Source organism: Hoplias malabaricus, chromosome 3 (genome assembly GCF_029633855.1).
Source record: "Hoplias malabaricus isolate fHopMal1 chromosome 3, fHopMal1.hap1, whole genome shotgun sequence".
Lineage (NCBI taxonomy): Eukaryota > Metazoa > Chordata > Actinopteri > Characiformes > Erythrinidae > Hoplias > Hoplias malabaricus.
Window position 1 is genome coordinate 38,499,391 of NC_089802.1, and position 60,948 is coordinate 38,560,338.

Genomic DNA, 60,948 nt, shown 5'->3' on the forward strand with positions numbered 1-60,948 from the left:
AAAAATAAATGGGGACAGGATATTTAAGTAGCCTATATTGGGAATAAATATCCAAATCAATGTGTGATTCGTACTAATGCCTTATTACATCATTCTCACACAATAAATATCTCGTTCTAATGCCTAATTACATCTTTCTCAAACATTAAATATCTAATTTAAATGCCTTATTACACCATTCTCACACTAAATATCTCGTTCTCTAATGCCTCATTAGTCATTCTCACACAATAAATATCTCGTTCTAATATCTTATTACATAATTCTCACAATATCTAGTTCTAATGCCTAATTACATAATTCTCACACAATAAATATCTCGTTCTAATGTCTTATTACGTCATTTTCAAACATTAAATATCTCGTTCTAATGCCTTATTACGTAAATCTCACACAATAAATAATTTGTTCTAATGTCTTATTACGTCATTCTCACACAATGCATATCTCGTTCTAATGCCTTATTATGTCATTCTCACACAATAAGTATCTCGTTCTAATGCCTTATTACGTCATTCTCACAAAATACATATCTAGTTCTAATGCCTTATTATGTCATTCTCACACAATAAGTATTTCATTCTAATGCCTTATTACGTCAATCTCACACAATACATATCTAGTTCTAATGCCTTATTATGTCATTCTCACACAATAAGTATTTCATTCTAATGCCTTATTACGTCAATCTCACACAATACATATCTAGTTCTAATGCCTTATTATGTCATTCTCACACAATAAGTATTTCATTCTAATGCCTTATTACGTCAATCTCACACAATACATATCTAGTTCTAATGCCTTATTATGTCATTCTCACACAATAAGTATCTCATTCTAATGCCTTATTACGTCATTCTCACACAATACATATCTAGTTCTAATGCCTTATTATGTCATTCTCACACAATAAGTATTTCATTCTAATGCCTTATTACGTCAATCTCACACAATACATATCTAGTTCTAATGCCTTATTATGTCATTCTCACACAATAAGTATCTCATTATAATGCCTTATTATGTCATTCTCACACAATAAATATCTCATTCTAATGCCTTATTAAATCATTCTCACACAATAAATATCTCGTTCTAATGCCTTATTAAATCATTCTCACACAATACATGTCTCGTTCTAATGCCTTATTACGTCATTCTCACACAATAAATATCTCGTTTTAATGCCTTATTACGTCATTCTCACATTAAATATCTTGTTCTAATGCCTTATTACGTCATTCTCACACAATGCATATCTCGTTCTAATGCCTTATTACGTCATTCTCACACAATACATATCTCGTTCTAATGCCTTATTACATCATTCTCACATTAAATATCTTGCTCTAATGCCTTATTATGTCATTCTCACACAATAAATATCTCGTTCTAATGCTTTATGTCATTCTCACATTAAATATCTCATTCTAATGCCTTATTATCTCATTCTCACATTATATCAAATATTATTATCAAATATCTTGAGCAGGACACTGTGAATGACAGAAACCTATGACAGTGTGGAAATGTCCATCATCATCATCATCAATCCATCGAGTCTCTGTAGACAGTGGGGGTGCTGCTGGAGGTGGAGAGGGAATAAAATGCTGGGTGTGTGTTGGAGACGGAGAGACGTCCGTTCACCTCCACTGTTGAGGTTGTTGATGAATTTGGGGTTCAAATGATGTAATTGTGAATGAGTGAGTGACTGGGAGAGTGTGTGAGACTGTTCACAGTTGTGATCCACTGCTGTGTCTGATCCACTCGCACCAGCACAACACACACTAACACACAGTGTCACTGCAGCGCTGAGAATGATCCACCACCCCATCACACCTGCTCTGAAGGGGTCTTGAGCGCCGAGGAACAGGGGGGAAACGGGGGAAACAAAGTATGCAGAGCTACAGATGGACGACAGTCTGTAACTATAGAGCTACAGAGTGCTCCTGTGTGGTCAGTGGAGCTGAGAGGATGGACAGTGAGTGTAGAAACAAGGACGTTCTGTGTTCCTGATAGAGGTACACATCCTTATGCAGATTTCCCTTTGCTGAGTGTATTCTCCTGTATTTTTCCAGGCAAGAGGCTCTGTGTCAGTCCCTTGGTCATGATCTTGAGGTCTAAGTATAGATGGAGCGTCTGAACGTGGTGGAGCTCCGCGACCTGCGAGGGACCGGCTTTGTCAATGCCACCTTCGAGGAGGAGGATGAAGGAGAGGAGGAGGGAAAGAAGAGCCAGAGGGGCCTGGAGCAGGTCTCAGAGCCAATGGAATGCCCCCCGTTCCAGAGGGAAGTGCCTTCCCCCCGTTCCCTGGAGGAGGATGAGATGGATCCGGGGCCCGAGCCCCAGTACAGTGTCCAGTCGGTGGATTACGGCTTTGTGTGCGCCCTGGTGTTCCTGGTGGGTGGGATCCTGCTGGTCCTCGTGGCATACACCATCCCGCGTGAGGCTCACGTGAACCCGGAGCAAGTTAGCGCTCGCCAGATGGAGAAACTGGAGACCTACTACGCCCGGCTTGGCTCTCACCTGGACAAGTGCATCATCGCGGGGCTAGGTCTCCTGACCCTTGGGGGGATGCTGCTCTCCATCCTCCTCATGGCCTCGATCTGCCGAGGGGAGCTGCACCGCCGCAGGACTCTGGCCAGGCCCATGAAGTCGTACGGCTCTATAAACATGAGGATGAGGCAGCTGGCCGAGGGAGAAGGCAGGGACACGCTGGTGGAGAGCGAGACACAAACGGGAAATCCAACCGGAACACAACCGGGAACGCAAACTGGAATTCAAACACTGTAGCAGCACAAAGGGAACGAGTTCCTTCCTTGGATTCAATGTAGATTACAGTCTCACATCGCTTTGTAGTAAAATAACATAGTTTGGAATGGGACTACACTCATAAAGATATATAAATGTTTTTTTAAAATCTGATTATTACATGGTTGTTAATTAAGATGTAAACACTTTAAAGGTCATTAATAATCACGTGTAACACAGAGATCAAAAGGACAACTGTGACTTTCCTTTCTTTCTAAAACTGAAAATGGAGGTGAAGAATAAGCCCAGACTTGAGAATGTGAATTTACTCATTTCACATGTTAAAGTAGACACCACATTATCATCAGTGTCTGTAAAGTCATTCTATATGTGGTTAATTGAATAAACCCAGTGGTTAAATAGTTAAACATATTAACAAATATGTGACAGAGCTGACAGGGTTAATGTCTACTGAGTGAGGAAAAAACACGATCAGTATGTGGCAAGATCTGAGGTTTAACAGTAGATGGATTTGGGTTCACTATTTGGCAAACAACAGGTCACTGTCACCCTTTCTATCTCTGTGCTATAACTGACTACTAATAACTTTAATGTGTTTACAACCTAAACAATAACCATTAAAAACAGGCTGTAAATCTTTTATCAGTGTAGTCTTATTCTAAAGTGGTACCACATGAGCACAGCTGAGTAAGGTTTAAGACTGATCCTATGTCCTTTGACCCAGACTTGCTAAAGTGTGGGAATGAGATAATTGCTGTAAAGTAGCTGTGATAGTTACCCATGCCACAGCTTACTGAAGAAGCAGCATTAACAAGTATAGGTTCAAGTTTATGATGGTTTTCAGCTGGTTTGGTGCTGGTTTAGCTAGTCACCCTACAGGGTCACCCTACAAGAATACCACCGTCCAAACAGCTGGACCTGCTATCGAGCAGCTATACAGATCCAACATGGTTCCTCTAGCAGAGGAGTAACATGTGGTAACAAGATAATTAAGAATTAAGTCATGCAAACAACTTAGTGAGGCACAGCAACACAATAATTAGCCGTTATTTTTAGTGAATTAGCATGTAGCTATGACTTAGTAAGGTTAAGAGGGAGATTATTAAATCGTTGCTGTCCAATTAAAAACATATATGTCCATTTTTGGATGTTTAGTTTACTACATTTGACCCAATAGAAACACTTCAAAATTACTCTGAAAAAATATATTTTATTGTTTTCCACTGTAAGATAAGAAAGTTTTTCTTCATGTAAAGTTACAGCTTTAGGAGATACATGTTTTAATTGGACAGTGACATAACCTTTCTTATACCTTACTAAGTTTGGCCATGCATTAAAGGAAGAATTGCTTAATTTTGGAAAACCTTCTGTAAATCATTCGCTATTTGCTCTGTAGCTTTTGCTATTAGCGCAGTACGACCACGGAAATATGGACAGAGAATATGAAAAGCACCACAACGTGGCTGACACACTTTGACATCTTTTATTAGTTCCATGTGCAGCTACGGTCCATGTTTGTCTCGTGTTCAAAATGTATTCAATAGTTCACACATTTATTGCAAATTTGGAAGAACACACTGCTTTTGTGAACTAATTGGAGCAGTTTTGAACACTACCCAATGCGCCCTATATAGAAAATATCACAGATATTATGATCATATATTCAATATAGAGAAAAAAAAGCAGCGATTTCCAGGCAATACACCTTGTTTTGCTAACCTAGCAGCAGGCATCCAGTCAATCTTTAGAGACAGAACTATAGGGTTAGCAACTAATTTGCTAGCTAGAAAAGTAGCATACTGATGTAGCTGTTGTTCCTAATGTTTGTTTACTCACTCAATCACTTATATTAGGTAAAGAAATGAATGAAAAAGTAAATCAATGTTAAATTTTTAAGACATTGTTACATCGCTAAGCTAGTATCCAGTCACCAAGATGTAATTTAAGAAATACCTAGCTTAAAAACTAGCATATATTGTTAGGAAATGTGACAAAACAGACGATTGTTGCTTATTCACTAATATTGCTTGGCAGTGTTTTGAAGATAACATTTAGTGCCTTGTTTTGCTGTCTTAGCAATTAGCATCCAAGGCAAAATGAAAGGGCTAGTGAGTTAAGTCTGTAAGCTTGCTACAAAAGTCCCTGCAGAATGAATACTATGCTAAGCATGTCAGTAACTGGTCTGGGATGATCTGTTGTGTGCTGGTTTAGCTGGTCACCCGGTGTGCTCATGATGGTGGGCAAATATTCCAACATCCAAGACACAAAACGTGTGTTTTGCTCACTAAGATTTGTTTGTGCTGGTGATTAGATGCTTGTTGCTAGGTTAGCAACACAAGGCATCCCCTGTGATGATATTGCTAGGTTAGCAAAAAATAAACAAATAAATAAATAAATAATAATAAATTAACAATAAAGACACATACAATGTAAAGAAAATCAAGATTATGACCAACTTTAACTGCAAAGCCGACAGGTAAGGGATAGTTACGGTTGAAAATCAAGGTAGATCTAATTAATCAAAGGCTGGAAAAGCAATGCTTAGTGTTTCAGGCATGTTGATATAAACACAGATGATCTGTGGAAGACGATAAAGTCCAGTGTACATTGAGGATTAAAGTCGTTGTGAAGCACAATGGTAAATAATGTAGTGTGTCTGAAACATGCTGCAAAACAAATCAGCATTCGCTTCTTTATAAGACTTGAAAAATGCATCTACTGAAAATGTTATGTGATATATATGTTTGTGTAAAAATATTAATATCGTCCAAGGATAGCCTACACATGCCTTAAAAACGTCTGTGTATATTGTGAACACACCGGGATTGAACTCTGCTTGTTTGTAAACTGTGAGGTTTTAGAGTCATGGAAGCCTTTAAAATGTACAGTAATGCGTATAAACATAGAACATTGCAGCTAATGCTTTATACATCGTCATATCCTGGTACAAAGCTTTTTATACGTCTTGAAAACAACAAAAAACGGTGCCGTCAAGAGAAATAACTTGAAATCGTGATTATTAAATTGTACAATAACTCAAATTATTGTAATATATGCTACAAACACAATACTGCACTCAGCTGGATTTTGTACACTTTAAAAGAGCAATCAGTCATTTTTTTACCAACCAATATTTATCAAGTTCACCTTTGTACTTCCTGCACAAATGTTTATGCTTCATAGATGGGTACACTCAGATGTATATTGCCATATTTAAAATAGGAAATAGGGTTTCCTACACACACACATGTCAAAACGTGAAGCAGAAATTATGAACATAGGATTATGGTAGAAACGACTGATTGCACCTTTAAACAAAGGCTTTTTTTATATATAAATAAAACACACTCACACTGAGCAGATGATATTCTGTAAGGAATGCAGTCATCACCAGCTTTGAAACAGGTTTTTTTAGAACATGCTTTTAACAAAAGGCTTTTACTAACATTTAAGAGAAAAAAAATCACCTGGCTGCGCTGTATTTTGCTTTTAGAAGCAAATTGTTTTCAGTCTGAGTGGAGTTCAGTGTTTTCATTAATAAATGTGACGTTTCGAGGGCTGGTCTGAATATCACTCCCTGGTTTTTCTGAATTGTCATGTAAACATAAATTAATCGTAATGTTACACATGTTCATTATCATTGTTCAGAATACATCAGAAAATTGATAGAAGCCATTGATGGCAAAACAGGTTTAATGACCAACTAACACTGTCAAAATCTGATGATTACTGGAAGCTCATTTCTGTCATTTAAAAATATGCATAGCCAATTAGTAGGTGATAATAATTAGAGGGTTTCACATGATTAAGAAATTGTATCAGACCTTTAACAACAATGCCTTACACTCTCAAAATATTGACTAAGCCTCTCTTAAATGTGACTTACTGTTTTATAATTATGGTTTAGTTTCTCATAATGAGACTGTATCTCTTAATTATATTAATGGCGTACGATCTCATAAAATAACATGACATCTAATGGAAATGACTTATTTACTCATATTTATGATTTAGTTACAATTATGACATGTTAGCTCTCATATCATAACGAGAAAATTGTCATTATGAAAGTCAAGTATGAAATGCTAAGCTAGAACTCATGAGATAAAGACATAGCAACACAACGTGTTTTGCAAAGCCATAGTTATGAGAAAGGGCCTCGTTATGAAACAGTAAAACAATATGAGAAAGTAAATCAATCCCATGAGAATACTGAGATACTGAATTATTCTGAATTAATAACTAGCTGTATGTTTTATTTGGCTTTTTTGTCCCACAACAGTGGTGGAAAACCTTATGATTTGAGCTCTTTTAGAAACAATTTAACCTTAAATCATTTGCTGATTAAATGTTTTGTCCATAAACTATTTTAAACGTAAAGTTGTTGTAGCTTAAAAATACAAAACCTCCAGAAATGAAAAGCCCAGGCACGACAGGTTATATTCTGTCAGCCCTCGAACAAGCACCAGAACCTGAGCCACCTTCCCATTATTGTGTAAGTGGCACAATCGAGAATACACCCTCACACTGGTTCTTTAGTAACGGCTGTGGTTCTGTATCAAACCATAAACAATCAAATGCAGACATCGCTGCAAAAACAAGGTCAATGCAAGTGAGCTGTTTTAAAAATCTAGTCGACATATCTAATATTTCTCAGTAAGAGATTGTTGTAAGAGTCTTTCTTGATAAAGCCCTGTTTGACTTTAGAAAGATTTAAATGTGGACATTTGAACTTAAATAAAGTCAGAATGAGAAATATTAGATTCATCCACTAAATTTTAAGTGATTTCTCGCTCCCAGACATTATTTATGTGTTTGAAAAATGGAAACATGTTGTAAAGTGGGTCTTTAAAGCACTTTTATTTTGGAAGTGGGTTTGTAGGATGCTCAGAAGTGTTCCAATGATGTAGAACCCACTTATGTGTGGTTTCTAGATGAGAACCTAGAGAGGAAGAGCTCTGGAGCCTGGACTATGTTTACAAACATGACTGTGGTTTGAGAAGCACATGAACAGAAGCACCATCCACTAACACTAAAACAAAACACGTCCAGAAGTATTTATACAACTCTTCAATTAGGTGACTACAGCTACTGTACCATCTATAGATATATCTCTATAGAACAGCACCAGCTAAGTACAGTAGATCACCGTCTACTGGGGAGTGCTAAGTCCCGCAGTATGGATCTGTGGGGTGAGCTTTAGTATGAGTTTCAGTGTCAGGAGAAAAGCAGCTGATATTAGTAGCATTTGGGCTGAATGCAATAAAATCAAATATTTATTTCAGAAACTTTTGGATGTGTAGTGGACAGTGCTAAGGTTTGTTGTTGAAATGTATCACCAAGTGAAGTCTGTTATTTAAAATGACATCTATATATACAAATATAAATATATACCTTTCAGCCTTTTTGATATTTACGTGCAAAAGAGCTCTAACTCAGAAACTATAATAGAAACAGGATTAAACCCTTCACAAATGAAAATAAACAGAACAATATCTTTTAATTACCTTTAAAATATTTTCTGTCTAAAACAAGAAGCATTTACAAAATAGCGATTTCACAAGAGAACTTTCCCAACGTCTAATAGCTGTTAATGTGCAGAGATTGTGCTCCAGTCACTTCTGGAGTGTTTCTATTGGTCCATTCATTGTGAGATTTTTCTAATTTGTGGTTAGTGTCTTCTTCCCCAGGAAATGAGGAAATGGAGGTTGTGATCTTGTAGCATCATTGCCCTTGGCTTCTCTTTAATCTAGAACATGGACTTAACACTATATACAATAGTATATTACTATATGAGGTTTGAAATCAATGTTTTAAGTTTTATATATATTTCATATTCAACGTATAATATTGAACATTGTGGTAAATGTTAAAACCAAAATGCAATTATGTGCAAATCATGTAAACCCTGTATTTAATTGAAAATTATTACAATTTAACTGTTGAAAATGAGAGATTTTATAATTTTTTGCCAACATTTTACATTTTGAATTTGGTATCAACAACACTTTCAAAAAGCGTTGGGAACTAAGGTACGGTGGACAAGACTTTTACAAACGGCCAAAACACTTTTACCAGCCCAAAACACATTTTAAAATGGTCAAAACACTTTTACGAACAGCCAAAACACTTTTACCAGCCCAAAACACATTTACAAACAGCCAAAACACTTTTACCAGCCCAAAGCACATTTAAAAATGCCCAAAACACATTTACAAACAGCCAAAACCCTTTTGCCAGCCCAAAACACATTTAGAAATTGCCAAAACACTTTTACAAACAGCCAAATCACTTTTACCAGCCCAAAGCACATTTAAAAATGCCCAAAACACATTTACAAACAGCCAAAACCCTTTTGCCAGCCCAAAACACATTTAGAAATTGCCAAAACACTTTTACGAACAGCCAAAACACTTTTACCAGCCCAAAACACATTTACAAACAGCCAAAAAACTTTTACCAGCCCAAAGCACATTTAAAAATGCCCAAAACACATTTACAAACAGCCAAAACCCTTTTGCCAGCCCAAAACACATTTAGAAATTGCCAAAACACTTTTACAAACAGCCAAAACCCTTTTACCAGCCCAAAACACATTTACAAACAGCCAAATCACTTTTACCAGCCCAAAGCACATTTAAAAATGCCCAAAACACATTTACAAACAGCCAAAACACTTTTACCAGCCCAAAGCACATTTAAAAATGCCCAAAACACATTTACAAACAGCCAAAACCCTTTTGCCAGCCCAAAACACATTTAGAAATTGCCAAAACCCTTTTACAAACAGCCAAAACCCTTTTACCAGCTCAAAACACATTTACAAACAGCCAAATCACTTTTACAAACAGCCAAAACACTTTTGCTAGCCCAAAACACATTTAAAAATTGCCAAAACACTTTTACAAACAGCCAAAACACATTTACCAGCCCAAAACACATTTACAAATGACCAAAACACTTTTACAAGCGGCCCAAAACACTTTTACCACCCCAAAACACATTTAAAAATGGTCAAAACACTTTTACAAGTGTCTAAACACTTTTACGAATGGCCCAAAACACTTTTACGAATGGCCCAAAACACTTTTACAAACAGCCAAAACACTTTTACCAGCCCAAAACACATTTAAAATTAAGTGTCCAAAAAATGTCCAAAACACATTTACAGACAGCCAAAACCCTTTTACCAGCCCAAAACACATTTAAAAATGCCCAAAACACTTTTACAAATGGCCAAAATTCTTTTACCACCCCAAAACACATTTAAAAATGCCCAAAACACATTTACAAACAGCCAAAATACTTTTACAAACAGCCAAAACCCGTTTACCAACCCAAAACATATTTACAAACAGCCAAAACACTTTTACAAACAGCCAAAACACTTTTGCCAGCCCAAAACACATTTAAAAATGCCCAAAACACATTTACAAACAGCCAAAACACTTTTACAAACAGCCAAAACACTTTTACCAGCCCGAAACACATTTAAAACTGTCCAAAACACTTTTACAAACAGCCAAAACCCGTTTACCAACCCAAAACACATTTAAAAGTGCCCAAAACACATCCAAAACACATTTACAAACAGCCAAAACACATTTACAAACAGCCAAAACATTTTTACCAAGCCCAACACACATTTACAAACAGCCAAAACACTTTTACAAACAGCCAAAACCCTTTTACCAACACAAAACACATTTACAAACAGCCAAAACACTTTTACAAATGGCCAAAACACTTTTACAAACAGCCCAAAACACATTTAAAAATGCACAAAACACATTTACAAACATCCAAAACACATTTACAAACAGCCAAAACACATTTACAAACAGCCAAAACATTTTTACCAAGCCCAACACACATTTACAAACAGCCAAAACACTTTTACAAACAGCCAAAACCCTTTTACCAACACAAAACACATTTACAACCAGCCAAAACACTTTTACCAGCCCAAAACACACTTAAAAATGGCCAAAACACTTTTACAAACAGCCAAAACCCGTTTACCAGCCCAAAACACATTTACAAACAGCCAAAACACTTTTACAAACAGCCAAAACACTTTTAAAAATGCCCAAAACACATTTAGAAACAACCAAAACTCCTTTGCCAGCCCAAAACACATTTAAAATTGCCCAAAACACATTTACAAGCAGCCAAAACACTTTTACCAACCCAAAACACATTTAAAAATGGCCAAAACAATTTTTCAAACAGCCAAAACCCTTTAACCAGCCCAAAACACTTTTACAAATGGCCAAAACACTTTTACAAATGTCCAAAACACATTTAAAAATGGCCAAAACACTTTTACAAACAGCCAAAACACTTTTACCAGCCCAAAACACATTTAGAAATTGCCAAAACCCTTTTACAAACAGCCAAAACCCTTTTACCAGCTCAAAACACATTTACAAACAGCCAAATCACTTTTACAAACAGCCAAAACACTTTTGCTAGCCCAAAACACATTTAAAAATTGCCAAAACACTTTTACAAACAGCCAAAACACATTTACCAGCCCAAAACACATTTACAAATGACCAAAACACTTTTACAAGCGGCCCAAAACACTTTTACCACCCCAAAACACATTTAAAAATGGTCAAAACACTTTTACAAGTGTCTAAACACTTTTACGAATGGCCCAAAACACTTTTACGAATGGCCCAAAACACTTTTACAAACAGCCAAAACACTTTTACCAGCCCAAAACACATTTAAAATTAAGTGTCCAAAAAATGTCCAAAACACATTTACAGACAGCCAAAACCCTTTTACCAGCCCAAAACACATTTAAAAATGCCCAAAACACTTTTACAAATGGCCAAAATTCTTTTACCACCCCAAAACACATTTAAAAATGCCCAAAACACATTTACAAACAGCCAAAATACTTTTACAAACAGCCAAAACCCGTTTACCAACCCAAAACATATTTACAAACAGCCAAAACACTTTTACAAACAGCCAAAACACTTTTGCCAGCCCAAAACACATTTAAAAATGCCCAAAACACATTTACAAACAGCCAAAACACTTTTACAAACAGCCAAAACACTTTTACCAGCCCGAAACACATTTAAAACTGTCCAAAACACTTTTACAAACAGCCAAAACCCGTTTACCAACCCAAAACACATTTAAAAGTGCCCAAAACACATCCAAAACACATTTACAAACAGCCAAAACACATTTACAAACAGCCAAAACATTTTTACCAAGCCCAACACACATTTACAAACAGCCAAAACACTTTTACAAACAGCCAAAACCCTTTTACCAACACAAAACACATTTACAAACAGCCAAAACACTTTTACAAATGGCCAAAACACTTTTACAAACAGCCCAAAACACATTTAAAAATGCACAAAACACATTTACAAACATCCAAAACACATTTACAAACAGCCAAAACACATTTACAAACAGCCAAAACATTTTTACCAAGCCCAACACACATTTACAAACAGCCAAAACACTTTTACAAACAGCCAAAACCCTTTTACCAACACAAAACACATTTACAACCAGCCAAAACACTTTTACCAGCCCAAAACACACTTAAAAATGGCCAAAACACTTTTACAAACAGACAAAACCCGTTTACCAGCCCAAAACACATTTACAAACAGCCAAAACACTTTTACAAACAGCCAAAACACTTTTAAAAATGCCCAAAACACATTTAGAAACAACCAAAACTCCTTTGCCAGCCCAAAACACATTTAAAATTGCCCAAAACACATTTACAAGCAGCCAAAACACTTTTACCAACCCAAAACACATTTAAAAATGGCCAAAACAATTTTTCAAACAGCCAAAACCCTTTAACCAGCCCAAAACACTTTTACAAATGGCCAAAACACTTTTACAAATGTCCAAAACACATTTAAAAATGGCCAAAACACTTTTACAAACAGCCAAAACACTTTTACCAGCCCAAAACACTTTTACAAATGGCCAAAACACTTTTTCAAACAGCCAAAACCCTTTTACCAGCCCAAAACACTTTTACAAATGGCCAAAACACTTTAACAAACAGCCAAAACACTTTTACAAATGTCTAAAACACTTTTACAAACGGCCCAAAACACTTTTACAGGCCCAAAACACTTTTACAAGCCCAAAACACATTTAAAAAAAAGTGTCCAAAAAATGCCCAAAACACTTTTACAAACAGCCAAAACACATTTATTCATTCATTCATTCATTTATTCATTCATTATCTGTAACCGCTTATCCAATTCAGGGTCGTGGTGGGTCCAGAGCCTACCTGGAATCATTGGGCACAAGGCAGGAATACACCCTGGAGGGGGCAAAACACTTTTACAAATGGCCAAAACACTTTTACAAACAGCCCAAAACACTTTTACAAACAGCCAAAACACTTTTACAAATGGCCAAAACCCTTTTACAAACAGCCAAAACCCTTTTACCAGCACAAAATACATTTACAAACAGCCAAAACACTTTTACCAGCCCAAAATACATTTACAAATGGCCAAAACCATTTTACCAGCCCAAAATACATTTACAAATGGCCAAAACACTTTTACAAATGGCCAAAACCCTTTTACAAACAGCCAAAACCCTTTTACCAGCACAAAATACATTTACAAACAGCCAAAACCCTTCTACCATCCTGAAATACATTTACAAATGGCCAAAACACAGTTAACTAGCCCAAAATACATTTACAAACAGCCAAAACACTTTTACCAGCCCAAAATACATTTACGAATGGCCAAAACACTTTTACCAGCCCAAAATACATTTACAAATGGCCAAAACACTTTTACCAGCCCAAAATACATTTACAAACAGCCAAAACACTTTTACAAATGGCCAAAACACTTTTACAAATGTCCAAAACACATTTACCAACAGCCAAAACCCTTTTACCAGCCCAAAACACTTTTACAAATGGTCAAAACACTTTTACAAATGGCCAAAACACATTTACTAACAGCTAAAACACTTTTACAAATGGCCAAAACACATTTACTAATAGCTAAAACACTTTTACAAACAGTTAAAACCCTTTTACCAGCCCAAAACACATTTACAAATGTCCAAAACACATTTACAAACAGCCAAAACACTTTTACAAATGGCCAAAACACATTTACAAATGTCCAAAACACATTTACAAACAGCTAAAACACTTTTACAAACAGTTAAAACCCTTTACCAGCCCAAAACACATTTACAAATGTCCAAAACACATTTACAAACAGCCAAAACACTTTTACAAACAGCCAAAACACTTTTACAAATGTCCAAAATACATTTACAAACAGCAAATCAGATGGAATGGGTAGGTAAAATACACAGGAAGTGTTGCTGAATGGCGTTTGGGACGGTAACCATGCATTCACAAATAACTAAGTCAATCATTCCCTGTGACACCGTGCAGTGTGTGTCCCTTCTTTGTGCCCTGTAATTTCATGTAGACTCTGGCCCCTCTGTGACCATAATCAGGGTGATGTGCCCTACAAACAGGCAGAGAAACATAAATGAGCCAGTTATGCAGTTCGTTTATCATGGTTTAATGGGATAAATCTTACTGTCCATTTGGGAATTGGGATCAGCTAATGGCTGGACACGGCTGATTCGTTCAGAGGAGCCCAGATAAGCACATAATTGTTTCCTCTTACAGTCTCTCAGAGAGTGTGAGAGATCTCCATCAGTTTAATAGCCTCCACAACATTCACAATTTAATCATCTGACCCTGAAAGAGCTTAGAAACAATTCTCATTTCCAGCTGAAGAGGAAACGGCAGGATGTACGTCTGTGTCAGGCAAAGCATCTTACACTTAGTCAATAAAACTAATACTTCTTATATTTCTCACTCTGAGATTGTTGTAAGAATATATTTTAAAGATGAATATAACTGCCAATAGAATAAGACATTGTTACAGATAAATTCACTTAAAGAAAAAGTCAGAAAATAGGTGAATACTCTTATAATACTCTCATAACAATCTCAGAATGTGAAATATTAGCTGTAGTGACTAGATTCATGATGATTTCACTTAGTAAGACATTTGTTTTGCAGCGTGAACTAACCACAAATTTTGAAAAGAGCCCACTGCAATATTGAGTCTAGATTTTAAGGATATTTAAAGGTTGATCAGGTTAATGTGATCTCTGTGATATTTTGTGTAATAATTGATTACTTTAGAATTAATATATTTAAGCACGACAGCAAATATATTGTTTGTGAATGTACAGATTACTTATGTTAAACTCAGTATAATATCACCCAGATCTATTCTCCCATTCAACATACAGAGATCAGCCATCACATAGTATAACCTTTCTTCACACATTGTCCATTTAATCAGCTCCACTGACTATACAGGTGCACTTTGTAGTGGATCAGACACAGCAGTGTTCACTGGAGTTTTTAAACCATGTGTTCACTCTCTGTTCACTCTGTGAGACACTCCTCCCTCGTTGGTCCACCTTGTTGATGTAAAGTCAGAGACAGTAGCTCATCTGTCGCTGCACAGTGTGTGTCGCTCGTCCTCTAGTCCTTCATCAGTGACACAGGACGCTGTTGGCTGGATGTTTTTGGTCGGTGGACTGTTCTCAGTCCAGACACTGAGGGGTTTAAAAACTCAACCAGCACAACACACACTAACACACCACCACCACGTCAGTGTCACTGCAGCGCTGAGAATGATCCACCACCACATCACACCTGCTCTGTGGGGGTCCTGAGCGCTGAAGAACAGGGAGAGAGGGGGGTTAAGAAAATGTTCAGAGAAACTGATGAACTACAGTCTGTAATTGCAGAACTACAAATTGACCAAAGGGTATGGTGAGTGGAGCTGAGAGAATGGACAGTGAGTGGAGAAACAGTGTCCAGAGAAAGGAGAGATTGTTTTGACTCCTCTCTGCTGAGGAGGCTCTTATTGATGGCAGTGAAGTGTGTGTAATTATGAGATGAATTATTATGATTTCTTTATCTTTGCCCCTTGGCCACTGGTATTTTACTGCTTCTGTAATGAACAGATGTGTGTGTGATATTTCTGAGCTGGGAGACGGCTATACTGATTGTAATAACCGATAAAGTGACAGTAGAGAAGAGGAATGTTAATCAGAGTTGTGTCTGTTGAATATTATGAAGAGATTAAATCCAGACACTGCCCTCGTGCACCGTTATTAAATACGAGAGCAGCGCTAGACGCACTCTGTGAAAGGGTTAGAGCTTAAAGGGATGTCGTTTTCTCTGTGTCTGCAGTGTACAGTCGGTTAACACAGACAATAACATCCCTGACCTAAAATAAAACAGGAAACCCATGTGATTGAGGCTCGGCATCAAGCTTCTTTTTTTTTATTTTTTATTAAATTTCCAATCAAAAAGCCATTGAGTGCAAACTATTCATTTTCAGGAGATATTTCCTACAAAAGAGAGGCATTAACAAAAAAGTGACTATCAAAAGACACCCAGAACGTTTCTCACTGAAGCCCCATCAAATCCACAGCATTTACAGCATCTGTCTGAAGAAAAAACAAAAAGGAAACGGACACAAAAAGAAGTGTAACACAAAAAAAAAAGTAAAGAAAAAGAAGCTGCTGGAGTTCTCACAGCAGTGGACTCACCGCCCCAGGGCCCACACCTCAACAAACCGAATGTGTTTGGGATTAACTTGGATTGGAAAGTCAGCTCTTAGGACTGAACAGTGGAGGCGTGGTCTGCAGACACTTTGAGAAACTCACGACGGTCCGGAGGAAAGTGGGCACTGGGAGAAAGGCAGAGGGTGGACACTAAAAAAGTGATTTTGTGTTTTGCTTTTGAGACGTTTGTGTCATTTGTGATTGAATGTATGATGCTGAAAGGTGAATAATTTGCACCTACGATCTGTTTTGACTGGAAATGTCATAAAGACCCGAACTCTGACACCTGCACAGTGCTGTGTAATGGAAGCTAATGGGCAGTGGCTGAGGTGTTGTGCTAAAAACCTGATTTAACCCATGTTCTCGGTTCCTTTACTGAGTTTTGAGGAAATTATCATCTGTAACGACCTCTGCATGGTACAGACACAACCAAGGGCTGGAATATTATTTGTGGTCATAACACAATCTGTGAAGCCAACCACTGTTTAGATTCTGAAGGTTTGGACCATGTATTTTTATGTTTTTAAGCAAAATAATAAATATAAATTGTGTTTGGAGATAAATACAATATTTACATGAGTTCCTACTGTCATAGAGAAATCAGGCCACGACCCGGACCTCCTGAAATTGATTCAGTGGGCGTATGTTAAACTCTGCAGTGGATGGATGATACAGAACATGTTTATGTTGGAAAACGATACGAGTTACACATTAACAAATTAGCCTTGATCACAATGAGTAACAGTTGATTAAATCCAGGAGCAGAGCAGGAAAAATGACTCAACCCTTTTAAAAAACACAATAAAACACTGGTGTAAAGCAGTGCACAGTGCTGTTACTCTCACTGCTCTCAGTCATAAACCATGCTGCTAATCTGCTTCCACTCTGTAAAGAAACTGCTGTTTAAACTTAAAAAATGTTAGATTCCAGGCGGCGTTAAACCTTAGAGTGACCTGACCTCTGTTATTCGCTGTGAAATTATTATTAAAAATGAACTTAAAAGAACAAAATGTAAGATTGGGTATTTTTGCTCCTGGGCGCCCCCTACAGTTGCAGTGTGTAATGGCTTCCTATCCTCCTCTAAAAGTTACATAGTGCAGTTTCTGCAGTGCTGAGCCCAGAGTAGCTATATTCTCCCTGCTACAGCTCAGTGGAACATAACAGTAATCCATCCATCCATTATCTGTAACCGCTTATCCAATTTAGGGTCGCGGGGGGTCCAGAGCCTACCTGGAATCATCGGGCGCAAGGCGGGAATACACCCTGGAGGGGACGCCAGTCCTTCACAGGGCAACACAGACACACACCCATTCACTCACACCTACGGACACTTTCGAGTCGCCAATCCACCTACCAACGTGTGTTTTTGGACTGTGGGAGGAAACCGGAGCACCCGGAGGAAACCCACGCGGACACGGGGAGAACACCATAACAGTAATGTTGAATGTAATTTTAAGGCAAAAAATATTACGTAATGTTGTTTTAAAATGTTGAACAAATCACCAAAACATGAACATGTTCATGAAAGTGGTCATTAATTCATCTGTTTTTAGTGTTCTCTATTTTGTCTTTGTAGCCCATCATTGCGCCTGTTTATGCTCCACAGAGCGGGACTCTTATTTCAGACTGTTATTTCACTTCTTTCTCAATGTTGTTTCTTTCAAACTGAGTCCAGTATCACAGTGCCTCCTTAAAAAATAAAGGTGGCGCAGAAGAGCAGATGTGTTGCATGTGCAGCGTGTTAGTTGTTGTGAGAGTCTGGTTGTAAACTGTGGGTTGAGGAAAATGTAACAGCTTGGTTTTTTTATCCTTGGTGTGAAATAAATCTTTTGCTGCTGTTGTTGGTTTTTTAACTGAACTCTGAGACTGTTCCTGTTTCTGAAGATTTGGCTGACACCCGCAGTTAAATAAATAATAGCCCTAGCTCTGTGTAAGCACTCTGAGAAAATAAAGATCCAAAAATATCCAGAGTGTGTTGTTAATAAAGCAATTTGACTACTACAGGGTTCACACCTTGAGGTTTCTGTATATTGTGGTAAAAAGCAACAGAAGTGAAATTATACATTGTTCACTAATTTGTTGCATCAGAAAAAAAAATATCAGCTACTCTTTTATGTCTCTGTACTTCCTCTTTAATATCTCCATAATGTCACATTATTTTAATATCGCTGTAGTGTCTCATTAATATCTTTGTAGTTCCACCTTAACATTTCTGCAACATCTCCTTAATATCTCAATGCATTCTCCTTAATATCTCTGTAATTCCACATTAATTTCACTGTAGTGTCTCCTTAATACCTCTGGAGTTCCACATTAATATCGCAGTAGTTTCTCCTGGACGACACTGAGGTCAGATGGAAAGAGGGTGGAGACTGTAGCATGTGTCTCCTGCTGTTCAGATGTCTCCTGAAAGAATGAGTCCAGGAAAGTCCTGTGTCTTGAGTTTGAAGGTCTCAGTGGTGTCTCATGCTGAGCTCACTGCTGAGATAATACCATTCTGATTCAGCTGTTTATCTGCAGCTGAAGGTAAGGCAGATCTCCATGGTTTCTCACCAGCTCTCACGACCGGCTCAGTTTCAGTGCCAGACGTAATGTTATCGTTTTGATCTAGACACAAGTGTCTCATGTCTCCGTTTTGTCTGATGCTGTTTTTCCTGAGGGACTTTAGGAAGTAAGTCTCTGGAGACACCAAAAGCAACATTTGCGCAAGAACATATTCCTCTGAGAAGGCTTCAAAGGCTTTACTTCACAGCTCTGGAGGTGTGTATCTCCACACAGCTGTTTTTTAGCTGATGTGGAAAAAGCTGTGAACAAATTAAAAGTCACCTTCACTGCGTCACACACCGAGGCGAGACGCTGCTGTCCAGATGGCAGTGGCTCAGAATCGTGAAGAGAAAGAATCTCAGTCTCTGCTGTAATCTGAGTTTAACAAATGTAAAACGTGCAAGATTTGTTTAATGGTGTAACTAAGGAACAAGGGAATGTAGCTCCCTGGTACGCTGTCCTCGCTGCACTGTAACTCATTAGCCAATGGGAACACACCCCTGAAAAAAACCTGCATATGCGAGAGGTTTGTTTCAGAACAGCAAACAAAGTCAGGCAGCGTTAGCGAGAGAGCAGTCAGTTTAAATGCATCTGTTACAGTCTGACTGGTGAGAAACAGGCAGAGAAAACTGTCAGCAACAACTCACACATCCAGCAAATATCCGTTATACATTAGATGTGATACCGTGAATATTTTTACTATTTAAAACTGGGTTTATGCTGTCGATTTTAATATCAGTCTGAAAAACTCAGTTTAACTAAAACTACTGTAGTAGAATATCATCAGAACAATACCCACAACCTGGTCAGACCATAACAGAAACAACGTATACAAAGCCAATAAGGTTTTATTTTATAACAATAAGAAGTACTTAAAATTGGAATTAATTTAGTGAAAAGAACATTGTCCAGATCCCTGCTCTGACGTAATCTGCTGTTCTTTCTTCCAGGACACAGCTGAACGTCTTTGTTTCTCTGGCTCCCATCCCTCATCCTTCAGAGGAGAGTTCAGATTGATCCTCTGAGCTCACAGTGGCCATTACTGCCATTGATTTCCACAGTATCTGCCTCTGCCCTCTCCATAAATAACAGTACGCCTGTGTCCTGATCCTCACACGACCCACCGAGTCCCGCAGATACTGTTTCAACGATTGATTATTTGTGTAGGAGAGAGTCCTGAGAATAAGAGGAGGTCCAGATATTAAATGTGGGGGCGACTGAGGTGTTGCAACTGCCACCGTGCATCCAAAAATGGTGACATCTCCAAATATAGTTTAAGATGCACTCTCTGTGGCAGAAGAGCAGAAATGTGCAGGAAAAATGAGGTCCAAAGACTTCACATTTGGGACTAGACAGGGGGTCTACAAACACAGAGGTGTCACTCCTGAGTCTGAACACTCGATCACGTGCCTCAGTCCAAATGTGCCGTCGCGTAATCCAATCTTCTGTTGCACAGAGTCTGGACTCTTCATCAGTGCCCCGTCAGGTCAGAGTCTGAATATACGGTTCCCTCAGATCAGAGCATTTAGATGCTGCATTCTACACTCTTTTTCACAAACTTGATGAATACATTTGTTTTGTGTAAAATAAATCAGACTGGAACATCAAAAGACAATAAAGTTATTCATTTATTCACTCCCAGAACATCACTATCAGCTTGAGTTAATTTTAACACACACAAAAAACACAACAGAAAATCTCAGGAATGGAGTTTCATTTGAATGTTGAGAGTTAATCTACAAAATTATTTTGAGCGAACAAGAAAGTCAGATTTATTTATTTTAACAATAAAGTAGTTTATGTCATGTCCATCAGGACTGAGCCAGAAGCAAGAAGCCCAAACCAGCCAATCCCAAATGAAGGAATAAATCAGTAGTGATCGCTTTGGCACTCGTTAACTGACCTCCTCCCTCTTCCCTTCTGACCTCCGCTTTAGTGCAGAACACTGCAGCAGCTTCTGTCTCAGATCATCTCTCATTATCAGCTCACTGCAAGCCATGGAGACACAGGGACGAGAGGAAATGGAGACAACCTTCTCCAGGAGAACCAGAGGTTTCCTTTACACTGTCTACATGAACATGTCATCGTAGCCTGGGGGAGGAAGATGATCCGGGTCTGGACTGAGAAATAAACAACAAACATGGAGTTAGTTTATCAACTGGACAGCAATGAACCCTAATAAACAGTGAGAATATTTTAATGTGTTTGTGGATACCACTGTTATTGCCCCTCCCCCTCTGTTTCCCCTAGGGGTAGAGGACTCTGTTTTTGTTGGGAGAGAAGGGTGGGGTGAAGTGTGAGTGCGACATGGCTCTTCAAACTGAGATTTTTCAGAGTCACACTCAAAATATCACTAGTAGTAGCTGAGGTCTCGGCAGATGGCTTTAAACTTCCAGTTCCACCTTAAATTGTGAAGCAATTACATTATAGCTCCTGAGTCTACTGCAGTATTTAAGGTGGAACTGTAAGTGTGAACAGAACTCTGCAGAAAGAGACTCTGAGCTGAGCTCCATGTCACAGAAGAGTGAGGAGAGGGGTAATCTCTGATTGTGGAACTCTTCTGAAGGAGAATGAGGCTCTAAATGTAACTAAAGTCCAGCAACTCCTCTGATATCACTGCAGACTGGTGCAGAGCTGATGACGTATCAGGGACTTGAGGGTCGTCCCGTTCCGTACAAAACAAGGGGTGGGGGGGGGGGGGCGATGAAAAATGAGATGGGGCCTAATTTTGAGTGACAAACATAAAATACAGACCCATAATATCACACTTCCTGCCCCAGTGTGTCACAGCTGCACTCTGCACTAATCATCTTGGTCAGATTTGTGTCAAACATGTCGAAACCCATTGGATACAGTAAAGATAAACTTACACTAACAATACACTACACAACTTTGAAAAGACTTAAGAGACTAACGTGTGACACCCTCTAAAGACAATGTCACAGAGTTTCTGCAAAGACTGAAAACCTTGCAGTGTCATTAATTACAAGACGGCAATAACTACATTCCTCAACCTCAGAAAAATGGTCACTTTTGCATATTGTGTCCTCTTTCCCCTTGGGGCTGAGTTACAGGGCGTAGTGGTTAAAACCTCCCCCTACGGAACGGGACGACCCTCAAGACCCTGATACGTCATCAGGTCTGCACCAGTCTGCAGTGATATCAGAGGAGCTGCTGGACTTTTAGTTTATTTTGCACATACTATAAAGAAAGCTTACAGATATTCATATCTCCTTTTAAGAGAATCTTTAGTAAACACAACTTGACTTTAAAACCGCTGCAGCACCTTTACACTGTGTGTAACTTTCGTGACAATAATGTACCTCTACAGTACCTTGTTTTTCTAAATTTGGTTGGATCTCTGCAACGAGTAACAGGCTGAACCCCTTCCCCCACTACACCACTGACACATATTAGTGACCACCACTACACCGTTTTTAGTTATCGCCACTTCCACATCCTCACTGCCGACTCGTCAACTACAGCTGCTTGGTCAGGAGCCCCCTGCGTCAGGAGTCGACTCCGTAGGCCCGTGTTATAGGACGTGCAAAAGTCGATTTTATCGGAGCATCAAGACGAGAAAAACACAGAGTTAACACCGCTCTCCGGAGCACCTCAGATCAAACGATCAAGACGCTAGGATCGCGATGCAACTCCAGCAAGTGATTTTACTCTGAGTCTGGAAAACTGCGACAGTGAAATCGCTTGAACTTTGGTGTCGTTTGGTGTAAGGCCGGCATTAGTTTCATCTGACTACAGGCCGTGCTGCTAATTATTAATCAAAGCTCTTTTGAAAGTTTAGCCTTATTAAGTAGCCAGTGTAACAGATTTTAAAGTGATCAGCATTAAAGTACTACACCAGTGACCTTTTAGCCCTGATCCGTACCTGCTCGTGATTTCAAGGTTCTAGGTTTTACCACATTTAAATTAAATGCTAAACAGAAACAGAGGTCACTAACAGAGATGTTCCTCAAGTCAACAACTACACAAACAAACACACAATGAACCAGCAGATCCTACTTGTTACAGCTTTTTGAAATTTAACTGCACATTTAATAAAATTTAATCTTGTTGTTCAAATGAAATGTTCATGTTCTATCTACTTAAATAATAACATTGGAGAGACAGCTTCTAAATTCTGTTGATACGGTATGTTACTTACATTTTATTAGCATCTGTCAGTGAAAAGGCCAGACTGCAGTTACTTATCGCACTTTTTCAAACCTCCTACTTTTGCAGAGCTCCCTTTATTTATCCTTTAGGTGCCAAAGATTGAACACAAACTTTCAAAAGTCATGTCTTTTAAAGTGGAACTGTGGGTTTGTATGTGACTGAAGTGTAACTCGTCTGTTTGAATTACCACAGAAACTCATTTGTAACTGTTTAGTTTTGTAGCACTGTTGCTAATACAGTTAGCCATGTCCTGAGCATGCAGACATTTCCACCTTAAGAATTTCAAAGTAGCAAAAAAGGGGATGAAAGGGAGTTGTTTTCTACCCTCCTCCAGAAGTTATATAGGGCAGTTTCTGCAGTGCTGAGCTCAGAGCAACAAAGTATTTTCTCAACTGATTTCTTTGTGTTTTGGAGCTGATCTTACCCGGGTCTGTGTCTGGGGATAGGTCCGAACGGGTCGAATCGGGCTCCTGGAGGAACTGAACCTGGAGGCAGGAGCCCACCTGAGGGGTCAAACCCAGAGCGAGGAAACCCTGCTCTAAGAGGATCCACTATCATCCCCCCTGGCCTTCTCCTAGAGAGAGAGAGAGAGAGAGAGAGAGAGAGAACATTTTTCCCCAGCTGATCTGCACTAAATACCAATCATGAAGTTGTGAAATATTATTAGATTATTCCTCATATTGTTAGATGTATTTGATAGGTTTTAAGTGATATAATACAGAAATTTTCTAATTCCATTGGCAGTTTAAGGGTATCATTATGAAGAAAACCCATGTTTGGTGAATATTCACATTAATGTGTGGATCCGGAGTCTACCAATTCACACACTGTGAAACAAGACCCCAGTCAGTTTTCTGTGCGCTGCCTGAGTCAGAAAACAAAGGATAAAACGAGCCGTTCTGATTCTGCTCTGCTTCTGATGTCCAGTGCAGAGACTTTAGAATGGCCCCGCCCCCTCGTCTGAGTCTGTCCAATCACAGCGCTGGACCCGCGTTTATGTGAGAGCACAAAGATGAGGTTAAACTCAGCAAAACAGACACAACGAGCGCGGAGAAATAAGAGCACTGAGTAAAAACGGAGAAGAAAGAGAACAGAGTGAAAACGGCTAAAAACCAGAGCTTCTGCTCCTCGCTCCTCACTGCTGTGCGCTCGGGGTCGGGGTGAACTGCGAGCGGCTCATTACCATTTAAAGGAACAGGTGCTGAAAGTGGGCGTTCTGAACAGGGCTGTTTACACAGAGAGAGAACACTGCTGTGGGGCTCGTGGGGTTTCATTAAGAAATGGAACTGTGTTCCACTGTGGAGACGAGGGATATATATGTCACTTTTTTTTGTTACTTCTTTCAAACGTCATGTCAAATCATTAGCCAATGGAATAAGTCACACACTTTTACCAATCTGAAAATATCCTAATGAGAGATCAGATTCACTGCCTGGAAAGTTTAAAGATCACATTATTTCCAGTTAATAACCAGCAATAATGAGGCCATGAGGACAGGTAGAGAAAGTTTAGACTCGAGATGGATTTCTTACCCAAACGGATCGAGGTCTGCGCCTCCCGCAGCAAACGGAGCCATTGGATCAGTCCTGAAACATAAAGAGAGAGGACATCTACATCTAATTTATTTATTTAACTGCACAATAACTGAGCTCCTCACACTGACACAAAGACACATGGTGAATGTTTTTTGACGTGTTTATAACGTTATATTGTACAGTAGTGGAGCGCAAATCTTGAACTTTGCAATGATTCTGTCTTATAACAATTCAGTCAACTACTCGGATTTAGTCTTAAAACCCTCTGAACTAAATCAGAGAAGGAGATGAATACAAAGCCACAGAAACCCATTTTACAGAAACATGATAAAACACAATAGCACCCCCTTGTGGAGCAGCCCCTGAACGTGAGTTTAGGAGAAACTGCACCTAGTGATACAGTTCCTAACCATGAGTGAGTATGTATGAGTGAGCATGTGAATGAATGTGAAACAGTGAGTGATTGAGTATGTGAATGAGTGAATGTGACACTACGCATGTGTGAGACTGACTATGTGAGTGATAGAGTGAGCACGTGAGTGAGTATGAGTGTATGTATGCATGTGACTGAGTTTGTATATTTGAGTGATTGACTGTGTGAGTGACTGAGAACACGAGCTGGTTTAATGAGTGAATATGTATGAATGAGTGAGTGAGGGAGTATGTATGTGAGTATGTGAGAGACTGAGAAATGGTTCTTTTCCACTGCATGAGTCCGACTCTACTCGACACGGCTCGGCTCGTTAAAGCTTGTCGCTTTTCCACTAGCACAGCTCCCCCACAAAATGGAGCCGGTGACGTTGCAAAACCCCATCTCTAATGGGAAACATGGGCTTTGAAAACCACAGAATCATGGGCGGTAGAGTCAGGCGCTGTTTACTCATTGTGTGGCGTGCTGCTGTTGTTGTTGGTGTTTGGACTGAACAAGGCTCCGCCCCCAGTTCCTCACAGATCAGTTTTCCTTGTCTCACATTCAGCTTTCGCTGGAGATTTTCCTCAGACACCGACCCAAGGAGTGTTTAAACGTCTTCAGAAACCCCTCGGGGGAATGTTACGAGCTACTGCTGAGAGTCGGATAAAAACTAACGTGAAAGCTGCTGTAACTTCAGAGATTTTACAAGCGGTGAGTTTGTATTTCATGGTGATTGACAGGTCTCTGGCCAATCAGAGCTCTGCAGGGTTTCCACCTCACAATTTAGTACCTACTCGGCTCGGCTGGAACCAGGCGCATGCAGGGACTGAAAAAGTACTTTGTTCCAGGTTGAGATTTGGCCAGTGGAGAAGCAGAGCCAAGCCGAGCAGAGTTAAGTAGGTTCCATGCAGAGGAAAAGCACCATAAGAGTATTTATGGGTAAAGTCTATGAGTGATTATGTGAGGGAGTGACTATGTTTTTATGTCAGATTGTACATGAGTGACTGAGTATGTGAACAAGTGAGTGAGTTATAAGCCTTTTCCAATAGATTATTCGAATCTAAAGGTAAATGGAGTATATACGGGATGGTCTCTGATTTTTGCACCGTGCTGTATTAAACTGCCGAGTCAACACAGGTGTGTTCTTGCACATGTGACTCAGCGAAGCGAATAATCCCAGTTTCAGCTCCTTTCTCTCTCACCGCGGCCCTGGTCTCAGCAGTAAACTGTTCCGACTGCGGAGTGAAAACAATGTGGATAAAGCGCTGACATCACGGAGAACCCGAGAAGGTCACGGTCAGCGCAGCAGAGAGACGCAGCGGACGAGACACATTCTGCCCTGGCTTTCAGCCACGTCCCCGAGGACAACGCTGTCCTGCCTCCAGGGCTCATTCCCAGCTTTGCTTCCCAACACACATCCGTACGTCAGGCCCATTCATTCATTCATTCATTCATTCATTCATTCCACCTCTGTAACCACTTCATTCTGATCAGGGTGGCTGTGGTTCAGGAGCCCAACCCGAATCACTGAGCACAAGGCAGGGACACCACACACTAATCCAGTCTTTCTCTCACACACACCTGTGCAGTTTCACACACTCACACAAATCCCGGGCTAAACAAAGTCCCTCAGCACTGGGCTATGGGGCAACTGACCTGTGTTCTCTAGAGCGATGGAAAACATCTGTGTGGCAAAACATATCTGCAGCAAAAGCAGTGTGTATTCTATTCCCATAACACAGGCATGTCGTCCCCTACAGGATGACCTCAAGAAATCAGAGGCCTACTGCCTCACGGTTGCCCCCCCCCCCCTTCATTTCTCTCTCTCTCCTCCCTCCTTTGGGTTTGTCCTTTTTTTCTCCCCTTGTCCTGACCTTCATTCACATCCCTCAAGCCTTTCCCTTATTACATCTTTAACCCTACATTTCATATCCATTGCCTATTTCTCTCTCTCTCTCTCTCGCCAGCCCCTCTTTCTCTCCCTCTTTCTCTCTCTCTCTCTCTCTCTCTCTCTCTCTCTCTCTCTCTCTCTCACCCTCTCAGACACAGTGATGTGGTGTGAGTCTCAGAAATAGAGTGCGAGAGACGTGAGCTCTCTGCTGTGTGGTAAATATTGGATAGAGACGGAGGTCACGAGAGGTGAGTGAGCGAAAGAATGAGAGAAAGTAAAAAACGAGTGAGCAGATGACAGAGAGTTAGCATGTGTGAAGGAGTGTGCGAGCGAGAGAGTCTGAGAGAGGGAGTAAAAGAGGACAAAAAGAGACAGAGAGCGAGAGAAAGAGTGTGAATCAGAATAAGAGAGAGGTGTGATTCTAAGAGAGAAAGAGACTGTAAGTGAAAATGAGAACAGAAAATAGACAGTGACTGAGAAAGTAAAGAAAGAGAGCATTTCAATTGTGTGTGTGTGTGTACAAGTGTGAGTGTGAGAGAGAGAGAGAGAGAGAGAGAGAGAATGAGTGTAAAATGTTCTAAAAAATAAACTCTCTTTTAAGAAAATCCAATTCCAAACTGAATCCCTTTTTACACTTTAAACAACACACACACACACATATATATGGTCATGTGTTCATACACACACTCAGATCAAATTACAACGTATTCCAGTCACACATGTTTACAAACACAGCCTGATGCAGGTCATGTTGTAACGTCAGTGTAAAGAGCGCCACCAAGAGGAACCGGAGAGGAATGCCTAGTCTGCGTCCTGCTGCAACCCTTCAAAAACATGAAAAACAACTAAAGAAAGAAGTGCAAAGACAGAGAGCCTTGTCGCACGCGTCTGAATCCATCCAATCAATTATTCCCACCCAGACAGAGCTGCTGAAGAACCGGACTGAGAACCTGCACTTCACTGAGCAGTCTTCCAACCAGCACACGGTCCACACACATCACAAGCGTTTCACACCTAAATCAAGCGAACAATCTTTATGAAAGTGTTTATTTCCTGCTTTTAAATTTTTTCAACTCACACGTGATGCAGCAGAGGGCCATTATCACAGAATGATGTAAGCTTTTAGACACCGCTTCTAAAGGGAGATGTCTGTGAACCGTAGCTTGTGAAAGACATGGAGGTAAATGGTATGAGCCGTACATGTACATGCCCAATGTCAAGTGTGAGGTAGAGGGGTACGAAGACCCCCGGTAATAATAATAATAATAAGTTAGATTTATATAGCGCCTTTCTAATACCCAAGGTCGCCGGTACTGAGCTGTGGGGTGGTAAAACTGTGATGGAGCTCCATCCAGTTCCTTAGGGATGAGTTAGAGAGGTGTTTATCATCCAATAAATGTTACAATACATATATTTTCAATTTATCGTGCAACATATGGACATTTCCTCAGTGCCCGCTGTTATTGAGCTCTGGGTTTGCTGTGTTCTCCCTGTGTCCACGTGGGTTTCCTCCGGGTGACTGTCTGTGAGGAGTGTGGTGTGTTCTCTCTGTGTCTGCGTGGGTTTCCTCCGGGTGACTGTCTGTGAGGAGTGTAGTGTGTGCTCTCTGTGTCTGTGTGGGTTTCCTCCGGGTGCTCCGGTTTCCTCCCATGCTCCAAAATCACATTGTTAGGTGGATTGGAGACTCAAAAATGTCCGTAAGTGTAAAAGTAAAGAGAGCGTTTCAATTGTGTGTGTGTGTGTGTGTGAGTGAGTGAGAGAGTGTGTGTCACTCTGTGAAGGACGGGCGCCCCCTCCAGGGTGTGTTCCTGCCTTGCGCCCAGTGATTCCGGGTAGGCTCCGGACCCACCATCGCCCTGAACTGGATAAGGGCAACAGACAATGAATGAATGACCGAATGTTTATCATGATTATTTTTGGCACAATATATCGACCAAAATGTCAAAAATGTTCTAGTGTGACAGGCCTATAGGTGGCAGAATTCTATCAAATTCTCTCTGCAGTGTTCAAACATTTACTATAAAGCCTTCTCAGGAGAGCAAAAGGTGTTCTGTAGCAAAGCAACGAGGAACACACTCCTCAGCAATGCCTTTCGTTACAGGAGAACGTTTGGTCATTGGGGGGAGGGGGGTTAGTTTAGGTTTTTAGTTAGAACTGAAATATCAGCTCAGCTTTCTCCGCAGAGACTTCAGTAAGCCGTAACTGGAGAGCCGTCAAGGTCAACAGCTCTAGCCACAAGGAGACGGAGAGCTGAGGACACCTAGAGGGCGCCTTGGACTTTTCACTTTGGCTCAGTACTAACCTCTGCCTACGAGCAACTTCCCAAAAAAAACCTGCCACTCTGAAGACGACTGTCAAAGTGGCTCAGACCCTTACGCTCCATTTCTCCTGCTTCTGACTTCAAGAAAAGACTGTACATCCCCTTCCTTGCCTCCACTGAGGGCACAGTGACCACATCATCCGTGCTACTCGCTACACTCGTCAGTGGTTTTAATCTTGTGGCTGACTGCTGTCAGCACAACGTCCACAGCCACGGTTTTAGAGAAACTTTAGGTGATATATTTACCTTAAAATTACAGCTTCAAAATCATTGTAATGATCCACTGAGCTGTAACGAAGAAAACAGAGCCTCTGTCGTTGCTACTCTGGGCTCTGCACTGCAGAAACTGCACTATGTAATTTTTGGAGAAGGGTAGTAAACCAAAACATGTCATGGACATTTGATCAAGAACAAATCCCCCAACATCAGAACTCTGACCTTATTAACGGTCAGATCCTCAGAGCAATGTTCAAATATACAGTAAATACAGCTAAGACGAGACTAATATCGGTCGATATAATCAGCCAAACGATCTATCAGCCAGGCTCTAGTGATGATCCATTTTAAAGGTGCAGTGTTGTCCTGTGCACAGACCTGTGAACCATGAATGTAGTGTTTACAGAGGTTTCCTCACCAGTTTGGGGGGTGTGCGGTGGGGGGAACTCTGGGAGGGATACGGAGAGGATCATGGTCTGGCTTTGGCTGAGTGTTTGAAGCAGGAGCTCTCTCTTTTCTGTCGTTCCTCTCTTTCTTATCACTCCTCTCTCCTTTCGCTGCAGGTAACAGTGATGTCTTCAACTTCTTCTCCAGGTCCTGTGTGTTCTTAAACACGCTGAAGAACAATAAAAGCCCGGGATTAAACTCATCTGGTTATGATTTAATGACATCATAGCTATTGTAATATAGGTATATATAATTGTAATTGTAATAAATGTGCAGGGACATGCCACACATTTCTATTGTGGAGATACAAATTGATGATCAGTGAGAAACAGAGAGACAGAGAAACTCAGAGTTCTACAGTGGACAGTGGAGCTGAATGGAAAAAAGTGTTGACCACGCCCCCTCATGGAATTGTGCCCCCGCCCCCTCTGAGTGGTGACCACGCCCTCATTGAGTGGTGACCACGCCCTATCTGAGTGGTGACCCTGACCCATCTGAGTTGTGACCATGCCCTCTCACTGCCTGATGACCACGCCCCCTTTCTGCTGCAGAGTCTGACCCCTTTAGTGGATGCTTCTTTTATAGTTTTTTAATTTTATATTCAATTACTCTGGAAACACGGCTAATGTGCTATGAGTTACATTCAAGGCAAGTTTTCTGCCTCCTACTGTGTATAAAAAGTGTAGAAGCGCTCACTTATTTTCACTTAGAAAATCAACAGAACACACAATTTGATCAGGAGTGCTCAAACATTCGAACTGTAGAAAACTACAGTAAATAATGTCTGTAAAACCCACCTTTCGAACGTCTGCAGCTTGGTCTCGTCAACGTAATCAGACACATTAACAGTGAGGTCTGTCACCTTGTCTGTAGCCGAGTTCTGAAAACACAGTTTCATTATCATCTTCACAGTTTCATTATCATCGTCACACTGAACAATGAAAGCCTAACTCTGCTGTCCTTCTGTGTGTAAGATCTTCACGGAAACCTAGCGGAACCTGTGAGGTTGCTAAAGACCTCCCCACCTTTATCTTTATGGGAGTTTACCATTAAGTTGAAGATGAGGGCGGAGTCCACCGTGATGGCCTTGAGCAGGAGGCTGGATTTATCATCGTTGGACCTGTATCTGAGGGTGTACAACTCTTTGCTCGAGTTCCAGTCTCTTGGAAGCAACTCCGACTTCTTCTCTCCGTCTCGGGGCTTAAGGGCACAGAAGGGTTTCAGTTAAACTCTGTTTAATGTTCTCTACACAATCGATAAAACACACCCTTTCATTCAAACACATGCCTTACACCGAACACTGAACAAAACTAAGGTCAGTTCTTTAGTCAGAAAAACCCCACAGAGTTCACATTGGTTTCCTCCGGGTGACTGTCTGTGAGGAGTGTGGTGTGTTCTCCCTGTGTCTGTGTGGGTTTTCTCTGGGTGACTGTCTGTGAGGAGTGTGGTGTGTTCTCCCTGTGTCTGCGTGGGTTTCCTCCGGGTGACTGTCTGTGAGGAGTGTGGTGTGTTCTCCCTGTGTCTGTGTGGGTTTTCTCTGGGTGACTGTCTGTGAGGAGTGTGGTGTGTTCTCCCTGTGTCTGCGTGGGTTTCCTCCGGGTGACTGTCTGTGAGGAGTGTGGTGTGTTCTCCCTGTGTCTGTGTGGGTTTTCTCTGGGTGCTCCGGTTTCCTCCCATGCTCCAAAAAACACACGTTGGTAGGTGGATTGGCGACTCAAAAGTGTCCGTAGGTGTGAGTGTGTGAGTGAATGTGTGTGTGTTGCCCTGTGAAGGACTGGCACCCCCTCCAGGGTGTATTCCCCCCTTGTGCCCAATAATTCCAGGTAGGCTCTGGACCCCCCGCGACCCTAAATTGGATAAGCGGTTACAGATAATGGATGGATGGATGGATGTCATTTTAAAAACTTTCTTTTGATCAGTGGATCATCCAAGTGCAATGTCACTCTAAGATGGAACAGTAAATTAAACCTGACACAATGATTCAAGATACAATTAAACCAGGGGAAATAACACTTTTTATAGTGTAACTGTATTAACAAAAACAAGTGAACCCCACATTAAGAGCCTGAGCAATAGTGAAGAGAGCAGCCATAGCCTAAAAGTTAGAGAATCAGGATTGAACTGTCCCTGTGTTTATGTGTGTGTTTATGTGTGTGTTTCGTACTCCTGTGCAATAAAAATGAAAGCATGTTTCATTACACTTTCACAAACGTGTACTTTCTTTGAGCAGTTTTCAGAGTAGGACGTCTGGTTCCGTTTACCACCACTGTCACTATTTGAACGCTATTCGGAAGTTTCTAGACCACAGGTTTAACACCAGATCAAACCCACTCTCCATTTTTCTGTTGACTGTTTAACTTTGAAGAAATTTTGGAACATGGGTGGATTTTGCCTTTAGTTGTGAAACGTGTAAAATGGCTGTAATTCATCAGTGAAGGCCAAAGCCCAGGGTTTTATAACGCCACAAACATGGCTCTTAAAAAAACATAAACACCTTGTAGTGGTGTCATAGGGGTTTAAGGGTTTAACGGCTGTGAAGCGGAGACAGTGGTCGGTAATCGCTATTTTGCTGCGTCACTGTTAGTGAGCTATCACTAGCTACATTAGCTATTACTAAACCAAATTATCAGCAAATGTAATCGTAAAAATCAGCAATAAACCACAAACCCAGCCTCGCACGATGAAATGAGAAGCAGTTTCCAACAAAAATGCAGAAGTTAATGCAGTTTTCTGAGTGAATTGAGTTGAAATTTTGAATATTTTCACCTCGTCTCCAGTTCCCAAACATTTATATCCGCTTTTTATAATCTCCCAGTGAACAAAGCACAAGACAGCGTCCTGAGGAGCGGATATCGAGCCCGACACCGAACTAAACAGCAGCTCTAGACCCGCCATGGCGCAGAAAACCTGCAGAAACTGAGCAGAAACGAAAGAAAAACCGAACCAAAACACAGCGGCTGCGTCTAAAATAGCTGCCTGCTCACTGCTCCCTACGCCCTGCTCCCTACCTAGGGCACAAGGTCATTCAGAAAAATTAACGGCTTTTACGTCCAAACAGTGCATTGATAATGAGAACGAGATATTTATATATCTTTCACACACCCTTTATGAGGTCATCCCCACGTTATGTTGAAATAATCAGCAGCAGGGCTCCATCTATTTTACGGCTAAAAGAAACCTGCTCAAAACCAGATTTGTATGAAGCAAAAAGAGAAATAATCCCTTGCACTTTTTTAAAACAAACATTTTATATTTTATTTATTGTTTATATTTACAGTTCTTTAGTTATTGCTTATTTAATATTTTCTATTTTATGCTCCTATTATTTAATTCTAAAATGACTTGTCATTTGTTCTGTTCTTTAAATAACGTTTAGCAGTTTATTCGTGTTTATTGTTTTATTTCATATTAACATTTATATTTCTATTGCTCTTTTTACAACCTTATTTGTTTTACTTACTATTTTTTACTTTTTAAATTCTTGACGTCTGTGAAAGCTCAGCCTCACACTCTCAGTTTAAATTAAAAAATGTTTCAGAAAGATTGACTGATTAATTAAATGATTGAATATTGAAACACGGGACGGCACGGTGGCGCAGCAGGTAGTGTCGCAGTCACACAGCTCCAGGGGCCTGGAGGTTGTGGGTTCGCTCCGGGTGACTGTCTGTGAGGAGTTGGTGTGTTCTCCCCGTGTCCGCGTGGGTTTCCTCCGGGTGCTCCGGTTTCCTCCCACAGTCCAAAAACACACGTTGCAGGTGGACTGGCGACTCGAAAGTGTCCGTAGGTGTGAGTGAATGTGTGTGTGTCTGTGTTGCCCTGTGAAGGACTGGCGTCCCCTCCAGGGTGTATTCCCGCCTTGCGCCCGATGATTCCAGGTAGGCTCTGGACCCCCCGCGACCCTAAATTGGATAAGCGGTTACAGATAATGGATGGATGGATGGATATTGAAACACTGCACATTTCTCTTATATAAGATCTAATTCTCTTGATATTATTTGAACTTAAATTTGTACTGTTTCTGAGAAAGTACAAAAACTCCAAATCATGTTTTAAATATATTTGAAAGTGTCTCTTAATAACAATTATCACTTAATATGATTTAGATATAGTGCCCTTACTAAATGTAGTCAACTCCTTACATAGTGTCCTACAAAGGGAGGAGAGAGAGATTTGGGATGCAACCCGTTCGTTTGTTTGTTTCCATCGCTCCTTCTCCTTCGGTGAAATGAGTCCGGAGTGAACATAAACCAACGCTTTAGTTCCTGCAAGACCGGACGAATTCTAAATGTCTCCATGCACTCTACAGAAGGCACTACCCAGGTCATATCATACCAAGTCCAAAGTGCATTCACTTTATTTAGTTGTTATACGATTATCTTGCACTATTGTTTACACTGCCTTGTACATCCATTATCCTACCTCCAAATCAGGTTATTGTCTTCAGTCAGTGTCCCATTGTCTCATGTATGTCTATCAGTGTGCTGCTGGTATTGTATGTCCTGCACTTGTCTTCTGTTTGTTCACTTTCATATATTTATATACTTAGCTTAGCTGAATTTAGCCTATTTTTTGTTAAATGTTACTGCTTCTTGGAGAGGACAGTAATGTAATTTCAATCCTTTGTATGTCCTGTACATATGCAGAATTGACAATAAAACTCTCTTGACTTGAGTCTAGGGAATTAATGGACTTCCCTATGTACATGATTTGTGCAGAAGCCCTCTATATAGTGCACTACATCGGGAGCAAAGAGCCATTTGAGATTTATAACAAAAAAATATTAGCAGCATATTTCAAGTACTAATGGGGCGTCACAGGGAGCTCACAGCAGGAGAGATAGACAAGTATCCTTCTATAATTACAGATGTATGAAGTAAAATATTAGTGAATAAAAAGGCTAAGATGAATCTAACTGCAGTAAATATAACTAAAGTAAAAATTAAATAAATTAAAAAAAGAATTACAAGAATTCAATACAATTAACTACAATAAAATAACAGTGTGCAGTAGGCCACATTAATGCAGGTGTCAGTGCATTGTAAACTTTACATCAAGTTTCTTTAAACTACACCTATCTTTGACAAAAGTGGTTCTTCTATGGCATCGCTCAACAGTCCTTTGTGGCACTTTTGTTGTGTGAGTGGGAGCCTTTGTTTTAATGTTGTTTATTGTGTTTGTTTGTCTGTGTGTGTGTGTGTCAGTTTCATCGTCAGGGAGAAGGGTTCCTTCTGGTGTGTGTTGCCTCTGAATCTTGCTACACACCAAGCCCTAATACTGCCTTGTTCCCTTGTGCCCTTTTAAGTACACTCAGTAAAGAGCACTTCTCTGCAGTTTGGCGGTGTCTTAATACCTGTTTCTGGTTCCAACACAGTTTGATTATGATATTTCACGTATGGAATTTGTTGGTGTTGTTAGTTTTGTTCGCTGTTTTGAAACCTATCTGCAGTGTTCAGGGGGAGAATGGGGTCCAGGGTCAGTGTACATTTTATTAGTTTGATTCTTAGACTAAATGTAGAATGAGAGAAACAAAAATAGTGTTCGTTTATTCATTTTCCATTTGAACTCACAAAGACAGGAATGAGAATTCAGTCAGTTTTTTGTTTTCTCGCGGTAGGTCCAGAGCCGACCTGCAATCATTGGGCGCAAGGGGGGAACACACCCTGGAGGGGACGCCAGTCCTTCACAGGGCAACACACACTCACACATTCACTCATACACTCACACCTACGGACACTTTTGAGTCACCAATCCACCTACCAACGTGTGTTTTTGGACTGTGGGAGGAAACGGGAGCACCCGGAGGAAACCCACGTGGACACAGGGAGAACACACCACACTCCTCACAGACAGTCACCCGGAGGAAACCCACGCAGATACAGGGAGAACACACCCCACTCCTCACAGACAGTCACCAGGAGCGCGACTCGAGCCCACGACCTGCAGGAACCTGTTGCACCAACATGCCGCCCCCTACTGGTAAAGAATTTATTTTTTACTGTGATGATTTGATATTTGATGATGTGGGGATGGGGTACTTTTAATAATGGCATTGCTTAATTATACCTTATATTCCTTGAAAAAATGTTTATCACAGTGTTCAGGACCAAACAGTGAAATAAATTTGTTAAACAAGAAGCCATTGACTTGAGTGGTATGAATTTTGGAGTTGTATGTTGTTATGAGGCCACTGTCACCACCATCAGAGGGAGTTTTATTTGTTTCAGATGAATATGCTTACATTATGTTTCTTTAGTGCTGTTGAGTTATTAAAGTAAATGTGTTTGTTAAATAAAAATTAACATTACTTTTTTATTTAGGCTTAAAGTAAACATTGTATGATGTTAGATCTTTTAGAGGAGTACATGTCAAACAGTATAAAAAATTACCAAAATTAATATTCAACATTTAACAGCATACATATATATGTATTAAGAATGCCAGATAATTATTTAAAAAATCAAAATACATATTAGATCCAATGAATAAAAAATAATTAGCTGTTATAAAGCAGTGGTTTGGTGGTGAGCACGGTCACCTCCCATCGCTGGGATCTTGGGTTCAAGTCCCATCTGGGCGGAGTTTAAATGTTCTCCCTGTGTCTGCGTGGGTTTCCTCCAGGGCTCCGGTTTCCTCCCACAGTCCAAAAACATGGAGGGTAGGTGAATTGGCTTCTGTCTAATAACTGTCCTGGTTAATGAGTGTGTATGTGTGAGTGAATGTGTATGTGCCCAGATATGGATCAGTGCTCTGTCCTGAGTGAAGCCCTAGTGCCCGATGCAGTCCTCCAGGTGGACGGTCGTTCCTCGTCGAGAGTACGCTGTAAGCGTTTGGTTGCACTTCTCGCCAGTGTGTGTGTGTGTGTGTGTGTGTGTGTGGATTGAATGTTGTGCTGATTGTAAAGCATCCTTGGGTTTCTAGAAATGTGCTATATAGGTTTAACCTTCAATAAATAACTAAATAAGTACATTTATATTTAAGTAATTTATCTAACTTTTTATTTTCAAAATTAAAACCTATTTTATCCAAATTGTCAAGAATCAGTGATGCGTGTGATTAGAGAGACCCAGGTCAACTAGTCGAGCCAAGAGTCCACTCTGAACAAGCAGTGTTACACCGTGCAGAACTGGAACAAAATGCCAGAAGACTAGATGTTCCTAAACGTGGAAACTTTTAAATCCAGGTTAAAAACGCCTCTATCTCATGTTCCTATGTCTGAGCTCTACCCTCACTGCACTTTAAGCTCCATTTTAGTGTCCTTCTTTACATTTTATCTTACTCTTACACTTTTTGACTTGCCTTGTCTATTAGTACATTCCCACGGCATGGTCCCTACTTTACTGCACACAGCTCTACTCTCTGATTGGTCCCTGGTTGGTTTTCCACTCCAACAGCTCCCCTCTGTATGTATAAATGTTTCAATGTCGTCTCTAACCCTGTCTCTAAGGGTAACAGTGGTCTTTGGAATCCACAACAACGGCGGCGGTAACGTTAAGCTGTGTTTACTCATGGTGTATTGGCGTGTTGTTGTTGTTTGGGACTGAACACAGCTCCGTCATCAGTTCAGACAGATCAGTAGAGTTTGTTCCTTCCTTGATGCAGCGTCCAGCTCTCGCTGGATTCTTTTGTCAGTCACCGATCCAAGGAGCGTTTGAACCTCTTCAAAAGACCACGGCGTAATTTTACGAGCTGCCGTCGTGAGTCAGATAAAAACAAACGTGATCTCTGCTGCAGCTGGAGATTTTACAGATGGAGAGTTGGTGCTGGTCGTCTGTGTTGCGTGGCGTAGAGTGACGACTCTCTCTGGACAATCAGCGCTCTGCAAGGTTTACACGCCACGGTTTAGTCCCTACTCGACTCGCTCTGAACCACGAGAGAACAGCCACTAAACAAGAACCCGCTTCCAGAACCAGGACCAGGACCTGATTTGTGTGATGGAGAAGTGAAACAGCCGAGTCGAGTAGGGACAGTGAAGTAGTTAAGTTCATCATATGTGTTGCTTAAGTCTTGTTACTGACAGGAATTTTAGGATCGCTGATGCTCTCGTATTGTTGAATAATCCTGTTATTGAATCTGTTGCCTCTAGTGGCCAAAATCAATACAGTCCAACATTAAATGTTTATTGTAAGCTGAGTTTGGCATGTAGCACAATATGGGGCTGCTTCACCGTTTACTAAAGACATATGAGTTAATCTGGTGTGTCCAGTATGGCGTCTTGTGTGCACTGCTAGGTCTCAGTGGTTTTCAAGGTAGGTCTGCGGTTTTCGTTCAATCATGGGATTCGCTTCATGGACATCATTATCCAGGCACGTATCCCATTACTGTTGTCATTTGTCCTTGATGAAGACATGTATTACAGGTTTGACCTTCACTGGTGGAATCTGGTACATCTGATCTGGTTTACATGAGGCCATGTTGGCTGCTCGAGCTTCTCAGTGTCCAAAGACGATGTCGTAAATTTGTAGCGTTAAGCAGTTCACCTCCTGTAGAACATTAAGGATTGTTGGGTGGTTGGTTCTGAGGGAACTGAGTGTCTGTAGACAGGACCTGGAGCCTGTGCATACAAGTATCCTTCGTTGTTGGACTGATTCTCCATGCACTAAGCCTAGGAGCAGAGCTTGGGCTTCAGCTGTGGAGATTGGGCTGTGTTTCGGGAGTCTAATTCCTTTCTGTAGCCGACCAGACTCTACTGTTTGGTTGTTAGTCTTCGAGCCATCTGTGTCTATAGGGCCTTATGCACCGTGCGGTAGAAAAGCACAAATATATGCTGGAACTTTGAGGAACTGATGGATGTAATGATTAGTTCTGGATGGAGCTGCTTCTCTCTGGAGAACACAGTTCCACTGTTCCTCAGCCCAGTGCTGTGCATCTTTATATCCATCTAAGCTATGTTTTTTAAAACCTGGCTGCATCCATGTGGGGGACCCTTACTGTGGAGCATAAAGCATTCATTCAGGGACGACACTCTGTCTTGATTCTTCATCTCGTGCGAGTTGCAGTTTATAGAAAGCAGACAAAGAAATATCAGATAATCGTTTGCATGAATATTGTTTCTACTTCGTGGTGGCAGAGATGACTGATTGCTCCGTTAAGCTTCTGCATCGCCCTCCTTCACCGCAGAAACCCAACTCTGTGATCCGCTGTGATGTCTTGATCAATGAGAAGACTAAAGCCTTAATAACAAAACAATGCTTGTTTACAGAGATGGGGATCTGAGGCTGGGATGGGCACGGATCAGCTTTTCTTTTTTCTCCTCCTCCTCCTTCTTCTCCTCCTCACTCTCTCCTGGTTTGCTGCGTAGAAATAAATCATTAAAGAATGCGGACTCCGGTTTCATGGCGGGCTTTGGCCTGACTTTCTCAGAGCAGCAGGAATGATAACACCACCATCTGGTTCTGCTTCACTCTTCATTGGAAACACGTTGCACAGAAGTTGGTTTCAGAAGCTGCGTCTGCCTCCGTCTTGTTAAAGACCAAGTTCATTTACGGAGTCCACAGGGCTTTGGGGAACCTTTATCAGACGCTGGAAACCTCTAGATCCTGCTCAGGTCTCTCGGCTAAAACACCAAAGCACTGCTGCTATTCACACATCCACTGAGCGCTACACACTTGCAGGAGAATGCTAATCGCCTAGCTCTGCCTGTATTGGCTAGTAATGTTCTCCACTGACCTTGGACCAAGAACCAGATTTAGTTCATTTAGGCCACAGTCTTCAAAAAATAACACGGCCAAAAGTTTATGGACACCCGGCTCATGCAACACATCTTTAAGGCAATAACAGTCTCGGCTCGTCTGGGAAGGCCCCACCCACACTGCTCCAACTCATCCCAGAGGAACTCCATCACTCCAGAGAACACAGTTCCACTGTTCCACACACCAGAGGAACTCCATCACTCCAGAGAACACAGTTCCACTGTTCCACACACCAGAGGAACTCCATCGCTCCAGAGAACACAGTTCCACTGTTCCACACACCAGAGGAACTCCATCACTCCAGAGAACACTGTTCCACACACCAGAGGAACTCCATCATTCCAGAGAACACAGCTCCACTGTTCCACACACCAGAGGAACTCCATCACTCCAGAGAACACAGTTCCACTGTTCCACACACCAGAGGAACTCCATCGCTCCAGAGAACACAGTTCCACTGTTCCACACACCAGAGGAACTCCATCACTCCAGAGAACACAGTTCCACTGTTCCACACACCAGAGGAACCCCATCACTCCAGAGAACACAGTTCCACTGTTCCACACACCAGAGGAACTCCATCACTCCAGAGAACACAGTTCCACTGTTCCACACACCAGAGGAACCCCATCACTCCAGAGAACACAGTTCCACTGTCTTAGACCACACTTGTGGACTATTGGCATTGGGTGTGATAAGTGAAATAATGTCATTTTGAGACTATTATATTCCACTGATATAATGATAATATAACAACTTGATAGTGCAATTACACACCTTTAAAAAGCACTGAAAGTTTATCAAATATTGTCCCTCTATAATATTCAGACACTGGAATGTTACTCACATTAAAAAACAGACGCACACAAAGAGTAGAGATACACACACACACACACACACACACACGGATATACACATGTTTAAATATTCAAAATAAATAAAATATAAACATTTTAAATGCCTTGTGTCCAATGATTCCAGGTAGGCTCTGGACCCACCGCAACCCTGAACTGGATAAGCGGTTACAGATAATGAATGAATGAATGAATGAATAAACATTTTAAATCCACACATCAGCTCCAGAACAGAGCGAAGAGAACAGCAGAGAAGGCTAAAGTCCCCTGATGTCCTCCTAAACAAACGTGGCAGTAGACACAGGAGTCGTCACTGAGGTCAGCAACGATTACCGAGGTTATTTCCACATAAAAAATGTTGTGACAGGGCTCCTCATGTGCAGTTGCTCCACTGCATCCTGTTCAGTGTGTGTTTTTTGTATCAGCTTCTATGAAGTCTTTATAAATGTGGTTATAACTCTTTTTAACAGGGTAATAATGCTTAGGCAAACTTATAAACTCTAATTAATGCCTCGTAAGACTCTTATACTGAGCTATGATTGAATCAATTATAATTTATACGCAACTGTCACTATTCATTATGATGACTTTTAAATGGATAATGACCTGTGCATAATTATAAAACTCCTATAACGTGCATTAAAATGTATAAATAGATTTGCGAGCTTTGAGTAAAGTTATTGACACTTTATATTATTATTTGTTATAAATAAAAATGAGGAATAATTTTACAAGCACTCAGCGATGGCATTTTAAAGATTTATAAAGTGTTTCAATTCATTAATGTTTTATAGGTGCTTTATAATTATGCACAGGTTATTATCCATTTAAAAGGCTTCATAGTGAATAGTGACACTTGTATAAATAAATGTTTATAAGTTCAAAAATAATCAATTACTGTTCACGAGGAGAGTCTTATAAGGCGTTACTGGAGTTTATAAGTATGCTTACAGAGCATTCTTACCAAGAGTTATAACAGCAGTTTTAAATGTTTATAAATATGGGTTTTGTAGAAAGTTTTGCCGTGTTTTTTCTATGGAGTTTGTCAGCAGCAGGTTTACGTTAAAATAGTGGAAACAGGAACGAGAAGAAGAGACTTCAAATATTCAGACACACAGCAGACAGTCAATATTTTTTTAATTTGTTAAACGAAATGTTGCCCAGCTACAGATTCTTCACCGTCAAAACCGGGTCAGTAATGAAACCCAGACGAGTGCATCGTTATCATAAAGAATGTGATTAATGGTGACCATCTGAATTCTGATTCACTTCTAATGATGGGACATTACCGTAAAGCACACAGGATTCTTCTGACGGGACGTGACTCTCTGCGTCAGACATTTACCAAACACCACAAGCAGCATCACAACCCTCCTCTGGAAGGGCCTGGTCATTTCGCGGTCAGCACTGAGTCTGTGTGTCATGGTCATCCAGAGCTGCTGGTCTGAACAGTAAATAGAAATTCCGCTTGTAAAATTTTGCACTGATCAGCCACAAGATTAAAAGTATGGGCTGTTGTGTGAACGTTGACTATACTGTTACAATGGCACCTGACATTGGTCACCGGACGTCCTTCCTCTGTCCACTTTGTGACGTTACTGACCACACACCGGGAACACCCCAAAAGACCTGAGGTTTAAGTAATGACCCAAACATTATGACCATCACAGTGTGGCCCTCAGATCCTTACACTGACCATTTCTGCTGCTTCCAACATCAACTTCAAGAACGGACTGATAATATACTACCACCCCCGGCTCTCAACAGGGGGCGCTGTAACCAGATCATCAGTGTTAAGGCTGATTTATACCTCTGCGTTGACTCGATGCAGAGCTACACAAGGGTGTAGGGTACACAAGAGCTCTACGCCGTTGTGAGCGTTGTCTGCAGTTACACCCCCACACCACTAGGGCTGCATCTTAAACATCTCCCTCTATCTCCCTAGTGCACAGTGTAGTAGTATTAGTTTAATAAATCTTTAAAGTGCACTATTTAGGGAGTAGAGGGTTGTTTGGGACAGAGCAGAGTTTACATGAGGTACAAGAAGTTTCCGTAGGTGTGAGTGTGTGTCGCCCTGAGAAGGACTGGCGCCCCCTCCAGGGTGTGTTCCTGATTTGCGCCCAGTATTTCCGGGTAGGCTCCGGATCCACCGTGACCCTGGACTGGATAAGGGCTACAGATAATGAATGAATGAATGAATGACATAGATCAGCCGTAACATTAAAACTACCTCATTGTCTCTTTACCCTCATTGTCCATTTTTTTCTAGAAAAAATTCTAGAAATTACAGACTATATTCCTCCCGTTGCTCTGCATACTTTTTTAGCACGCTTCCACCCTGTTCTTCAATGCTCAGGACCTGCGAGGAGCAGGTAATTTTTTTGTTATAAGTTATTGTTTTCATTAAATAAAGTGACAATTGTCATTTTTAATACACAATAGTTACAATAAACATGTTTCTGAGTGTAATATTACCATCGCAGTGTGACGGGTTTTTGGTCGGAAATGACCTCCACTGACCCAACCCAATGTTTTTCATCTGTGCAGGATATTTTTGATGATCTAATATTACTGGAATGTTTTAGATACTGTGTCTTTGAAGTTTTTAAAAACCATCTTCTGACCAGGTCACAAAGGGTCATTATCAGTTTAAAATATATTTCACTTTCCCAAATGATCCATCCACTTTTTCTACATCTATAAAGTACAGACGGACGGACGGAGGGATGGAGTAAACGCAGCATGTGAAAGCTAAGCCAGCCTGGGCTCGACGCCAGAACTTTTCATTTCATACAGACAGCATTCATTCTTCAGAGCTGAACTCTCCCTCAGCCATGCTGATACTCTTTAACCCTTCGTGGTCTCTCTGTGATCCTGACCATCAAACCTTCAAGTCGGATGTTTCTGGATGTAGCTACAGTACACAGTTCAGACACGTCCTGAATCTGTAGAGTCTCCTCACAACCTCCTCCTTACATCTGAAGTCATGAGGCTGTGATTAGGGACTGAGACTCTCTCTGTTCTGTCTGAAATTGACCGATGGTCACTCAGGAGTGACTCGTGTAGTGCGTTGTATGCTGAATTACAAAGCAGTTTATGTTTGGGTATAAGTTTCACATCTTCCAATCGAAGTAGTGCCCTATCTGGGTGTAGTAGCTTAGCTTTATAATCTGTGAAGAGCACAGTGTAGGGAGTAAGGCACTTCTTGTGGCGCAGCTCGAGCCTCTCCTCTGTTGTTGTTTTGCTGCGCTGATGGTGCTGGGGGCTACAACACTAAGCATAACACTAAAGGCAAAAAGAGGCATAAAATCTGATCTGACCATTCACACGGGCCAACAAATCAGATACGTATCTGATCTCGTAGCACATCTTAAAGTGACTCAAATCTGATTAGAAAAGACTGGATCTGACAGCTCCACACAACCTTGAAGAAATCAAATGTGTGTCACAATAAAGCAAAAAAAAAAGAAGCCCAATACAAAATAATAATCCCTTGTGCCTGGTTAATGTGAACGTAGCCTAACCTTCAGAACATGGCTGCCTCCACAGACCAGACCTGAATGAGTCTTAGACCCAGATATCTGAGAGGCTGCTTTGCAACAGGAGCAGTTACCTCTTTAAAAATAAAGACGACTTGATTAGTTTAGTGGTTCTGCAGGGGGCTAATCCTTTGCTTCCTGACATTACACCTAAAAAACACCTAAAAAACCCCACAGGTCTAATATAAACCTGATATCAGAGACACTGGCAGAGCTGAGGTGTGGTTTTTAAGGGCTACCAGTTTTCCCCAGGCTGATTAAGGACATTTAACACACACACACACACACACACACACACAAAAACAAACACACAAACAAACACACACGCACACAAACACACACACACAAACACACGCACACAAACAAACACACACACACAAACACACACACAAACAAACACACACACACAAACAAACACACACGCACACAAACACACACACAAACACACACACACACACACAAACAAACACACATGCACACAAACACACACACACAAACACACGCACACAAACAAACACACACACACAAACAAACACACACACACACACACAAACACACACACACACACACACACATTTCTTTCTGTCCTCACTCTGACAGGTCGAGCCTACAGTGTGAAAACTCTGAGATCCAACTACAATTATCCCAGCAAACAAACAAAAGGAAGACCTCATATTAATATTCTGAAATGCAGCGCCATGTAAAAGTATTTAAAAGAGATTCTTCTGGACAGGAATGATGCTCCTGCTCTGTGCTGTGTCATATTCCATTTTAAAGACTGTCCATTGAATCAATTTCTTTGAAGTGATGTTGCTTTTATGTACGAAAACTATCACGGACAAGAATGATTACGTCTAGCCCTCAGACAGCACTGCAGGAGAGGCGATGATGAATATAGACATGGGGAGCTCGGGAGGAGTTCAGAAAACTACTGTCACTGAACACAGTCTGCAGCTACATCAAGAAAAGCACCTAAGACTCTATTACACTCTATTATTCACACTCCATGCTTCAGTTCAGAAACGCAGAGCTGTCTGGAGACGAGCTCGTCTCAGAGGGTCGGAATGACAGTGGACCCATGCTGTGAGCAGAAGAGTCCATATTTTACCTTGTTTTGTCAGGTTCTCTGTGCCAAAGACAGATGGGAACACTCAGACTGTGGTGGTCTGGGATTCTTCAGTGAGGGGTGTGTGTGATATGGTAACACTGATGTGGAGGAGATTACTGGGATTTTAGAGAGGCACATACTGCCATTAAGGTGATGTCTTTTCCTGGGAAGTACATGGTTGTTTCAGCAGTACCATGTCAGACGGAGTGACAATGTTAGACCTGTTTGAGGGGGGCTATAGCTCGCTAACTGATACAGGGCAGACTTCTATAGATTTAACTGTCTGTGAGGAGTGTGGTGTGTTCTCTCTGTGTCTGCGTGGGTTTCTTCCGGGTGACTGTCTGTGAGGGGTGTGGTGTGTTCTCCCTGTGTCTGCATGGGTTTCCTCTGTTATTGAACACTAATTCAGTCACTCTCAAAGTGCACACACACAGTTGGACTGTCCACTAACTTGGTGAGTGTGTGAGTGACTGGGTGAGTGTGTGAAACTGTCCACAGGTAGGTGTGTGTGTGTGTGTGTGTGTGTGAGAATGACTGGGTGAGTGTGTGAGATTTCTGAAGCTGTCTCAGTGACTCTGGATGTGACTGCGGCCTAATGACACTGTGAACCTGTTTTTAATAAAGTGTTTATGTGTTTCTTTTCTCTGAGCTTCTGGACATTTGTTATCTGTTAAAAAAGAACCATGAAAAATGGGAAGCCTTCGTATATTAGAAAGAATTTTAGATTTAATCCCTCTCTCTCTTCCATAATAAACTTTAATGACACCCTGAACGTTATTAAATAAAACTAACCACAGTAGACAATGAAAGACGATGCAATTGTGGTCACAGTCATTTTCTCTCTGGCTCCAATCTGCCCCCAAACGTCTCACACAACCCTCAGCTGCTGGAAATAAACCTGCCTTTATAAACTATACAAATATTAATGGAGAAGTTTCACAGCGACCTGAGGAGGTGAGACACAGCAGCAGCTCTGGGGCACTTAAATTCACCATCTCAGTCATGAACATGTGCTAGAGGAGTATAAAACCCCCAGCTCTGGTGTGTGGAACAGTGGAACTATGTTCTCTGGAGTGATGGAGTTCCTCTGGTGTGTGGAACAGTGGAACTGTGTACTCTGGAGTGATGGGGTTCCTCTGGTGTGTGGAACAGTGGAACTGTGTTCTCTGGAGTGATGGTGTTCCTCTGGTGTGTGGAACAGTGGAACTGTGTTCTCTGGAGTGTTGGAGTTCCTCTGGTGTGTGGAACAGTGGAACTGTGTTCTCTGGAGTGATGGAGTTCCTCTGGTGTGTGGAACAGTGGAACTGTGTTCTCTGGAGTGATGAAGTTCCTCTGGTGTGTGGAACAGTGGAACTGTGTTCTCTGGAGTGATGGAGTTCCTCTGGTGTGTGGAACAGTGGAACTGTGTTCTCTGGAGTGATGAAGTTCCTCTGGTGTGTGGAACAGTGGAACTGTGTTCTCTGGAGTGATGGGGTTCCTCTGGTGTGTGGAACAGTGGAACTGTGTTCTCTGGAGTGATGGAGTTCCTCTGGTGTGTGGAACAGTGGAACTGTGTTCTCTGGAGTGATGGAGTTCCTCTGGTGTGTGGAACAGTGGAACTGTGTTCTCTGGAGTGATGGGGTTCCTCTGGTGTGTAGAACAGTGGAACTGTGTTCTCTGGAGTGATGGGGTTCCTCTGGTGTGTGGAACAGTGGAACTGTGTTCTCTGGAGTGATGGAGTTCCTCTGGTGTGTGGAACAGTGGAACTGTGTTCTCTGGAGTGATGGGGTTCCTCTGGTGTGTGGAACAGTGGAACTGTGTTCTCTGGAGTGATGGGGTTCCTCTGGTGTGTGGAACAGTGGAACTGTGTTCTCTGGAGTGATGGAGTTCCTCTGGTGTGTGGAACAGTGGAACTGTGTTCTCTGGAGTGATGGGGTTCCTCTGGTGTGTGGAACAGTGGAACTGTGTTCTCTGGAGTGATGGGGTTCCTCTGGTGTGTGGAACAGTGGAACTGTGTTCTCTGGAGTGATGGAGTTCCTCTGGTGTGTGGAACAGTGAAACTGTGTTCTCTGGAGTGATGGGGTTCCTCTGGTGTGTGGAACAGTGGAACTGTGTTCTCTGGAGTGATGGAGTTCCTCTGGTGTGTGGAACAGTGAAACTGTGTTCTCTGGAGTGATGGGGTTCCTCTGGGATGAGTTGGAGGTGGTGATTGTGATTCAGAGCTAATCCCCAACACCAGCCATTGACCCTCACAGTTGATGATCAATCAATCAATCAATCAAATTTTATTTTTTTTTCACAACAAAAAGTCATCACAAAGCAGCTTTACAGAGATCCGGGTCCAAGCCTCCTATGAGCAAGCCAGGGGCAACAGTGGCAAGGAAATGATGTGGCTGAACTCCATCAGATCCTCACAGAAATGTCCTGAGATCTAGTGTAAAATCTTCTGAGACTCCAGCTCAGTTCAGATTGAAGTTATAATGAAGGAATGGATACATTAATAAACCTCATCTGTAACTTTGCATCTCAGTTTTTGACATTTTTAATTGTATTTGTACAAAATTAATACAAGGTAAAAACACAGGCTGCTGATTGCACATTTCTGTCAAAGCTTCATGAAATGGATCAGAACCGATTCTCCTCATGTGAAGTGACCTGAGGTGGACGCACAGGGCTTTGTTTTTACAGCGGCTCTGTTTTTCTGCTGATGTCAAGAATGAGAGGATGAAGCACAGAAAGATAAATGAGTTCTTATAGCGCTCTCTGTGTTCTGATTGTTGTTACAAGGGCACCAACCCAAACAGCACCAATTACATCAACAATATCAGAGAGAGAGAGAGAGAGAGAGAGAGAGAGAGAGAAAGAGAGAGACAGCATGTGTAAAAGAGAGAAAGAGGGAGTGTGTGAGAGAAAGAGAAAGTGTCTGTGTGTGTGTGTGTGTGTGTGTGTCTGTGTTAGTGTATGACAGACAGAGAGAGAGAGTGAGTGGGAGTGTGTGTGTGTGTGTGTGTGTGTGAGAGAGAGAGAGAGAGAGAGAGAGAGAGACAGCATGTGTGAAAGAGAGAAAGAGGGAGTGTGTGAGAGAAAGAGAAAGTGTCTGTGTGTGTGTGTGTGTGTGTGTGTCTGTGTTAGTGTATGACAGACAGAGAGAGAGAGTGAGTGGGAGTGTGTGTGTGTGTGTGTGTGTGTGAGAGAGAGAGAGACAGCATGTGTGAAAGAGAGAAAGAGGGAGTGTGTGAGAGAAAGAGAAAGTGCGTGTGTGTGTGTGACAGACAGAGAGAGAGTGAGTGATAGGGAGTGTGTGTGTGTGATAGAGTGTGTATGAGAGAGAGAGAGAGAAACAGAAAGAGAGAGAGAGAGAGAGAGAGAGAGAGAGAGAGAGAAAGAGAGAGAGAGAGAGAGAGAGAGAGAGAGAGAAAGAGAGAGAGAGCTCTAATGTGGTGGATCCTGCTGCCCTGTGCTTGTCGTTTATCTGGACAGATGGAGCTGCGTGTGTTTCCTCTGTTTCCTCTCATCTGTCACACTCTGGTGCTGGTGTTCGCGGTGAGGAAGCGCAGCGGTGAGTGTTTATGGGGAATTCATCTCTGGATTCACTTTAGTGTTGATGTAAATATGTGTTTAGATTGTTTCTGTGTTCACTGAGCCACTCTCAGCACAAAGGGACAGTAGAGCTACATTAGAGGGTTTCATTATAGAACTGTGTCAAATAAAAGAACAGATGAAACGGGGCGAATGAAGTCAACACAATTTTAAAATCTACAATTAAAATAGAATAAGGTGCAGTTATGTTCCCTAATTAAAGGCACGGTATGTGTTTCCTTGAGGGTACCACCACAGAGACATTTCTGGCAGTGGACAACTATAAAGTGTGAATAATCCCAGTGTCTCCTGCGGTTCTCATCACTCCACCATAATGCAGTAAAATACTGAACACTAACACGTTTTCCCTCATAAGGCAGTAATTCAGTTCTACATTTTACTGAACTGCACCTTTAACGGGTCTGTACTGACCTGAGTGTATTCAACCTTTAACATATGAACCCTTTACTCACTTACAATAAACAATGTGTGTAGTGTGATGGAGACTGTCCACAGGTGTGTGTGTGTGTGTGTGTGTGTGTGTGTGTGTGTGTGAGTGTGAGACTGTCAGTGACTGGATGAGTGTGTAAGACTGTCCACATGTGTGTGTGTGTGTGTGTGTGACTGGGTAAGACAGGTGTGTGTGTGTGTGTGTGTGAGAGAGAGAGAGACTGGGTAAGACTGTCTACAGGTGTGTGTGTGTGTGTGTGGTGTGATGGAGACTGTCAGTGACTGGGTGAGTGTGTAAGACTGAACACATGTGCGTGTGTGTGTGTGTGTGAGACTGGGTAAGACTGTCCACAGGTGTGTGTGTGTGTTTGTGTGTGTGTGTGTGTGACTGGGTGAGTGTGTGAGACTGTCCACAGGTGTGTCTGTGTGTGTGTGGGTGTACATGTGTGACTGGGTGAGTGTGTGAGACTGTCCACAGGTGTACGTGTGTTTGTGTGTGTGTGTATATGTGTGAATGTGTGTGCGTGAGTATGTGAGTATGTGCGTGTGTATGTGCGTGTGTGCGTGTGTGTGTGTGTGTGTGTGACTGGGTAAGACAGGTGTGTGTGTGTGTGTGTGTGTGTGTGTGTGTGTGTGAGAGAGAGAGAGAGAGAGAGAGAGAGACTGGGTAAGACTGTCCACAGGTGTGTGTGTGTGTGTGTGTGTGTGTGGTGTGATGGAGACTGTCAGTGACTGGGTGAGTGTGTAAGACTGACCACATGTGCGTGTGTGTGTGTGTTTGTGTGTGTGGGTGTACGTGTGTGACTGGGTGAGTGTGTGAGACTGTCCACAGGTGTGTCTGTGTGTGTGGGTGTACGTGTGTGACTGGGTGAGTGTGTGAGACTGTCCACAGGTGTGTGTGTGTGTGACTGGGTGAGTGTGTGAGACTGTCCACAGGTGTGTGTGTGTGTGTGTGTGTGTGTGTGACTGGGTGATTATGTGAGACTGTCCACAGGTGTATGTGTGTTTGTGTGTGTGTGTATGTGTGAATGTGTGTGCGTGTGTATGTGAGTATGTGCGTGTGTATGTGAGTATGTGCGTGTGTATGTGTGTATGTGCGTGTGTGTGTGTGTGTGTGTGTATGTGCGTGTGTGTGTGTGTGTGTGTCAAGCCCCTCTTTCGTACCTGAGCTGTGAGGAGATCAGTTCTGTCTGGACGGCGGTGTTTATTTGATCCAGGTTTTGTTTTTAAGGAAGTATGGTGCAGATGAAGTGCAGATGATGTGTTGAGGAGGAGGGGGGCTAATGCTGTCTGTTCCTACTTAGGTGTGTTAAGGGGTACAGAGTGTGCTAAAGGGGTCAAATACACATTTATATATGTGTGTAACACATTTATTGGTGGTCAGCGCTCTGGTTTTGGGGACGTCGTGATTATTTTACGTTATTGATTCTGGAGGGGGATAAAAATCTGTTCAAACACTCACATTGTGAGGACCTGTCCTTATGAGGACAGAAATCATGTTCCCATGACCTAAATGATTAGATTTGAGGGGACATTGCATAGACTTGCATAGACCCTAACTACTACTACACTAACGGTCTCCCTGACCCTGACTCTGACCCTTACCCTAACACACATAATATACACCAGTCAGCAGTAATATTAAAACCAACTGCTGCCAAAAACAGCTCTGACCAAATGAGCCTACACAAGGCCTCTGAAGGTGCCCTGTGTTCTCTGTAAGTTATGAACTGATAGTGGGGACTCCATGGATCAAAACTGTAGCCCTTCTCCAGCAAAACTCTGGTTCTTGAACTGTTTTTTTTCAGGTGCTTTCCAGTGAACCAGCCCCGCCATGTTTCCCACAGTTTAGACAGGAACCAAGGATACATCATCAGTGGGGGATGCTGTGGGGCTGGGTTCTGTGGCTGTGTCTGAATTCAGCTCCTGAGTCAGACATAAACGGATAGAGTAAGGACAGAGTCATGGTTTATCCACTGTTTACAGTGGGGTCAGATCACAGTGAGATATGATACACATGTGGAAATGATGCTGAGCTCCTGAACAGTGAGAACATTGGAGAAAAGTAAAAGTGATGGCACCTGGAGTCTGGTGCTGACCATAGCCCAGAAACACACATTTACATTACATAATACACGTATACTTCCCAGTTTTCTTTCCAAATCAGAAATAGGATAATGGGTCATTTTCATTTCCGATTTTCCCACTGCTCTGATGAGTTATCCTACCTTGTCAAAATTTGTTGCCATGGTGTACTTTTATATGTACAGTTGTTTAAATAAAACAGTAGGAAGGATACTCTGATAAGCTGCAAATTAGCACATTCTGACAAGGTAGCACAACTCATCAGAACACCATTTCAAAATTAAAAGTTCCACACTGGGTCTCTGGTCTTTTACCCAAAACACCATCAGGAGAACACAACACCCGTTCAGCTCCACCATGCCGTAACAATTTATTTGAGGCTCTGAGCTCTTTCTGGAGCTTCTTTATCTTGACACACCCACTGATGCCATCAGTGCTGAAAAAACAACTGTTCTGACTCATGAACAGATTTCTGTTGATGGAAACGCACCTTGAACTCTTGGTTATGTTCCTCCAAACATTCCTGAACAGTGCTTGCAGTGTGGCGAGGAGCATTATCCTCTTAAAACTGCCTTCTGCTGTTAGGGAACACAGTCGACAGTGTGGATTTGGTCCTCCTGCTAATGTCTGTAGGGTGGAGCTGTAATTTGTTTGACGTGATGAATCTGCTCCTGACTATCCTGCCCTCCTTTATTTACCTTACAAGGCACAGAATGGAGATTGGAAACATACGCCCTGTGACACTTTCCAATTACATAGACGAAAGGCAAAATAAGTGTCTTCCTCAACCCACCAAAAGTCTGGATTCAGCCAAATGTAAACAGGCCTGAAGTGTGTAGTGTAAGACAACATCCTGTGAGACACTAAGGTCTTGAATTATAGTTAATTCTGAGTCAAAGCAAAGCGGTGGATTTTGGGTGAGCTGGAGTGGAGCACCTGACCCCAGTAGTGTTAATGTGGCTAAATGCCATCAAATCCTCACAGCAGTGTGCTAAAATCTAGTCTTTCTAAAAGTGTAGAAGTTGTTGCTGCTTAATGTCTGAGGTGTCGTCTAAATAACTCTGTAGTTCCTCCTTAATATTGCTGTTGATACTCCCTGATATCTATGTTATATCTCCTTAATTCGAGATATAAACATCTCATGTGTCCTTCTTCTCTGATGCTGTTTCTCCATCAATGAGCAACTTTTGAGCAACACATATTTCTTCTGGGTAGAAGCTGTTATCCACTTGGAGTTAAAAGACCAAGCAGGATTAGTTCTGACTGACAGGAATTATTACAAAGTGCTCTCTCTGAAGGAAGTCCTTGAGAGAGAGAGAGAGATGACTGATCTTCTAAAAATCAGTCTCCATTAGATCCACACTGCATTGCTCCCCACAAACCTCATAAAAGAGCTGAGTCTGGAAAAATCTACTCGTCTCCATTGCCCCACTCCCTCTGAGGAGAAGACTCCAGAGAGTTTTCCACATTAATCACACGCGCTCACGTTTTCAGCTGTAAACAAACACTGCCCTCTATAGACATAATTAACGAACACCCTCATCTAAATACGTCATTAACAAAACCGCCATCTAAATACGTCATTAACAAACAGCGCCATCTAAATACACCATTAACAAACATCGTACTCTAAATACGGCATTAACAAACACCACCCTCTAAATACGTCATTAACAAACACTGCCATCTAAATACGTCATTAACTAACACTGCCCTCTAAATACGTCATTAGCAAACACCGCCATCTAAATATTTCATTAAAAAACACTGCTTTCTAAATACGTCATTAACAAACACCACCCTTTAAATACGTCATTAACTAACACCGCCATCTAAATACGTCATTAACAAACACTGCCATCTAAATACGTCATTAACTAAAACTGCCCTCTAAATACGTCATTAGCAAACACCGCCATCTAAATATTTCATTAAAAAACACTGCTTTCTAAATACGTCATTAACAAACACCACCCTCTAAATACGTCATTAACTAACACCGCCATCTAAATACGTCATTAACAAACACCGCCATCTAAATACATCATTAACAAACACAGCCATCTAAATATGTCATTAACAAACACTGCCCTCTAAATACGTCATTAACAGACACCGCCATCTAAATATGTCATTAACAAACACAGCCCTCTAAATACGTCATTAACAAACACCGCCATCTAAATACATCATTAACAAACACCGCCATCTAAATATGTCATTAACAAACACTGCCCTCTAAATACGTCATTAACAAACACCGCCATCTAAATACATCATTAACAAACACCACCATCTAAATACATCATTAACAAACACCGCCATCTAAATATGTCATTAACAAACACAGCCCTCTAAATACGTCATTAACAAACACCGCCATTTAAATACGTCATTAACAAACACTGCCCTCTAAATACATCATTAAAAAACATTAATTCATTCATTATCTGTAACCATTATCCAGTTCAGGGTCGCAGTGGGTCCAGAGCCTACCTGGAATCATTGGGCGCAAGGCAGGAATACACCCTGGAGGGGGCGCCTGTCCTTCACAGGACAAAACAGACACTCACAACTACGGACACTTTTGAGTCACCAATCCACCTACCAACGTGTGTTTTTTGGACTGTGGGAGGAAACCGGAGCACCCGGAGGAAACCCACACAGACACGGGGAGAACACACCAACTCCTCACAGACAGTCACCCGGACCGGGAATTGAACCCACAACCTCCAGGCCCCTGGAGATGTGTGACTGTGACACTACCTGCTGCGTCACCGTGCCGCCCTCATTAACAAACATTGCCCTTTAATGACTTCATTAACAAACACAGAATAAATTGTGTTGCAACTAACTTTGTATCTCCATGGAAATGGTTTACATACAAACCCGTTCAAATAAAATCTTACTAGAAAATGTAAGGATGTTTTTATTATCTTGTAAATGACATTTTTGGAGATTCCAGTTTGACTCTGAAGCCTAATGACTGTAGAAAAAGCTATGATCAGTTCACATGTGTAATTGCTGCATCATTTAATGTGGAGTAGAACTGACAGACCTCGCAGTAAGTCTCCACTGACCTCCCTGTGTCTCTAGCCGTTAAAGAGAGTTGGCGTCCTCACTGCCGGAGCTGTCTGGAGTGCTCGAGGGAAAATGGTTGCCTTCGCTGCCCAGAACGACTTTTCCTCCACATTCACAGAGAGGGAATGAGTCACCTGGGCTCCTGCCTCCACTCCTGCCCCGCCGGGCACTTCGGCCTCAGGGGCCCCGACGTAAACCGCTGCATTAGTAAGTCTGACCCGGAAACCTGCTCCAAACCCCACACTATTGTCACAGCCGTCAAATCTGTGAAACTTGTTCATTTTGGTAAAATAAGATTAAATCTGGGTGGGAACCTCTCTCCTCTGTCACGGTCTGTGAGGAGTTTGGTGTGTTCTCCCTGAGTCTGTGTGGGTTGCTCTTTTTTTCTCACATGAGTAGTCCTCTGGCTCTGACTGTTTTGTAGAGTGACATGAACAGCTAATGTCCACTGTGACCACAGCTTGAAGGTGGAATGGATAATTGGGATAAAAGGGAAACAGGAAGCTTCATCATATATTTAAACAAAGCTGAAAATGGTTGAGGCTGCATTCATCCATTTTGGGTAACTTTAGACACTATAGCATTGTGTTAACTTTATGATTTCTAATTATTACTTACTCATTATGTATTTTTCTTGTTTATTCACTATTTCTCATGTATTTACTTGCATTTTACATTATGATTTTATTAGTTTACAATTTTATTTATTTATTTATTTATTTATTTATTTATTTATTTTGCCGTGGTTACATTTTTTTCCCTTTTATATTTTATCATTTTTGTCTAAAAGAAGTTCTGTAAAGCAATTTGAACTGGATTTATGAAAATCCCTATAAAATAAGTATTATTATTATTATTATTATTATTATTATTATTACTACATTACTTTGCACATTTGATCATGTTATTTTTGTTATAAAAATGTGTCTAAAGAAGCCCTTGTAAATATTTTAGAGACTTGGTTCCTTCCAAGGTTTCTTCCTCATGCTGTGGGAGTTTTTCTTTGCCACTGTCAAATCAAATCTAATCAAATGTACCTGTTTAGCGCTTTTACAACTGTTTCTGTCACAAAGCAGCTTCACAGAATTCCAGTAAAGACACAGAATTCACAGTTTTGACATGAAATGTTAAACCCCAGGTGAGCGAGGCCAGGGGCGACAGCAGCAAGGAAACACTGCCTCAGAGCTGAGGAAGAAACCTTGGGAGGATCCAAGGCTCACACAGGGGACCTACCCTCCTCTGGTCAATCTACTGCTAGTGTCTACTGTCGCCGTTGGCTCATTGGAGGCTTGCACCCAGATCTGTGTGAAGCTGCTTTGTGACGGCTTTGTTGACTGATTTTGCGGAAGTGTGTTCCCTGTAGAGCTTGTAGACTTTTTCCCTGACCCAGTTTACTCTTTCGCCCCTGATGCATCTCCTGTAATGTTCTGTGTTTTCCAGAATGCAGAGCTCCAGAGTGTGAGAGGTGCTTTGATAAGGACTTCTGCACTAAGTGTAAAGGAGGATTTTGGCTGTTTAAAGGCAGATGTTTGAGCAGCTGTCCGACCGGAACCTTCCCCCTGTCCTCAGACTGTGTCGGTGAGATGCTGAGTTTTAAGGAGGGAATGTCATTATGGCTCAGAGGGGGGTCCCTGCCATGTGGGTTTATCTCAACTATCTTTTTATGTCTAGAGTCTCAAGATCTTCCCTGTGGCAAGTAGAAAAAAAGCTGCTGTAAAATGTTACTCCACAGACGTGTATCAGCAATTAGACTGCAGAACAAACCCAAGCTCTGGACACACACACACACACACAGAGGAGAGATGATAATAAAATCAGTAACATATTCTGTATTCATAAATACAAAGTTTTATATTAATTAATTGATTCATATTCTGTAACCCTTATCCAGTTCAGGGCGGTGGTAGGTTTGAAGTCTACCCAGAATCACTGGGCACAAGGCAGGAACACACCCTGGGCACCAGTCCTTCACAGGGCGACACACACTAAAACATTCACTCACACCTATGGACACTTTTGCGTCTCCAGTCCACTTACAAACGTGTGTTTTTGGAGCGTGGGACAAAACCGGAGCACCCGGAGGAAACCCACACAGACACAGAGAGAACACACCACACTCCTCACAGACAGTCACCCGGAGGAAACCCACACAGACACAGAGAGAACACACCACACTCCTCACAGACAGTCACCCGGAGGAAACCCACACAGACACAGAGAGAACACACCACACTCCTCACAGACAGTCACCCGGAGGAAACCCACACAGACACAGAGAGAACACACCACACTCCTCACAGACAGTCACCCGGAGGAAACCCACACAGACACAGAGAGAACACACCACACTCCTCACAGACAGTCACCCGGAGGAAACCCACGCAGACACAGGGAGAACACACCACACTCCTCACAGACAGTCACCTGGAGGAAACCCACACAGACACAGGGAGAACACACCACACTCCTCACAGACAGTCACCCGGAGGAAACCCACACAGACACAGAGAGAACACACCACACTCCTCACAGACAGTCACCCGGAGGAAACCCACGCAGACACAGGGAGAACACACCACACTCCTCACAGACAGTCACCTGGAGGAAACCCACACAGACACAGGGAGAACACACCACACTCCTCACAGACAGTCACCCGGAGGAAACCCACACAGACACAGAGAGAACACACCACACTCCTCACAGACAGTCACCCGGAGGAAACCCACGCAGACACAGAGAGAACACACCACACTCCTCACAGACAGTCACCCGGAGGAAACCTACGCAGACACAGGGAGAACACACCACACTCCCCACAGACAGTCACCTGGAGGAAACCCACACAGACACAGGGAGAACACACCACACTCCTCACAGACAGTCACCCGGAGGAAACCCATGCAGACACAGAGAGAACACACCACAATCCTCACAGACAGTCACCCGGAGGAAACCCACGCAGACACAGGGAGAACACACCACACTCCCCACAGGCAGTCACCTGGAGGAAACCCACACAGACACAGGGAGAACACACCACACTCCTCACAGACAGTCACCCGGAGGAAAACCACACAGACACAGAGAGAACACACCACACTCCTCACAGACAGTCACCTGGAGGAAACCCACGCAGACACAGGGAGAACACACCACACTCCTCACAGACAGTCACCTGGAGGAAACCCACGCAGACACAGAGAGAACACACCACACTCCTCACAGACAGTCACCCGGAGGAAACCCACGCAGACACAGAGAGAACACACCACACTCCTCACAGACAGTCACCCGGAGGAAACCCACACAGACAGAGAACAGACCAAATTCAACTACTTAATTTTAAGCTGATTTTGTGTGTGTGTGTGTGTGTTATAGAGGATTGTGTGTACGATGTGGTTGGTCAGTGGGCCGAGTGGAGCTCTTGTTTACATCATGGCCAAAGCTGTGGGGTACGGTTTGGACGTCAGACCCGGACCCGTGTTCTCTCCTGGAGAATTCCTGAGGAACTGTCCACGCTCTGTCCTCCTCAGTCCGAGACCAGAAAGTGCCGCATGAAACGGAGGTGTCCCAAAGGTCAGAGTTTTGGACCATCATTGATCACTTTTAAGCGTTTTTGTCTTTAACCCTTTGGGCCCCTAGACTTTTTTGGGTTCAGTTTGTGGCCTTCAGTTTTAAAGCAACATTAGATTGCATTTTCACCTTAAAATTACAGCTTCAAAATTACTGTGATGCTCCACAGAGCTGTAATAAGGAGAATAGAGCCTCTGTCACTGCTACTCCAGACTAGGCACTGCAGAAACTATACTGTGTAACCTTTGGATAGATAGATAGATAGATAGATAGATAGATAGATAGATAGATAGATAAAGCATAGATTTAACCTTCATATTTAGTGGTTGCGTGTGGTATTGCTATATGAGATGACCAGAAAAATAAAACTCTTCAATGTTGGATTACAACGTCAAGTAAGTTTCCTGATCAGTTTGTACAATGCAACGTGCCAGTTGTCTGGATGAATACCTCTTAAATTACCCACTGAACAAGTCCCCTTAGCCATCATCACAAACTATCCCCTCAACCCCACTGGGTCTGACACCAAGAATCTCCCACTGTGTGCTGCATGTGCGATCAAACCACTCTGGGACATCTCTGGATCCAAAACTCTGCAGTTTCTTTGGGGTTTCTCTGCAGTGAACGGCGCTTGAGAGTAGAATCAATAATACACAGTGTCCAGGCTCGCTTTGTTACCTCTATATCTCTGGTTAGAGTAGTTTTTATGCTCGCCTGTATCTTATCATCTACGAACACTGGTTTCTCCATGTTCTGAGGTTCAGATTGACCTCTGTGGAGGTCAGACATTTAGTAAAATAGCTCCCAGATTGTGGAACAATCTTCCCAGGTCCATCCAGCATTCCTCCTCCTGGTTTCCTATCTTCTCAAACCTTTGTTAAGGAGTTGTGAGTATTCACTGAGCTAGAAACAAGGCGTCTACATGTCTTTACCAGGTCTTTGTGGTTGTTTTATAGCCCTTCTGTGATTGTAAATCATCTCTAAGCACAGGAAAGGCACTGCATTAATACCATTGATGAAGATGATGGAGGGAGTGAAATTGTGGCTTTGCCCGTGAAAGCAGTTTTGTGCTCTCCAGACCATAATTACTGTTCATTCCTTATTTACCATCCCCTCATTACAGCTTCTTACGAACACACAGGAGGATTACGACCTGGTTTCTGCCAAAGACTAAAGACAGAAATATCTGGACACACACACTTCTGGATGCCATTCGTTTTGCTTTCTCCTTTAATTCTGTCAGTTTTTTCTCGAAGAAAAGTGCGTACCACCCACAATCCCCCTGTTGTTGATTTAGACTTCAGCTTTAAGTCGAGATATTCAAACCAGACACAAGACATATTTGGAGTGTTTTGAGGGGAGCTCAGTTTTACACACTACACACACGCACAGGACACAGATACACATATCACACACACACACACACACACACACACACACACACACACACACACACTTTATATCAGCTTTGATTTTATTCTTTACATATTTTCACACTCATCCAGTCACTCACACACTCATCCAGTCACTCACACACTCACCCAGTCACTCATCCACTCACTTACTCATTCACTTACACCGGCGGACAGTTTCACACACTCACTCAGTCACCCACACACCTGTGGACAGTTTCATGCACCCACTAAGTCACACACACGTACACACACACACACACACTCACACACTCATCCAGTCACTCACACAGTCACCCAGTCACTAACACACACTCACTTAGTCACTCACACACACTCACTTAGTCACTCACACATTCACCCAGTCACTCACCCAGTCACCACTACTGTTCTACTTTTCCAGATAAACAGAAGAAAGAGAGGAAAGGAGGGCGGAGAAGAGCTCAGAGACAGTGGACACAGAACAGAACAGTCACAGAACCGCCGGGAGGAACCTGACCATGGAACCATAGAGAACCGAGAAATCACCAGATCTCCCAGAGCTTTTATACTGTTCTTCTATTTTTTTAATAAAATTATTATTATGATGGTGCCTTGATGAAAGTCATATTTCTCTGGTTTGCACACTGCCACATACCTCGTGCATGCGGACCATTCTCAGTTTGTTGTCATGCCCATGTAAGGAGGTCCAGGTCTATGCTGGATTTCTCTGTGAAAAAAAACACGAATGAGGTGGTGGTGTGAATCTGGGCCATCGTGTCCTGTGGGAAACAACATGCTTCCAAACCGGATCCGTTTCTGTTGTGTTGATTTTTTCCACTGAATATCACGCTATGAATAATGCTACATGCTACATGCTACAACTAAAACGTATTTGCACTGAAACATCACACTGAGATTCAGTCCAATATTAAATGCCAAAGCTATAATAAACCCAGAGGAGCTCCTCAAATTGGAGCCAACTAATGAAAAAACACTTTTAATAAAATTCAGACATGTTTCCTCACTGTCGGTTTGTGCTGGAAACCAGTTTAATGTGTTTATAAAGCCCCAGCGCCTGTAAACGAGTAAAAAAACAAGTCTCAGTTTGATATGCTAGTTTCTCTCTCTCTCTCTCCCCTCATGACACAGGAAAGGCTTCTGTTGTTCTTTTACACAACGAAGAGGGGATTCACAAACGGAGATCAGGATGTTGCTCTATTCCTGCTCCATATGTGGGTAATACTGATTTATTTTTGTGGTTTCAGATCACTTAATGTGGAAATGTCTCCAAACTCGAGAGAGCTTACTGCATTAGTGAATGTGCTACAAAACTGAACAACTCGAGTTACAAAAGAGTTTCTGTGGTGATTCACACAGTGAATAAAAACTTACAGATAATTTACTCTTCAGACACATTCAGACACTCCTCAAACACACTGTTCCACCTTAAAAAGACACTGAACTACAGAACATAAACAAACAGCATTTCCACACAATGGTAGACTTTAACTCCCAAACCGAACTAAGATTATTTGGGGGAAGGATATAGTGCAGTAATTTTCAGGAGAATATATGTGTATTGTGACACATTAATATCCACACCTTTAAATTAATTTCAACAGAAGGGCAACTAGTTAATTTATATATATATTTT

General features: G+C 41.7%; 3 protein-coding genes across 3 annotated transcripts in view; 2 read left to right on the forward strand and 1 right to left on the reverse strand.

Annotated features, from left to right (window-relative positions):
- The window catches only part of tmem74b (transmembrane protein 74B), a 3,690-nt gene extending 894 nt beyond the window's left edge, over nt 1–2,796 (forward strand). The window contains exon 2 of the mRNA XM_066663983.1: nt 2,082–2,796. Within this exon, the coding sequence (XP_066520080.1) occupies nt 2,134–2,796 (663 nt within the window). The 5' untranslated portion in view covers nt 2,082–2,133. The remainder of the gene's footprint in view (nt 1–2,081) is intronic.
- Nucleotides 2,797–20,578: 17,782 nt separating this feature from the next.
- Nucleotides 20,579–32,936, reverse strand: psmf1 (proteasome inhibitor subunit 1). The gene is made up of 7 exons (XM_066664468.1): nt 32,727–32,936; nt 31,008–31,160; nt 30,758–30,840; nt 29,932–30,129; nt 24,672–24,725; nt 23,564–23,713; nt 20,579–21,086 (listed from the first exon to the last, which is right to left on the reverse strand). Exons 1-7 carry the CDS (start codon nt 32,853–32,855, stop codon nt 21,035–21,037), a joined length of 819 nt encoding a protein of 272 aa, XP_066520565.1. The 5' UTR covers nt 32,856–32,936; the 3' UTR covers nt 20,579–21,034.
- A 15,673-nt stretch (nt 32,937–48,609) lies between these two features.
- On the forward strand, nt 48,610–59,842 carry rspo4 (R-spondin 4). The gene is made up of 5 exons (XM_066663984.1): nt 48,610–48,688; nt 54,340–54,531; nt 55,765–55,902; nt 57,706–57,903; nt 59,716–59,842. Exons 1-5 carry the CDS (start codon nt 48,610–48,612, stop codon nt 59,808–59,810), a joined length of 702 nt encoding a protein of 233 aa, XP_066520081.1. The 3' UTR covers nt 59,811–59,842.
- The last annotated feature ends 1,106 nt before the right edge of the window (nt 59,843–60,948 follow it).

Coding starts and splice junctions, on each gene's coding strand:
- psmf1 (XM_066664468.1), bottom strand. CDS start 32,855: ATGGCGGGTCTAGAGCTGCTGTTTAGTTCGGTGTCGGGCTCGATATCC. Junction 24,726..29,931: donor ACCGCACACCCCCCAAACTG/GTGAGGAAACCT, acceptor TTTATGTTTCAG/GACTGATCCAATGGCTCCGT. Junction 23,714..24,671: donor GCAGACCTCGATCCGTTTGG/GTAAGAAATCCA, acceptor CTCTCTCTCTAG/GAGAAGGCCAGGGGGGATGA.
- rspo4 (XM_066663984.1), top strand. CDS start 48,610: ATGGAGCTGCGTGTGTTTCCTCTGTTTCCTCTCATCTGTCACACTCTG. Junction 48,689..54,339: donor CGCGGTGAGGAAGCGCAGCG/GTGAGTGTTTAT, acceptor CTGTGTCTCTAG/CCGTTAAAGAGAGTTGGCGT. Junction 57,904..59,715: donor GAAACGGAGGTGTCCCAAAG/GTCAGAGTTTTG, acceptor CTACTTTTCCAG/ATAAACAGAAGAAAGAGAGG.